Source organism: Tetrao urogallus, assembly GCF_951394365.1.
Source record: "Tetrao urogallus genome assembly, chromosome: 14".
NCBI classification, from domain to species: Eukaryota; Metazoa; Chordata; class Aves; order Galliformes; family Phasianidae; genus Tetrao; species Tetrao urogallus.
In genome coordinates this window covers 14,485,251-14,557,339 of record NC_136827.1, presented here as the reverse complement: position 1 = coordinate 14,557,339, position 72,089 = coordinate 14,485,251, and the positions used below count along the sequence as shown (strand labels likewise).

Genomic DNA, 72,089 nt, shown 5'->3' with positions numbered 1-72,089 from the left:
AGCAGTTTGGGAAGGTTTTTTCCTATTTACTCTGTGTCCCAAGAAGACTTTTAAATTTCCCTTGGAAAATAGGCTGCAATCACACAGGGAAATGGTGTGTGAAAGACTGGGGCAGTAATCGCCCATGAAATGAACATCCAAAGTGAGATACAGACTATAGGAACGTGTTTAAAGTGAACGTTGAGTTCCACTGTCAGAAAGGTTGCATCTACAAGCGGGTGTGCTCTCATTAAAGGAAACAAGCCCATGTAGCTCAGAGGGTGCAGGTGGTGAAATTAAACTGCAGTTCATCTCAGGTTCTGACTTCTCCTCGCATGCAGACGTCGCTCCCACTAAGCTGAACTGTCATTTTCCGCAGTAGAGAAACTGACTCCAAAAGTAGTGCCGAGTGCTGACAGCTCATTAGGTGCTGTTGTTTGGTAGCTCTCAGCAAGTTATAAAAGCGGAGCCAAGTTTAGGGCAGCTCAGGTAGGGAGATTAACATTGATATCTGAAGCTGTCATTCCCCCACATTTTATTTATGTTGGGCACTTCTGGACACTTCTGGTGCATCCTTCCCATGGCTCGCTCGCTACCAGGCTGACCCAGCGTGCCAAACTGTGTTTTGTTCTTCACAGAATCATGGAAATGGGTTGGAAGTGACCCTTGAAGGCCATCTCATCCAACGCCCCTGCAATGAGCAGAGGTGCCCACAGCTCAGGCTTGTGGTTTTGCATTTTATTTTGTATTTCTTGTGGTTTTATGTGTCATTTTGTTTCCCTGAGAGGGGGAGAGGCTAAACCCATTTGTGTACTGTCATGGTTGCAACGTACGACTTTCAAACAGCAAATCAGTTCCCTTTGTGTATTACTGGGTCAGCCACAATGAAGCAAGGGGCAAGGAATGCATCTGAGCCCTCTGCTTGTGGAGGACAGAAACATCTCCAGGGCAAAGCCAGGAGGAGTGTAATCATGCTGCTGTACCCACCTCTAATCGCCTTCATTCTCTGCAGTGAGAAGGTGCTGGTGCTGCTGAGACCCACCTGCCTGCAAATCTGCTTCTCCTGAGCCACCTAATGTTGATGAATTACTATAAATGCGCTTATAATTACTTGCCTAATTATAAGTGCCTTCACAAATGATTTTGCTAGCACTTAATGGAAATAAAGTGAAACATCTGTAGCTATAGTAATGGAAATATAGAGCAACACGATAGCATGGCATTAACAAATCCAAAGCTGACTGGTGTGATATTGGTGTCTCAAGATCCCATCCATGGGTGGGCAGGCAGGACACATAGTCTGACTGTGCAGCAGTATAGGGTGCGAAGAGGGGAAGAGGCACAGGGAGGAGGCAGAGCATGGGAACAATGCAGAGGAGAGAAACAGTGCAGGGCACGAAGCTCTGGGAGCCTTTTAATAGTACCATAGATCACCCCATTTTGGAAGGAATCCATAAGGATCACTGAGCCCAACTCCTGGCTCTGCACAGAAGCATGGCACCACCAGAGAAAATACACAGGTGGCTGCGTTTTTCCATCAGCTTGCTATTTTTTCTGTAACTGTTTTTTGTTGTTCTTTGCTGCCAGGTGCTCTGAACAAGGCCTCTGTTTTCTTTGTCTTTTTTTCTTCTACTATGAAGTGGGAATTACAGAGCAGTTGTTTCTGAATGAAGACGTTTCACTCCAACATTTTGGCTTGCCTGGAGTGCATTGAGTGAAGAGGAATTGTCCTTGGCCACCTATAACATCTATAATTGGTTAATGCATGTAAGTAGCAAAACCTCTTTTATTTTCTAATATCTTTTATTAAAACATTAAAAAAAAAAAGAGGGCAGCAAAACCATAAAACTATCAGGTTGGACATGTGTGGTCTGGTACATGGGGATCCTTGGGGAGAAGTGACACAGAGAAGCCATAGAGCAGTAGGACTCAGCATTGCTGACAGAGAGCAGAGCGCCTTGCAGTAGCCCAGGCTCAGCAGGTGGGGCAGGAAAACTCTCCTCTGGGGTGGGAAGGGTGGAGGTGATGTTAGCCAGACATTGGGGACCCTCCATGGCCCCGCTGAGAGCGCTTCTGTTTATAAATCAGCATCCACTTCCCAGGAAAATGGTTTTGATGTTGACTTCAGACATCCTCTCTCTGGGAACAGCGCAGCCTTTGCCTTGCTGCAGAGACAATAGAAGGAAGACAAGCACAATGGGCGCATGTGCTAAACACTTTAATGAGCACTTCCACACCATTCTCCCGTGTTTCCCCACATCCCATGAGTCAATAAGCACCTCATGCAGCTTTCTAGATAGTGCACAATAAACTGATACGGCTGTGGACTAGTCTAAGCATTTGCCCTCATTCACTGAATAAAAGAACGGAGAGGTGAGCTTGTTTTGTTCCCTATATGTTAACTCCATATAACATTCCTAGCAATTTCTTTGCCTCTGTAAACTTTCTACCATGCAATTATACTTAAAATATTTTAAGTGAAATTATACGCATTTGTGCAAAAGGTGCTGTGACAAATTTATCACAAGTATGCATTGGTGTGCCCAAGCAGAGACTTGATTTATCTGCACCTGCAGACAGAGCCCTTGTCTCTCTGGTTCATTTTGAATAGCAAATTAACGAATGTATGTAAATTGCTGGTGATTATACTGCAATTTCCATTGTTCTCCATGTTTGCAGTACTGCTCTGCGATGCATGGAGCATTCAGTAAGAAGTTCTGCAAGTTCTATGTAAGAAATTCAGCAGTTAGAATTGTTAGTTGGGAGAATTCTATTGCCTGGAGACAGGGCTTTTAAATTATGGCTGATGTTTTGCATTGTATATGGAAATTTTTCATCTCCAGCTATCTCCCAGATATTTAGATCAGAAAGACTTAGTTATTCCCAGACCACTCAGGCTTTCTCTTCCAATTCACTCTCCTTGGGAACAGTTCTTATGATTTATGTAAATTGCAAATTATCAGGCTTCAGAAAATTTATTTATTTTTAATGATATTTACATACATTGAGGAGCCAGCAACAGGTCCTGAAGGAAGGGATGTAGATATCAAAACCCTACAGAGAGAAAAGGGGTGTGAGCACAGAGGATTTATTACCCATTCCTTCACACATTCATAAATTACAAATGTGTTGCTTTGGGGTAAAATAAGTAATTGTGTTCAAGAAATTAGTGGACATATTAAGGGACATAGTTTAGAGGGAAAATAGTGGTGAGTGGCTGGACTTGGATGGTCTTGGAGGTCTTTTCCAATGTTGGTGATTCTATGAGTCTATTATGTGAAGCCACTGAGGCCAACTACTACAATATAGTGGGCCTGGCTCCGAGGCATTGATTGTGCTGGCTCAGGAACTGCTCAGTCACTTCAGTCCTGCCAACTGCCTTACTGTCATTTGGTGGATTGAAACTTGGACTAGATGATCTTAGTGGCCTTTTCCAACCTTAATGATTCTATGATTATGTTTTGTTAACAGCTTTGCAATCACCTGAGCCTGTGGAAACCTCATATCTCAACATACATGACCTGATTCTCAACCTCGTGGTCTACATCCATGCTAAGGAACACCAGCCCCACTGCCAGCTCTGGGCACTCAGCTCAGCCTTGCTGACTCCCGTTGCCTTCTCTTCACTCTGGGAATTGATTTTCCTGCCAAGGCAACCCAAGATGACGAGGCAGAAGTTATGGCAGCATTGTTCTCATCCTGGTAAATGTTGTGCTGTCACCTGTGCTCTTCTAAGCATTTTTCCTCCTTTCATTTCTTGGAGGGGAAAAAAGTTTTAGGAAGTACTTCATCCCTCTCCCAGATTAGTCTTTTCTGAGTTGTTCTGAGGGCCCTTGGTACTCTGTCAGAGCAAGAGTGTTCTCTGTTGCCCTTTGTAGCTTTAATCATAAATTTCCCTGTTGTTTGCATGATAAACTCCAAACTGTAACTCAGTTGGCAGCTCAGTATCTCTTTAAATCACTTCCAGTTTCTCGTGTGCCATTAATATTTTATTTACGTTGTATTACATTTCGCAATAGTCTCCATGCCAACAGTTCATGCCAGAAGCAATGTATGACAGAATAATTTAAATCCTCAGCACTACGAGCACTTTCTCTTTAGGTAGTGTCATTAAGTCAGACTCGGTTTGTCCTTTCTCTTGCAGTGTCAGAGAGCCAAGGCTGGATGTGTTCCTCCTGACACAGCCCTGAAGGAGACAGTGGGAGTGCCAGAGCAGTGCTGTCACCTGCCCCGGGTCTGTGGTGACAGTAAATCTCCCATGGAGAGCTCCTCCTGGGGCAGGACCAGAGCAGCCATTTGGCACTGCTGTCTGTCGCTCCTTGCCTTTGCAGAGGTGAATGAGGACTTGATTCCAAACCAGCCTGCTGACATATTGTGAGCCCTTCGTTCCTTGAGCCTGTCCCAGCGGGGACCATGGAGCCTGTGCTGGCTGCTGGCTGCTCTTTGGCCCATGGGAGACCTCACGAAAGAAAGGCAGGAGTATCTTTCTTATGCGTGCTGCTCACAGTGTTGTCCACAACTGACCAAAATCCATGGAGAGAGGCAATAGTTTTGCTAGCCCAGATGAAAGTTCTTTCCTTGGGACACACAGAAACTCTTGCTTGTAGCACTGCACCAGCCTAGCTACACCACTACTTCTCTCATTCCCATGTAGGTATGATCTATGTGATGATTTTGCTGTTTCCCCATTGATGTGGCTTATTTTTACTGTAGCACTCTACTTCTGCAATGTTAAGCAAATCCTTCTGACGCTGGACCAGAGAAGAAGCCCCTGAGACATAATACAAAGGTGAGCTTAGCTCCTTCTTAACTGCATGGTCAGTCACTGGCACAGGCTGCCCAGGGAAGTGGTGGAGTCCTCATGCCTGGAGGTGTTTGAGAACTGTGGAGATGTGGCACATGGAGACATGGTCAGTGAGTATGGTGGGTGTAAGTTGGTGTTGGATTTGGTGATTTAGTGGTCTTTTCCAACCTTAACGATTCTATATACACAGAATGATTCTATACACATCATCAGGATTGATGGTCATATTTGTAAATCTAACCCTTATTAAATGTTCAAATAAAGGCTACAATATGGTTGGTACACAACCCTACAGGTCTTCCAGGAGAGGACTACTCTGCTGAGCCTGCTAGACTTCCATCCTGCCCTCTCTGGGTTGATCACACAACTGACGCAAATGCCAGTAAGAAACAAGTGAAAAAGTTAGTAGAAAAAAACAGAAAATTTAAAAAAATGTGAATTATTCAGGTTTATATCAGAGAGGAATCAGCAGAGTGCAGTAAAATTGGAGTGTCAGAGGAGAGAGCAGCAGAAAAGCATGAGTGTGTTTCTCTGTATATGACATAAAGAGGTTGCAAGGGACCCCTATGGGACTCTTTTTGGGAATATGAAGTCTGGACAAAATAATGTAGTAATGAGACTAATCCAATGCCACAGAGGAAACAAGTGGCACTGAAAATCCTTCATGCTCCTGTGGTCTGGCAGATTCAAGTTTTCAACCACAACGTTCTTAAAATCCCAAGTCTCTAAGATCAAGAGGTGGTATTAATCACAAGTTTGCCAAGGGCATAGATCCAGGAATCACAACTGCCTTCGTCAGCCCCTGTACCAGAGGGGATTAAAGAAAAATGAGTTTACTGGAGGCACTGTGGAGTTAGCACAAATCATCCTGGGGAGGAATCTGTCCATAAATGGTACCTCTGTGCAAACAAATAGATTGGAAGAGAAAGAGCTAGGCAAAAACTGCAGCTTGTGCACATGGCTTCGTTGATCTTTCTGTGCCAGTGAATGCCATGTAAGAATGTTTCCCTGGAGACCACTGAGGGCACTGTAGGTAAATTCACCTTACTTGAGATCACAGAGACCTCTGCAGACTCGTGGTATCCACCCTACTAATCTTCTTGTTTCTCTTGTTAAAAATCCAAAGCAGGGAAGAAATTGCTGTGTCTAACTGACACTCGCCATTTATGCTGAGGGAATATCCATCTGTTTCAGCCATCCAAATCTATTCTCTGTTTTGTTATCATTTTCCATTTCTATGCTTTGTGAAATGCAATGGGTGGTGTTCTCACTTATTTTTCCCAACTGGCAATTGCTTTGCAGATCAAGCTGCAAGCAGTCCTATGACTTCCTGACATGGCAGGGTTATGAAAGTCCTGCCAAAGTGTCATGCAGTCTCTGCTGTGAAATCTGACAACTGAAGAGGTTTCATCCCAGTCCTAGTAGTGATGGGTTTTGATCCCCTGTTAAATGCACTTCTATTTTGGCTCTGACAGGTACCAACAAAATAAATGAAATCTGCAATCCTCTGTGCGTATGGGAGGGCATTAGATGATTCACTGGCTTCCAGTGTGCTAACAGGATCCTTTGCACATCTTGTGTTGCTTTAACGGGTAGTTTCAGCTGTGGGATCATTGCTATATTTTGTAGTTTTGTTCTATCATTAGCTGTTCAAGGAATAGAAGACCACAGATAGCTTGGTATTAAACTACAAGTTCTTGTTTTTATTGGCACCACCTGGGGATTAAAACAGATGCTGTCATGCTGCACAGTTAGCCTCAAAGCAGGGGAGATGTAATGATTATGTGATCAAAGCACCTCGCTTCATTCAATTGTGTAATAATTACAAACGGAAACATTCTAAACAAGCAACATTGGCTATGACACACACAGAAAGGAAAACCCAGTCCCCAAAGCCTGTAGTGAGTGTTTCAGGGATGGCAAACCTTCCACAGCTTCTTCTGAGGAGAAAACCTGGGTAAAAGCTGCTGCAGATGATCCTGCAGTACCTTATGGGCCATGAAAATACCCTGTAGTTACCAAGAGGGTAATATTGTGAATGCCACGTATTCACAATGACCAGGTCCATATTTATAATAAAACCATTTCAGTGACCTTTTGTGACCATTTCAGCTCATTCTGCTGTGACTGGTGGGCATATTCCTGCCTCCCTAAAGGCTGACTGGGACATCTTCATCCAAAGGAAGACGTATTTACTTGGAAGATGAAAGTCAAGGGACGTTTTCCAGCCCCTTCAGGCACTGAGCTGTTGGTACACAGTTTAAGAAGTTGCCCTTGAGGGCTTTTGGACCTTGTCCTCCTTTCCCTCCTGCCACTGCCAGGTAAGTCTCGTATGAATATTAATTGGCATCAACATGAAGTGTAATTCTGTTACCCAGCTGCAGTCTAGTGCAGGTCAACGTGTGCTCATGGTGTGCAAACAGTGGCTGTCGATGGATGGATTTATGGTGAGATTTATGGTGCTTCTGTTTGAAGTTGGGCAGTAAGAGTATCCATGATAAAAGCACTGTGGTTAATGATAAATTTTACCTACCTCTTTTGAAAGAATGGGAGAAGTGCTAAGATTAAGCTGAGGCTGGAGGCTAATAGAAGAAAGGCAAAGGCACATTGAGGAGTTCCATCCCTGCAGCCCTCGTGTTTGCATGGAGCCCTTTTAATAACTGTGAATAAAGCACTGTTCTTCCAGTTCACTTTCTAAAATAAACCATCCAGATGGCTGTAAGACAAAACCTAGTCGTCAAGCTGAGTAATGTGTATTTTGAGCACATTAACAATGGAACGTGTAGAATTGTGCTGGATTATGCAGGATGCCACTCAAAAAGGTGCACGCGCAGAAGCAGGAATATCACAAGCATCAGACAGCCGTGGTTCATGATGTCACTCTGGGCCTAACCAGAAGGAAAATGTGTTTTACAATAAGGATGGTGAGGCACTGGCATGGGTTGCCCAGAGAAGTGGTAGTTGCCCCATCCCTGGAGACGTTTAGGGTCAGCCTGCATAACCCAAGCACCTGATGGAGCCGTGGGTGCCCTTGTACACTGCAGGTGAGTTGGACCAGATGACCTGTAAGAGTCTCTTCCAACTCAAATGATTGTATGATAGAGTGCTAAGTGAAGATTAATGTTATTTTTTCCTTTCTATGGGGAGCTGAAGAGGGCAGACAGATTTTCTTACAGTCAATAAGAATACAATTATTTGGCTGAGCTGACATTGGGTTTCTTCTCTGATGCTTGCCCCCTTGATGTTCAATTCAAACTTGGAAAAAAACCTGAGAATCAAAAAGACTCATTGACGGAGGAAGGCAAAACCTAGACGTTCTGCTGGGGCTGCAAATGTGAGGAACATCATTGAGAGATTTTCCAGCCCCCTCTGCCCAAACTCATAACACTTGCAGCAAGGGAGAGCAGAAATGAGTGCCTGAATGCTGCAGGGCACACTCAGTAGGATGTTAGATGTGTTTTAACAGCTTTTACTGCTTGGATGGCAACTAATGGTCACAAGGACTGTAATCTGAGGGTTGTTGGAAGGGTTTTGCTGGCTTCCCCCAAAGCTTTCTTTTTCCTGACTTCACTCCTTGAGTTTCCCAACTCCCACAAGAATCCAAGCTCTCATCACCCCGTATTGTGGGGGCTGCTGTGAGGACACAGCCTGCAAACTGCAGAACTCCTGCTGAGAAAAACATCACCTGGAACTGTTTGTCCACTGCACGGCAATTTTCGTAAGCAAACTTTGTGCTGAAGTACAGCGTGAGTAATTGCTTTCTTTATTTTTCTTTACCTGAATGCAATTTTTATTTGCTGTGAAATCAAGTTCCTTCCCAAGCAAGCAAGCGACTTTTGTGTGTAGGAAGACTATAGTGGCACAGTGGAAAAATAAAACTATCAGAAGCTCTTGAGGAATAAATTCAAGCCCTCATTAATCCCTGTGGGCTGCATCTCCTATCTGAATTTTATGGAATGTGGGCGGTATTTTCAAAGCAATGGAATTGGTTTGTTTCAAGGGCTGACTTAGAAGATACCGACATGGTTCTGAACCACAGTCCTCTGCCCAACGAAGATGCAGGCTGGGGTTTATCCTGGGAATGTGCCCAGAACTTGGGTTTGCTGTAGAGCATTGAGGCTTCAGGGAGTGCTTGAAGTGGGACCAATGTAGAACTGCTGATGGGCTGGCTTTGATTTACTGGATATTTGCTCATAGAGTTATTGTGTGATTCCTAAATGTTTTATTATCATAATTATCGTTCTCCTTATTATTATTACTTCCTTATCTGGGAAAACTCAGCTTTTCTGCTGTGAAATTCCAATTATAATCAAAGAAAGCTTTGTGGATGCCATCCCACTAATTCTGTGTCACTCCAGCCTCTCAGAGGAGTCTCTGATGGTGCATCTTGGAGACCTAAATGTCAGGAATGAGTTTTAACTAGGTTTGGAACAGGAGGGTTGCACTTGAATCTGGAGCTTTTATCTGACTCTTAATTGCATCTGGGAGCATAAAATTCACTGGTATAAGCTGTCATAATGCAAAGATTTCTGACTCATCACTGCAACAAGAACAGTAAGAAATAAATTTCTGGAAGTATAGTTTATTATTGAAGTGGTGTCTTTTGCTAAGGACAGTCTATGTGCCTAGGAAGAGTGAAGGCTAATGGCTAAAATCCTTCTCCAAGATGTATGCATGACTGCAGGAGTTCCTATTAGAATTTGGGAAGGGTGCAAAGGAGTGTATTGTAAGGAGCAGGGGCTGCTGCCACTTACACTGCTATCCAAAGTACTTTGGTACTTGGAATCACAGAATGGTTGGGTTGGGAGGGACCTCAAAGTCCCAAACGCTGCTATGGACACTGGAATGTGATTTTGTTTTCAATTCATAATGATTTCTTTTTTGCTTATGTAGATATGGATTGGAGCATCACCTGATTGTGCTGTTCTTATATTAAGTGTAAAACCAAATCATACTGTTTTTTTTAAAGTAAGTACAAATATCTGAACCTTCCCTCTGAGTCAACAGCAGGCGGTGGTTCAACCACAGCTGGTCCTAAAGACAACATGTAGACAAAGTGCAGATTTTGCTGATGGAGATTTTTATCTCCATGCAGGTAGAAATAAGCCACCAGACCCTGAAAGATGCAGTCCCGTAGGAGCAAGCAAGATGTTTTCCATAAAAATAAGCAAGACAAGGAAGAGAGACCCATCCGAGCGTGAATCAAATTCAAGCAGGGAAATGCTGACTTTCCCCTTAACAAGAAAGCATCAGTTCCACATTCCCTCAGTTTAACGGCACAGTCTACAAAGAGAAGAGGGAAAAAAAAGAGAGAGAGAGAGAGAGAGAGAGAAACCAACCTGCAGAAAGAGATTTCTTTGCTCCTCTAGCTGCTGCTTCCCTTAGGAGTGCGGGCGCTGCGCATCGCTTGGTGCTGAGCGCTGCCTGCCGGCCCCGACGCGACGTGCAGCCCCGGCCCTACTTCGTAGTGCTCCGAGAAAGGGAGGAAAAAAAGCTCCTGAAACTCTAATCCGTGGTTGCTCGCCTCTCAGACCGCCTGGGGTTATGGGGCTTGTGGGGTTACTGCAGGTTGTGGCTGTTGTTTTTACTTGTAGTGTAAGACTTCTTCCTCTCATTCCAAGTTGCACCTTTCTATCTCTGCTGTTTTCCCCCTTAGGAAGAGCTGCAGAACATGAACGTCCTAATGCAAGAGATTGGTGAAACATGATGGAAAATGCAGCTTTGGTGCCATGCCTGGATAACAGCAAGGGTGTTAATAAGCACACAACACATGGGTAAGCATCTTTAATACACACAAAAGTCTCCCTCAAGTTGCGTCTTTTTACTCTGCAGAGAATATTGCTTCTAAGGAGCTATTATTTGCTATTCACTTACTGCCATTCTTTAATCTCAGTAACACTGCTTTTCAGCAGCCAGATACTGCTGAAAGCCACGAGCTGGATTGCTTCTCATAAATGCCTTCAGCGTCTGCTCCTCGAACGAAATTGGCAGCCCCTTTTTGGCTGAGGGCTGGCCTGCTTATCATCTCCAAAAGCTTCAGGTTCGATGATGCTGTGAGGTGTGACAAGGAGATGGTGATGCTCAGGGACCTGGGGAGAAAAGCGACCACAATAGAAGTCTCTGAGATGTGAGCTCACGTGGCTGTGAGGTTGGGCAGATGAGTGTGGCAGCTCTCTCAAGGATTGTACTTCTGGCCTGGAAGGCTGCAGGTATGACTGATAAATCAGTCAGTGCTGTTTCTAAATGGAGGCGCACAGCAAGCTTTGTTGGAGGATGAATGCACTTTTGTTTCTTTTGTCTGGGAATCAGCATGTGGGTTTAATCCCTAGTCTGTTTTTATATTAGAAAAAAATGTATCTTTTCACAAAATCAGTTTTTAAACTTGATGGAAGTAAAGTAATGCTTACCATCCAGTAAAACGGAACTGAGACGGAGAGCACAGCAGCTGTCAGACACAGGTGGATGTTTCCTTTGGGGATTTGTTTCTCTGTTTTCAGATGTAATATGCTATGAAGTCTGCGTGCCATCCTCTTTGATGTACTAAAGGGTGACATTCATCCTCTGGAAGATCTCAACCTTCAGCCTTTTGCTTCCTCAGTATGTGTGGACCAATTGCCCAGAGTGAGGACCAGTGGCTACAGCAGGGAAATTCATCTCAGCACCAGATCCCTCATCCCTCCTGCTGGGTAAGTCCTAATTAAATCCTTGCATCAATATAATTAATTGTTAATATGAGAATTACATATTAGTCTGCATTATAATCAATACTGCTTAAATATTAACAAGCTTGCTAGCTATTCACTAACCTCTTAAGCCCTTCCAAATCCTATTTATCACACTGCATGTTTGTGTTAAATCTCTCTCAAGTGACCATAAGTGAGTATGCTTTTACTTGCTGTTAAATGCACTGCAAGCTCTCCATCCAGTTCAGCTATTTGGCTGCTTTGGCTATTATCTCCCTTTCTGTTTGCACTGATTTAACTGTAGTGAAGACATCTCAGAATCAATACAAAGCCTGCCTGTGGTGCAGTGATGGGCTGTCCTCTGCTGTGTCCTCAGTGTCTCCTTTATGTAGTTAGGCCAGCTTCTTTGGCTCTCTGGAAGTGCCAGAAACCCCCTGGCAGCTCCTTTGGTTCCGTATTTGCATCTCTGGTCTACAGAGATTGCTGGCTGAAAGCTCTGCAGTTCACCTGCTTAAATGCATGCTAATGCTTTCTGCTGCTGTCTCCTTTCTGTTAGCATGCACTGATGCAAGGAAGGAAACCACCATCTGAACACTGGGGCAGTCAGCACATCAGTGCTGGCAGGTTGATGGCTTTGTTCCCAGTTTGTCCAACTTCCAGTTTGATTGGTCTGCTGGGTTTGCAGCATTAAGCAGATTTGGAGGATGCTCACTGGTGAGCCCTAACATATTTCCCATAAAATATCTTAACCATTTATACAGTTTGGCCAAAGTTATATCCCTTTGCACTGTGAATTTGTTCAAGAAATAGAACCCCCATATTTCAAGCCAGCCTGCCACTGATAATGGGGGATGGCACAGGGGGCTACACACCCCAGACCTTGTCCTTTCTGGGTCCCAGCTGCTCTGATATTTCCTCTCCAAAATCCCTGACTTCTCTCAGGGATCGTTTAGTGAGGTTCTTAACTTTAATTTCTTGTAAACAGAGTTTGGAGAATAAACCATGCAATGAATTTAACATCATTTCTGCTCCTAGCACTTGAATACATAGCATGCAGCTTTCTTGCTGGTATTCCTGGGACCGAATGAGAAAAGTGCTTTGGAGAAGTGGGATTTTGCTTGTCATGAATATTAATACAAAGAACCTCAGTGCCTGGATAGTTCACGGAATGCAAATGCTTAGAAGGGGAAGAAGCACAGTTTTCAAACTGCATTTTTCTCTGTACTTCTTTCAGTCTCCTTTTGAAGTTCTAGAAAACGTGATGCTCTTTCATAGCAAATTCCTGCATGCAGAGCAGGGCTGTGCTGCTTTGCTCACCCCACCATTCTCAGGGCAGCTGATGGGACGTGGCTGTGCCCCACATCACTCTACAGAGCTCCTCACGCTGCGTTGCCATTCGTGCTGACCACAGCATGCACAGATGCGATACTCAGCACCAGGAGAACACTTCCTTCTGCATCACAGGACCTTAGGAGCATTGCATTGCATCTAAATATGCAAAATGTAAGTGTATCATTGCATTTCCACTTACCTTTCTTATCTAACTCAATAAGTAGTACAATGAGAAATGGAAATTATGGTTAATATGACTTCCTTAGCATTAATGAATTCTACTTGCATTCCTAGGAGATGTTAAAACACTGAATGGGAAGGGTGAAGCAATTCCTGGATCAAGAGCCAGCCATAGAGTTGTAATGAGACAAATCTTTCAGACAGGGCTTTTTATCAAAGTTGAAATGAGTTTTATACAGTGGTTGGTAGGGAAATATAGCAGTATTGCCATGAAAGATATTCCATCTTCTCATGGAGAAAGCAGAATAGTTTAAATAGCACCATTTTCCAATTTAAGCAGAGGAAAACAGGCCAAAGAGACAAGTGGGCTACCATTCCCACAAACATGACATGTAGTGACCATCTTGTGCCAGCATTTGGTGCTCTGTGATAGATGTTGTCTGCTAAGTGGTTCATCATAACACTACTCTGCAAGAACCATCATGCAAAAGTAGCAATTTCCCACATTAGTTTTAGAAACGTGTTAATACTGATAGTATTTCAAATGAAGCACCACTGATAAGGAGACACATTTACAGGTTGTTGTCAGAAATCCCCATTCTCTAAGTTCATTCCCTTGAGATATACTTGAAGTTTTGCCTTTTGACTCTGTCAAATTTCAGAAGTTTTATGGCAAAATTCCTTCTTTGCATGGTTTCACTGTTAACACAGCAGAAAAGCAACAAAATATTCAGGATATCCAAAAGATCAGGCAAGTATTTCACTGAGTGTACAACAAAATAGTATGAGGTAATTTTATTTTTTTTTCCTGGTTTTAGGTAAAAATATGACAGTATACAAGATAATCTTATTAAAGGTAAAAATACAGTATTTTGCTTTTTCTCTAAACAGATCTACGTACAGTACACTTTTTTATTTTGTCTTTTTTTTTTTCCTCAACGTTTTTTGTACAAATATAACTATGATTCTATTAGGCTATCTGTGTTCTCATCTGGCACTTAAGAACTGATCACGGGTCACCTTCTGCTTCTGCTTGTTTTTCTCAGCTGATACCTAAAGGCGATGGTCATCTCATAGGTGTACCTTGTGAACAAACAGTACAGTTCAGCGGTTCCCAACTTGTAAGGTGTGCTTTAAATATTGAAATCATGTAGCTAAATGTAGAAACCCAAGCAATCCAAGTCTTCAGTTGCTTTCCATCGACTCGTTGCTTACCCTTCGTAAAAATGCACTCTGAGTGTTTGTATTACAACCTTGGAACTGGTTTTAATTCCTTCCAGGTCCTCCAGAAGAGCCAAACACATAACTCAGAACAATCATCTCTTCAACAATTCATTCTTCTTTTTATTTTTTATTTGTCACCATGTCTTCATTGGAAATGAAGCCTTTTCCTATGGTTTCAAAGATTTGAAGCTCCTGGGGTATGTTTTTCATAGTTTACCTCATGCTATGGCTTGCTGTTTGAATTCTGGAACCCAAAAGCAGAGCAGCTGAGTTGAGTTGCTGTCATCCATTAGTGCTGTTCCTTGTCCTGAACACATAAGCACAAAACATGTTACTTCTGCTGTGGATTTTCACTGAATATTTCTGTACGCTGTTGTTGTAGCTGGGATCATCTATGGACAAAAGAGAGGCTTGGTATATGTTTGAAGGGACCATAGCTGTTAGTGGGTTGGCTAAAACAGCTGGAAAAGGCAGAAAGGAGTTTTTGGCTTGGAATCCCTTTATTAGGTTCCAGCAAAGGGATGAAGGACCTTTTACCCAACAAGTTTGGTTCATGGTTCCAACTCTCTCGTCCAATCTGAAAAGTATCTGACAACTGGCCTTTCAGCAGACAATTTCTCATATGCTTTTCATTAACCACCGTGCTGTTCAAAGTTACCTCTGTGGATGCCCATGTAAACATAAAAGGAGAGTACACACCCAAGGACAGGATTCTTTTAAATTCTCAAGGAATATGCTTGGCATGTTTTTCCTTCAGCCTTCACCAACTCCTGGTCAACAGAGTTAAGGTAAATGAGCACAGTTCACTGCAGACAGGTGGATGAAGATCTGGCTTTTTTGCCTTTAAAAGGTGCGTTCCCTACAGTTCATTTGTTTCTGATATTGAAGGGGGTATGCTTTTACCAGTAAGTTATTTTGTGTCATAAAAGATTTAACTGGAAATTCACCAAACACAGGAGTAATGCAAAGTGCTCCAACTGACACTGCCAATTCGTAGAAGATAAGTGCCTGGTCCCCATTTTTTGCGCTGTTTTTGTCCTCTTAAGATGCTGGTTGAGACTCAATAATGTTTAGAAAACCAGTTGCTTTCCTCTGTGCTCACCCTCAAATGTCCTTATTTAAGTTCTTCCCGAATTTGTCACTCAGTTGCTGTATAAGTCTTGCCAGCTCACCAGTAGCCTGGGACTTCTCCTCCAGGAGTTCATATCGGAGACTAGAAATATCTTGCTTAATCTCTTTAAGTTCTCCTAAAGGGAGCAATACACTGTTGTTAGCAATATTAAAGGAATCACACCTATGGTTTTAAGACAGAAGAAATTATCTATTTACTTGAGCTAGGTCATGGGCATTTGTGGCACTTTCTATGATGTTACTGCTTTTATGCATTTAATATTTGGCTTATAGGAAATTACCTGTACTTGCAGTAGAGGGACCAACAACAATAACAACTGTGTATGGAAAATTCATCTTTCTTCTTGTTTGCTCTCCATGTATAGACCTTCGCCTACATGGGACGTTGGCAGGATAGCAGGGAAAAGACATTACAAGGAATGTCTTTTCCATCTGCTTACAAATACTACAAGATACCAAGGCAGCGTATATCCTTATTCAGTTCCTGCAATGTCCCTGTGGTGGGCATGGGCAGTACAGTCAATAACTACTTTACTTAGGCCCCAAGACAAGGCTAAGTATGGGTAATGCCCTGGGTTTTGCAAAGGAAGGACATGTAGTGCTATGAGGCAAAGCAGGACGCTGTACAGACAGACTCTATGATCCATGTTTTCTGCTAAGGAACATTTCAAAGCAGCAAGGTGGCTCTGAGTTAACATCATTTTCCTACATGTGAGCCTGAGGCATGCTTCCTCTCCACCAAGGGTGTTCTCTAAGCTCAATCCTTTTACTTGAGATATCAATAGCAATAACATGCTCTAATTTGTGGCAATAATAAAAACCCACTTGCCTTCATTGACTTCATCATTTTCTCGGTCCACCTGAGCCTTCAGCACGTAGCGCTTAATCAGGCGTTTCATTATTTTCTGAAAAGAGAACAGAGACACTCAACGTGAGTTTATCCACACTTCCTCAATTCTCAACTTATTCTGAAAAATTCAAGCACCTGACTTCTCTGTGGATGAAGCCTGGCTTCAGAGGAGGCAAAGGGATTTTTATCATTGACTTCTCATTTATTTTCTACTCTATCTTGTGAACTTCGTATTGAAGTAGTTGATTGATTGCCATTCCATAATAAGCCCACATTTTGTTTGTGGCATGCATCTGAGTGCAGAGTATGTCCCACAAACATAATGGAAACATAGATGATCCAATAGCAATTTAAGAAGTGGGACTCAAACCATTTTTTGAACAAGCTGCTGTTTAACATATCTATAAAATAAACTTTACTGGAAGAAATAAGTTGTTAATGATGGTAACAAACTCACTCATGATGATGAGTTGAATATCTAACCCAAAGTTAAACAGAAATACTTGCTTTGGAACTTGGGGTTGAGGAGAAAGAACAGACTTAGAACAGAGAAAGAGAAAACAAAAATGGAGAATGAGACAATTTGGAGAGAAATGGTGCATGTTATGGGACATACATAGGGTAAAAACAGCATCATGTGGATTTATAAAATGGGGGATGACTTAGTAAGGAACAGCATACATGGGAACAGTAAGAGGTGATGATGGATGCGAGCTTGCAATGTGATATTTTTTCAAAAACACATTATTTATGTAGCAGGAAAGTAACTGTCATTTTCAGGCTGCCCAGTGGCTTACAGCAGAAGGCCTACATCATTGCCAGCTCTTTGCTACAGAAAAGATGCTCATCAGTAGGGAAAAAAGCATCTGAACTGTGAGAAATGTAAAAAGTGCTGCTCTATCAGAGATAACGATTAGGAGTCCAAACTAATATGCCTAAATTTGCTTATTGGATGTTTATATCAGTTCTTGGGCATGCAATGCTTGATGGCCGTAGCTCAGTCTCAGGGGAGGAGCTAAGGCAGGACATGCTGTCTCGCTTGGGAGCAGCTTCTTAAAACAGGAAAATAGAAAAGCCTTATGCTGTTTGGACTACTTCTAGAATGAGGTCAAAGGGCTCTCTTTGAGACAAAAGAGTGACACATTCAGTGAATAGTTTTGTGCCCTCAGGGCTTTCTGCATCCTCTGCAAACAGAGGAGAGCTCGATGAACATCCAAGAGAGGATATGCAAATGCCTTTTCTTGAACAGATGGCCACTATTAAGGGAAAACCTCTCAGCGTGAGCTCACCTATTCGCAAAGCAATCACGTCTGCTTTGAACATCACTTAAAATCACTGCAAAGACTGTGAAACTCGAATTAAGGAATCGATACACTTGCTCTTTTTTTTTTTTTCTCCCCAGAAGCCAGCTATGAGTTATAACGGTAGGAAATGCACGTGCAATCAAAGAAGGATCCACTCATTTATATAAAGGTCATGTAGCCATGGAATGTGGGATTTAAAGACTCTGTTCTTGTCTCAAAGAGGCATCTGGCTAACCGGGTGGGTCAGTTAAGGCAACAGAGGTGAGGCACAGCGCACGTACGGTGTGTTGAAGATGGCCAAGGTAGTAGAATCCAGAGGGAGGTAGGGTTGGCACCTGGGAAAACATAAATGAAGTAATGTTTGGGGAAAGTAGGGAAATCCTAGATCCAAGATGTATGATTTTTGTTGTTTGTTTGTTTCAGAACAGATGACAGGAAATTTAGAATAAAACAAGGAATCGACATAAACAATGAATATCATTTCTATCTGGAAAAATATGGTAACATCTATCTACTCCACTTCCCATGCAGCTGGTATTTTTGAAGGCCACTACTCAAATACAGTCCTATATTAACTGCTGCACACGAAAGCCAAAAGCCTGAAGGTGCCCACCTGATCCATTGAGAACAGAATGCAGTCAGATTTGTCTACAGAAACTAAATTAAAAACATGGCCATCCCTAACATGAGGCTACTTAGTCATCTAGTAGATGTTTCAGCCAGTACGTTTAGGAAAGTTATTCGTTTTTGCTCCATATTGCTTTTCTCCTTCTCTCCAGCACTGTTCCTTACAGCTTCAATAAATGGAATAGCTTCTCAGCAAAACAATCCTGTTTATTACAGGGAAGTGACAAATAAAGCTTCCAGACAGCATCGTGATAATGAAGGCCAAACTTGAAACAGTTTAAATACAATTGGTCTCAATCCCACGCATTATCCATTGGGCAGTACAAGAGCTCCAGAGTGAGCCATCACATGTGCTCCTCTCTTGCAGCTATTTTATCACACCAAACATCAAATAAATACATTCCTGAGCTTCTAAAATTACCAACCAGTCCTTCTAATTTCCCTGACAAATCCTTTCCTGACTTTTATAGAGCAAAGTGCTGCTGACAGCATGACAGACTGCCAGTGCTGGGAGTGGAGACAAACACATGAACTTAACACAGCATTTTAGCAGTGCTCCATTCAAAGCCTCATCTGAAGAGGGTTTGATGAGGACATTCTTTTACTCAGACTAGTTTACCCCCACATCATGGCAGCTATTTGTCCTATTTCTCAAGCTACTGCAGGTTGAGTTCTGCACATCTCTTGATATCCCTCAAGAGCACCATACTACAGCTACACAAAGTGCAGGTCTACTTCACCTGATAAGCCTCACTAAAGGAAACATGCAGAGAAGCCACTACTTCAAACATCTTCCCAGCTGCAGAAGAAAATTTGCTGTACAGACTATCAAAGTGTTTGTTCTTTTTTTTATATTTAGATAATGAAGATTATTGCACCTTTCTTGCGTTATTTGACAATTTCTTCCTACAGCAACTGGCACTTTCTAAGATCATTTGAAGGCAAGTCCAGTAGGAGCAAAATCAAGTGAAAACAACAAGCATTCATGCCTGCCTTTCTTTGAAAACTCAACTTATTTTCACAGCTGTTTTTGGCTTTCTCACCCCTAGAAATAAGGGCTTAATTTACCACAAACATTAGGAGATCTCATTTAGAAGTTATAGCAGCATCTTTCTGCTACCTGTGGGTCTGAACGTACAGCGAAATGTCAGAAATGCCGAAGTGCTGCTTTGAGAAGGACAATCATCTCTCTTCCCTTCAATCCTGATGGTGTCACATCAGCTACCTGTGTTTTTGGTCCATACCACATTGCAGTGTAGGACAAGTTACTGACAGAGAAAGCACGTGCAAATGGCAATGGAAAGGCTGGAGGGGTGGCATGGTGTCGTGACAATGAAACGCCGCCAGTGCGAGACTAGGAGATTAAAGCTTGAATGACCGTCCTGCTATGAAGCTTAATACCCATGAGAGGAATTAATTAGCGTGGCCTATATTAACACCACGTCTATTACCATGGATGATACGCCGCATTTGCCTCTGAGCGCTGTGACCGCACTAAGCCACAGCTCAGCACATCACAGGATGGCACCAACTGGACCCAAGCAATACAGCCCAGCAGAGCAGTACACCAGCACACCTCTGCCCTGCTCTGTGATTACCTGGTATCTTGTGGGCTTGTTATAAGCATTCTTCACTGAAAAGTTTTCTGAATGCAGACTGCCAGACTGAAAACGAACTTTCTGTAACGATAAAACGTTGAGATGTATTAAGCCAGTGATAGCTTCTCTCATGCGAATGACCCCAAACTTAAGGGAGCTTTATAAATCCGGTAGGAAATGATTAAATGTGTGGGTGTAATAAAAGTCAGTGCATTCTGTTCTAAAAAGGCTCCAAAAGAAGGAAAAGAATTGAAAAACAAAAACTCCTGGGAAAAAGAAAGGATTTAAGTTGTCAAGGCACAAACAGTACTCTCAGACCAGTTCTGGTTAAGGAGGTGCTAAAAGAAGTGAAATGTATTCATCTTAGACTGGTGATTACCAATGGAGGGCACAGTTTTTAAAAAATAAATAGGTTTGTAGAGAACAAGTCAATGCAGCTATAAAAAATTCTGAGATGGAATTGATTTTCAGCAGTTCTTTGAAAACAGTAGTACAATTTGCTACTTTTTTATCTGAATCCTTTTCAAAAATAGAACAGTATTTATTTATTTTTTTTATCAGATGACAACAAAGCTATTGCTTTTCCCAACTAGAATCTTCCAAAAGTCTTTTCAGAAGACCAACATTCATTACAGATTTATGTGACACTCATATCCACCTATGAACTTTTTGGTCCAAACGCTAAAGAAATAAAGAAGTACTCAAAGGAATTAATTACATATTATAGACTCAAAGGAGCTAATACACACACACAGACCCTTACAACTGCATGCAAGTGTACAGGGAAGTCCCTATTTAAGGGCTTTTTATTCCCAACTGCCTCACTGATCTTGAGAAATAATTATATTATTAATCAGGATGCTGGTAATGGCTAGAAGACAGATGCTTGCTTTTGACAGGGAACACAACCCCAGTGCTACCAAAGCACATTTCTACTTCAGGTGGCCAAAGAAGAGATGGAAGAGGCAGGATCTGCCCATCAGTGCTACTCATTACTAGGCAGAAGTAAGTGAGGGGTTGCTAATTGCAGCTGTAGGCATTTAGGAAGTGTTATTAGTAACTGCTTGGAAACTTGTTCCCAAACCTGGAATGGCAGTAAATATGGTGGTTAACATAATGGCACTAAAATTAATTGGGAAATCACTTAAAGGCAAGAGCATGTTTTGAAGAGGCATGAAAGCCTGCTGGGCAGATTAGGAGCCAGATAAGATGGGATATTATCTGTGCTTCTGCCCTTGCCCTTTGACTTTGTCTATTAGGCTCTGGGAAACCCCATTATAGAAGTGCCTCCTCTTATAAGAGTTGCTCTGTCACAGGTGTACTGACAGTGCTCGGTACAATGAGGCTGCAAGTCTGGGAGGACCCTCTAGGTGCTGATATAAGACAAGTAACAACGCTGAGCAAGAGACTGCACTGTCCCTGATCAACCTGCAAACGATGCAACCCCACCAGAAGGTCCTTGCAGCCATGGATCTATCACTCTACACAGAAGGCAAAAAGCAAAGATGCAACATACCCGTTGTTTGGAGTTCAGCATTCCCATCTCAAGATCATTTTCACAGTTTTTGGCCTTAGATTTGCAGAGTTTTATGAGGCACATTTTTATTCTCAGTATGAGATAATAAAATGATTTAGGGCTTGGCACTAGATTAAAGGGAGCAGGTAAAGTCCTTCCTTCATCAAAGTAGGATAGCCAGAGCTTGGCACGTGCAAACTTCCACTCCACATCTGCATCCTCCTTGGAAAGGGAAGAGAAAATAACACCCAAATGCATAATTAGCACAAAGAAAGGAATTCAGCTATCATGAGAACAAACATAAAGGCAGGAGTTAACAAGAATCAGCTAAAAGAACACCTGAAAGTAATGTTATCTTCTTAGGTTTCTCTGTCATCTCAAAAAAAAAGGAAAAAACAAACAAAGAAATGAATAAACAGAGTGCAAATCCTCCAAATACCAGACTGAATGTCACCTATTTCTGCTTGACAGAAAAATTTTACAAACTGCTTATTAAGAAGAAGTTGGGAACAGGGGAACCATTTTTGCCTTCTAAGCCAGGCAAATGCCATGAGCCAGAAAGGTCAGCGTAAGATGGGATACAAATAAGTTCACATTTCTCTCCAGCAAAGGCTGCAGAAATGCAGCACAGTGTCACAAAGAGGCATTTTGGAGGAGAGGTGGGAGCACAGAAGGCTGGAGCAGAGCTGTGCTGCAACGAGGGAGATAATGAAGAGCAAATCATTTCAGAGTGGCATTTTTTGCCCCGTTTCTTTGTCTCATTTGAACATGGGAGCATAGCTGCAGCCAGCTTTATAGCAGTGGCCAGTAACTAGGTTTGTTGAAGGTGTTTTGCACACTAGTGTGGTTCCTTTAAGTCAAACATTACTTTTTTCATTAGACAGCAAAGGGCTTGTCTTTCAGTAACAACCCAGTGCTGGTGCTTTGCTGGTAAGTTATCTGTATTAAAACATGCATATAGTCATGGAAAGGAGAAGTTACAAATACAACAATGATTCCCTCTGATTAACTGCAGTGCTAATTGCCAGGTAACTTATCACTGCACTGGCCAGGAATCACCCATAGAGGAGGCTAGATCACTGATTTCTTCTATCATCAGATTACTTCCTGGTCAATCCTGATTGCGTTCACCACGATAATATTCCCAGATCAATGCACCTTATTTCTCCTACCATTCACCACCTGCCACTTAAGCAGCTGTAGGAAAAAAAACAACCCAACTCACTGCCTGTGAATCTCTTTTATGAAGCATCAGGATGGGCCAGGGTCACTTCCAAACTCAAGGACAAGGTTAAGGCTAGCACACCCTTTAAGGATCTGCTTGGCATTTACAGAGGATGATGGTCAGATCCATCCATCAGGCAAAGAAACAGAGCGATACAGTTGCTATACAGCTGTTGCCTTGCAGTTTATATGGAGGGCAGCAGCACAGATAGAAACATGGTCTGCTGGTTCCTTATACTCACGTACATCCATGTTCTGCTGAAATCAGTAACCTCTGATTAATTCCTACCTTGAAAACCATGTCAAAAACTAGCATACCACAACTGAGCTTAATTCTGTTGCAGCTGCAGTGATACTTCTGCCAACAGAGCAACATTCACTGCTGTTGCTCAGCCTTCTCATTGTTTGGGGTTGAACCTCACAAAAGCCTAAAGCTGAATTATGGTAGAAATAATTTGTTAACATTTTTAAGGCTTTTCTGCTAAATAGCTAAGGAGCTAATGATGGAAGTGTTTCTGGCTGGCAGAAGGATTTTTTTTTTCCTTCCATAAATAGAAACTGGTCAGGAAGCATTAATACTTGAGGGATAAACAGAAAAAAACCAGAAGTAGCTGAAAAGAGACGTTCAATGGAAAGCACGAGAATACTATTTTGTAAACTGGCTAACAGAAAAGCATTTTCTCATTGACTGCAATGGAATTTAATTCCTAAGTAATTACCATCCGCTGTCATTATGGACATTGCTGTTGTCAGATAAACTGAAAGGACTTCCTATTTAGTCAGTAGGATGACTTTGTCTTTCCTTAATCTCTCTGTCGCTGAGGATTTAGAGGAATTAGTGTGAGATTTACTAGATTTCTCCCAGTTCTCTGGATGGAATAGCTCACATTTGTTTCTCTTGCTGATAGTTATAAATATTCTTTAACAAAGTTCTGAAAAGTTCCAGGCAGCCAAGAAGGATGTTCAAGGCTTTTCCAGGTAACTGTTCATCATGGAATATTGAATATAGAGCAGAAAACTAACATAGGCCACCTACTGAGACATTTATTGATATTTTTCTTCTGCAAACTCACAAGAAAATCTCTACTTACTACAATAAACTAGAAATGCATTAAGAATCTGATACTCCTTCAGAAACAGATCTCGTTTCAGTAGAAACTGCTTCATCTTAAGGTTTGGGGGTTGGAACTCAGGGACCTTTAAGATCCTTTCCAAACCAAGCCATTCTATGATTCAAAGTGATTAGAAAACTTTGGGAAAATACCTTCTGCACACAAGAAAGCTTCCAGGGCAGAGAGCACATGTAAGGTCCCTCTGACATTTAGACTCAGTTGCAGCACACGTGAGATAGAGCTCTGTTTGCACTACAGTACATGGAGGAATCAGACATTACAGTCAGAAAATAATTTCAGCTGTGGCCTTTTGCAGTGTCAGGTTCAGAGGGAAGATTAGAGCGAATGATTAATACAAATCCAGCCACAGAAACTTGACATTTAGCAAATCGGAAGAAAGAGGTGAATCAGCATTAACACTGTCCAAATATTAATCCTTTCTTTTTCTTCTTTTATGTTAGCAGGGAGTTGTTTTTGTCCAAAGCACTCAGCAAACCCAGCCTGCTTCTACCAGTGCTACTGAACAAAGTTGGGTAAACCCTGTAAACGCCTTTCTGCAGATACTGATTCATGTTCTGTGATGGTTGTATTCATATCCTTTATATGCTGGTGGTGGGGGTTTTTTTGGTTTTTTTTTTTTTTTTTTTTTTTTGCTCATGCCATTATGATCTGTGGTCCCAGGGGTGCCTCAAAATATAACAAAAAATATATACCAAGATTTCATACCTGGTAATTGGAAAATAAGGAATTTTTATATGTGTATCTATGAGCTTCAGCCCTAAATGGGCCTGCATGTTTAGCCAGTAGAAAATAGGGAAAGAAACAGGTGAAATATTGCTTGATTTCTCGTAAGGAAATAACATAGCTAAGGTGGATAAATTATTGCAACCAATGTAGGCAGTAAAAACTACTACAAGCTGCTTTCATTAAATACACGCAAAGGAAATCGAGATTGCTCACAGATGGTCATTAAAGACAAGGAAGTTGAAGTTTTTATAGAAATGATTCATTGTTAATTATTAATTCAGCCCTAGTTTGGGACTGATATGGCCTTGACTCTCTGTAAGAATTGTATTTCAATAGTGCTCCAATTTTGCATACGGAATAAACAACAACTTCCTTGTTCTTTTAACATTTTCATTATCGATAACAATTACGCATACTGTGTTCATAACCCAGTTTCTTATCTTACCTCAATTTCCTGATAAGAGTTGTTTATCATGGCTATTAGCATATTAAGCAGCACCACCACCATGGTCACGTTGTATACTCCATAGAGTACATATCCAATATTCTCAATGAATTTATGATCGTACTTCAGCACCACGGATATCACTTCAGATAAGCCAAATATTGACCAGAATAAGGTTTTAAAACTTTCTTCTACCCTAAAAATAAAGAAAATGGTTGCTTTATAGAGTTGGTAGCAAATCAGGCAGAACAAATGCTTAATAATAAAAGTGGCAACCCACCAATATAAATATGATGCCTTGGCACAGTAATTACAAGCAGTTATCCATCACCCTGGGAGATGCCAGATTAAATGTCCTGATCTGATAAAGAAATAATACTTCTATGAATACTATAAAGTGGCAGCGACCCCTTACTAGCTCCATCTGCTCTTCTCAGATGTGTTATTTGTCATTTGGCTTTTCTGTCCCTATTAAGGACTCCTCCATGGGCCACTTGCAGTTTGGAACCTTTTGTAAGGGACTCAGAAGTTCTTACTTCACCACCTATTCCTCATCTGGAGAAGATGCAGATGAATCAAGCAGAGATTACCTGGGAGAAGGAAGAGGGAACTTATCTTGACTGCCTTGTAAGGGATTTCCAGGGCAGAAGAAAAGCATCATTTTCTGCACAAAAGGAATCTGTGAGAAGTTCTGACTTGTGGCATGAGTGTAACCAGTGCACCATGCAAATAAAGTCATCCCATGGTCTGATTTTCTTCCAGACAGAAATGAAGGAAGGAGGAGGACGAGGAAGAATGCTGGTATGTTTTGTAAGAACTTTGCTTAGTTTTCAAGTTGAAAGAAAATAATGCATTTACTTTCACTCACTTTATGTGAGTTTACTCGCATCCCAGGAGGTAAATGCCCTCTAAGAAAACAAAGCCATTAATTATTTTCAGGATCTTTTAATTATTTTTATTAGGGTGACTAATCCAGCAAGATCTGTTTGTGAAAACAGATTATAGACACAAACTATGAACATGACCTAGGGAAGCCACAGCAAACTGGCTCTTATCTCCCATCACAACTCCTGGCATCCCCTCCTCCATTTGCACATCATAGTAAGACTGCAGTAAATATTCAGGCATCATTCTCATCCAGCATAACCGCACTGACTTGTGGGAGATGATCCTGAGTGGTGTTCCAAATAGGTGTCACACAACATCAGTTGAAATGTGGCTTTCTATTCAGTCTTCATTTTACTTAGATAAATTATTGTTTGCGCCTCCTCGCTGTTTTGCAATGAGGCTGGGATATTACGCAGAGATTTACCTGTGGGATGAGCTATGACTGCTGCAAAAAAGCACCACCTCTTTTCTACTTGGAGGGTATTTCCTCTCCTCACTCTGCTCTTGTCTCCTCCCATCACACGCAGCAAAGGACAGCTGACATTAATGTGTCAGATATCCTTCACTTTTATGTTAGAAATCTGCTTAGCTCCTATTCTATTAGACATTGTATTTCTAGTTAAAGAACTTGTACAACACCAAAAACCACTGGCTTTGAAACCTGTCATCAGTCACTTATCAAACTAATAAAAACCGTAACCACCAGCCTGGATCCCAGCTACACCCTGCTATTAACCTCCCTTTTTTAATTTGGAAAGGTTCCCTTAGTTTTCCACCCTGCTGGTGGTTTTTAATACAACATGTCAATTCCGCTCCTTTTCTGCAGTTTAAGCATTAACCTTTGTTCTGGAGAGGTGTCAGGTTCTCCTTGAAAAGTAAATTATGGCTGGCCCTGGCCACCTTGAGAAGCTGAGGGCTCCAGCACAGCCATCGTGCTCCTCTGCAAATGTCCAAAGTCCTTAATCCTAGCATCAAGTGGAAGAAGAATGGGTATGGGAGCAGGAGGGTGGCAGGAAACTGGCATCCCAACACAACGCTCAGCAATGCCTACAAGACAGACAAAGCACTCTCACTTGTGGAAGAAATGATTCTGAAGGGACCTGGTACTAGACCATCCCCACCTTCTGACGAGGCTGCATCAGAGAAACACAGAATGGCTTACGTTGGCGGAGACCTTAAAGATCCAAGCCCCCAGCCATGGGCAGGGTTGCCAACCAACAGCTCTCCAGCCTGGGGAATGGGGAATCCACAGCTTTTCTGGGCAGCCTGTACCAAACTTGGATGGTTCCTCCCCTCTCACTACTGCCAATTTGCACAAGATTTGGCACAGGTAACAGGGAACATATTCGTTTCTTTTTGAAAGTGTCTCACTAAAATACGAGATGAGGACAGTTGGAGCAAACTCTTTGAAATTTCCAAGATGTTGATGCATCTCGTCAGCATCAGCTATGATGTTTGCCCCCCTCCTGCAAAGACACAGAGTGCTTTATCCTTCCCAAAGGTAAACAAATGAGGGAAGAGATCAAGAGTCCTGTCCATCTTAACCACTCCGGAGAGCAGGGGGAGCTGGCAGGGACAAATTGAGTGGTGCTGCTTGCTGGCACGGGTATGCTGTGCTCTCCTCACTGCAGAAGGGCCAGCAATTGTAGCGGGAACAGAAAGAATTTTGCTTGAATAGGCAGTCTTGATGAAGTTAAACAAAGATTTTGCATTAAGGAAGAAAACAGACCACAGGCAATCATCTAGTTTCAGATTTTCCTTGCTTCTCTAAGCAGCTGTGTGCTGTTCATCAAAAAAGATCACAGCGAGGACATGATTTCATGTCAGTCTTGCATCCTCCCCTTTAAGAAAGCTTAAGGCATCCTTTCAGACTGAGTTATTTCTTTAAATTGATTGGTAGAGCTTTAACATTGCCAGAAAAGCAATGCAGTCAATATAATCCACAAAAATATCATATTTTGACAGAGCAAAATAAGAAGAAAAAAGCCTCCAAGCCTTTAAGTAACATTGGCACTGAGCAGTGAGTCACAGTTCCCCTTGGGGAGAAGCAGACAGAAACCCTCATGCTGCAGCCTTCAGCCTGATTTGTGATGCAAAAAGCAAGACGAACACAATCAGTCTTGCCTCCATTTCAATTCTGTTTGCATAGCATGTTCATAATTACGGGCTGTTTGGAGAGCTGTGTTCTGTACACAGCATACAACAAACACATAAACAGTGCTGGGGTCAGCCGCAAGAGGCCTGAAAGCTGTCAACTTTTCAGCACTGAAGAACTGAAAAAGAAAAATTTGGAAGTATACCACAGTTAGCTAAATAATCTCAGTGTTTAACAGCGTGAGGAAAAGCACGCTGCATTTTCATTTCCTTTGCATCAAGAGCATTAAAATTGAAGAACTGACAGAAACTGTATGATAACATGGTTCAGAGGCCACCGGGGTGCTGTGTGCCTGCTCTGCAGAAAGCAAAATGAAGGATTCCAAAAGTGCAAGCTACACCAGCATTCATGGATTATTATTAGATGTAAGCATTCAATTCCCTCTCAATGATACCTGGACAAATATTCATTTTTTTTCCTCTTCCTACGCACTGTCCTGGGGAGCTGTGGTTGTTTGAAATCCAATGTTATTTCCGTGAGCAGCTCCTTGTCTGTGAGGGTATCACTGGGGATATCCACTGCGATGTTCAGAGGGAGCTGTCAATTCAGTGCCCTTTGGAACCGGCCAGTCTGATTAACATGCAAATCCAGCAGGTTTTTTTCTTCTGTCACAATTAGCCAAGTGATATCCAACTCAGGTCCCATAGTAAAACAGCCATCGTTTTGAGCAGGAAATTTAATTTCCGTAAAATTTCACGCATTGGAATTTGCGACGTCTGCTATGAGGTGCATTCAGAGAAGTCAGTGAAATCACAAAATGCTTACGAGTTCAGCAAAGTGAGCGTTTCTCTTCGCCTCGGCAAATTCTGACAACACATTGAGACTTCCCCCCTTGTCACAAATAAGTGAATGGCAGAAGGAAAGCACCATGCTCAGGACGGTTCACAGGCTGCTCAAGAAAAGCAAACAAGGAAATGTCGCGAGGGTTAGCCCCTCTGCCAATGTACCATTCCTAGCTTGCCAAAACTGTGTGGGACTGCAGGTTTCTGGTTTGTTGAATAAGACATCTGAGAAGGATTTTGAGGATGAATGTTAATTTACACTCTTTGTTTCGTGCGATGAAGGGCTCATTTTCACTCATCATCCTTTAACGCTTCTGCATGTTTATATAATCAGAGGAAATCAGGCTTATTTTAAGTCTTTTCCAAACTATTAAAAGGAAAATTCATTTTCATGGAAAATTTGCTTTGTAACTCCATGAAGTCCCTCCAGGATCAGTGATCACAAGGCTAACATTAAGGAGGACAAGCAGTGCCTTTTGACAGGACTCTCCTCAGCTCAGACAGCCCTCAGGCACTCAAGCAATCTTTCCTCCCGTGAGCAGTCACCATTCCAGGCAATGTTTGCTCATTATTTCCATCAAAAGACCCAGAGATCCACTTGTGCTGTGTGTGTTAATTGGACAGTTATCACTTTTGCATCAGAGACTGGAATCTGTAAGGGTGCTCTGATGACTGCCTGGAGGACACCACAACTGCTGCAGTCAGGGAAAGCATCGATTCAACTTCACATTAACTCTTGTGCTTCAAGGACATCTTCTCTTCCAACAGGAACCAAGTCACATCCCACACTCAATTTTCTTCTCTCTTACTACCAAGCACAGATAAATGTAATTGCATCTGCCCTCATAAATCCTTCCATTAATGTGTGTCCTCAGTTACAGAAAGGTTCAGAAGGCACGTTTGGTTCAATCAGAAAAGTTAAACGTTGTGGGAAAAAGTATGTGTTGCACAAGAGAGCAGTGTAGTAAGACTGGCTCCTGTCTTTGGAAGGACACAGCCACTCACAGAGCAGAAATGATGCCAATAAGGTCGTTTCTCTTAGGGGAGCTACGAGCTGAGGCTAGCTGTATGACACATTAGAGAAATGACACATCCAACGCCAGCTGCTGTCTGCTCCTCATCTCAGGCTTTACAAGTGTGGTGAGACTGCCTTGATGTCAGATCACAGCAGGGGGAAAGCATCACACCGAGCTTTCTTCTTCCCTCACAGGTGGGTGTGTGGGATGGAAAGCCCCCAGTGTGGGAAGCCCAGCAAGAAGTAGGGAGGGAGCAGCTAAGAGGAAGGGAGGTTTAGGTTTGGTGGAATCACAGGAAGAATAGAGAACACAAAGGTACGCTGCAGAGATGGACTTTTGTTTGCATGTGGAATCACCCACTGTGCAGACACCTCTCTGCTTTTAGCCAAGCACCCGACTAACAGCTGAAGAATTTTCAGCAGCATCCCAGCTACCTGGACAGAGTTAGCAGCAGCAATAAACCAGAATGAACAGAGCCCTACAAGAGCAGCCCTTTTTTCCTTAAGTACTCACGTTGTAAATGCAGGGTTGTATTTTGCACCAAGGTAGTAAGAGTAAAGGTTGAACATTCCAATCATGAAGGCCAGGAACACCATGATGAAGATGACCATGAACTTGAAGATATCCTTCACAGTCCTTCCCAAAGAGATCTGCAGGGGCCCGAAGCTTTCGTTGGCTGGAAGAATGTAAGCAATGCGGGAGAAGCTGAGTACCACAGCTATTGCATACAGTCCTTCTGAAATGATCTGAGGATCCGAGGGAAGCCACTTGTTCCTGGCTAAAACAATACATGGACATTAGACATTAGTAATGAAAAGTGACAGGTGGATGTTATGATGATAAATGATTCCTTTTTAGGGCTTCATCTTGATTCTGGCCAGGAGTTAAGGGAAAAAAAGGGCTTGGAACAACTGGTCACTGAAAGTCTTCAGCATTCTTTACAAGGATGGGCAAGAAATAGTTTCTTTTTGACATGGAAATGATTTTTGACATGGAAATGATGAGAAATGAGCGAGTCACTGAGATTTACCAGTCACACAACAGATAAAAGACTTTAAAAAAAAGTTTGGGAGTTTTGATTTCCTACTGCAGCATCAACTGTGCTGTCCTTTTTCCAGCTGATGCCCCTGAGACTGAAAACCAAAATCACAACAGAGCAGATATAACTGGCTATAACTGTAACTGGATACATGGCACTATGTCAATACATGGAAGAGAAACAATAGGGAGGCTGAGATCTCTCTCTGTAACTTTAGACAAGGAAGCTTGAATTTGTTCAGATAAAGCAGGTACAGTCACTAAACGTATCATTGTTGTGTTATCTTTAAATTGAGACCAACTTTGGCAACATAGCCACTCTAAAATTTCTACTTTAAAAAATGCCTTTTTGATATCAGTTATGCATTGTTTGTTTACTAAAAATTGATCATTTATATTAATGTAGCTTGTAAGTGTCACTGCATCAGTGAGCTTCTTGATGAAAGTATTGACTCAGAGCCAAAACAAGTGACATCTCTAAGGACACAGCAGTAAACTTCAGCATTATTTCCAGCAATTTGTACCAAGGAAAAGCAGCAGATGAAAGAATTCACAGGATCTGCTTGTGACATTCTGTTCTGGACCCTTTACGCTTCTATATCATGAATTCACTTTATATGGGTCACCAGCAAACCAGAGAGAGCAAAACCACAGCATGAGTTCCTCTTTCTTGTTGAAGCAGCGGGAGGGAAGCTTACCTTCAGAGAGGCAAGTAGGAGGCTGAGCATGTCCATGGCTGTGGTCTCAGGGCACATGTCCCTGGTGCCACATGGTGTAAGCCTACTGTGAATGAAGACTGCCAGCCCAGATCTGCCCCTCTGGTCCAAGCTCATTGCTAGAACATTGCCTTGCAAGCCTAGTGAGCAACGGGTGCTCCACTGTGCTCACACCAACAGACCTTGCAGCCTTCCATAAGCAAAGTCCCCATAGATTTTATCTAAGGTTATATCTCAAGCTTACAGAGGCACACAACAAGTCCAGCCACTATATGGGAGTGTAAAGCTCTGTTTGTGAATATCAAAGAAAAAACATCAGAAATAACGTTAACCAAAGCTGTGCTATTGCTTGCATTTCCAAACGTTAGCATTTATAAGTCACATAGGATCTCAGAAATAAAGGTGTTCTCTTGGAGATGGAGCAGTGTATGGGTGTGATTTCTATTTGTACGTCTATTACATAGGCACTGGATGTGACAGATGCACAGCACACCACCAGTTAAAAACGCAGCTCCAGATCTCACACTGGTTCACATGTCCCTCCTCTCGCATTTGAAAAATGAAGTGGGTTCATCATCTATAATTTAAATTATATCCTCCCAGGTCCCAATAATTTGTTGCTCAAGCTATTTTTCAGGAAGTGATTGAGCTAAGCCTCAGAGCAAAATCAGAGACTCGATGAGGGTCAGATCTCAGTTCTTTTTGGCTGCTTATGAAAATGGCTGGAATGGGTAAATCTCAGAAGAATGATTTTAATTTGAAAATAACTTTCATAAATATCACCAAAAAAAAGGTACTTTCAGCACTAGCACACAACAGCTTGAAAGAACAAGAAGCATTAGATAGCAAAAAGCATCTTACCGTAAGTAAAGTAAGCAACTTCAGGGGGAAGGGTGACATTATTGAGGTCATCATCTTGAACGTACTGATCGACGTACTGTTGTGCTTCGGTCGCTTTGAGGAAAGCCATGAACCTGGCAGTGAACGATGCCACAAAGATGGACAGCATCCCAAAGTCCAGAAGGTTCCAGAGATGTACCACGTACTCTCGTGGGCCCTCTTCCCAGATCTCCTTACACTCTGACCATATCATGCCTACAGAGAGGCCACAGCACGTTTAACCAGCAGACAAAGGCACTTTTTGCATTCAGACAGACCCATTCCCCAGCTACCAGTGGCTTCTAAGGTTGAAGCAAGTAACTCTTCAGTTAAACTGACTTTCTCAAGAGAACACTTAATGTCAGCTTTCCTTTAAAATGATTACATGTTTAAGCTAGTATACTCCTTTGCACAAACAACGCTAACATCTCAAAATTTCACCAGATTAATCACTGATAAAACAGATTTCTGCTGACATCTGTGAAAGCACAGTTCACAAATACTGAGGATGTTATAAAATCCTACAGCTGATCTACTTGTGAAAAAAAAAAAGCACATTTCCTTTCTTCAAAATCTTCTTGCTAAGCTTGGCCGACTACTTACTCTGCTGGGGTTTTTCTCTTCCTTTAATGCAGAGCGTGGGAGCATTTTAAGAATGGAAATAGCTTTGTGAAAGGAAATCTGACCTAGCAGTAAATGTAGCCTGATCAGAGGAAAAGAAAAACAAAAGTTTCGTCCTTGCATCGTCCTTTTCATTAAGTTTTATATACCAAATAATGAATTTCCAGACATTAAAGCCTGCTTTACCACTTTGCAAATCCTGACTTTATCCTGAATTTAGGATCTTTCTAAGAGTAGACCTACAGTAAATCTAAACACCAGAGAAACACCTAAATCTAAAAGCCAGAGAATTCAAGGATTTTGACATCCATGTTGTATTGGGGAGTGCTGGGGAAAGGGGATGATTTCACTGGGTGAACTGGAGCCGACAGCTCAGGTCAGATTCACCAGCTTGCTCAATATTCAGTCGTAGCAGGACTCCAAGGCCAAAACGTTTCAGAACAGATAAAACGTTGGAATATTTTACCCACTGGTAATTATAAATATTTCCTGCAATCCTGTTTCCATAGCAGCAGCAAAATTCACATTTAATCAAGCACAAGCAGGGCCGACCAATTTCCACGCAGCCTCCTGCAACCATGTCCTTTATATGAACTCTTCTCCATCTTCTTTGCTGGAAGTTCTTGTGGTGTGGCATCTAAATGCATTTGCTCAGCTACTTCAGAGACTCCTGGAAGCACACATGGTCCCAAGAGGAGCAGTCAGGAGTCAGTTATAGGGAAGGAAATTAGTCAGTGCAAGGCTGACAAGATGAAGAACAGATGCCATCAGTCCTTGAGTGCTCGTAAGGGTTTGGAAGACAAAGGAAAGCTAAGCTATCTCTATTTCAGGCACCACCAGCTTGCAACCTCTGTAGCACTGGGACCTCCAGGCAGAACCCAGGAGCTGTATCACGACACAGGTTATGTTTCACATAGATCTATCTCGGAAGAAAGACTGTGGTCTGCTGAGTGCACAGCAAAGCCAGGGGGAGGCAACAGTGTCCACAGGTTCTTGGCTGAGTGAAAGCAGGAACTTCATCGCAAGCCATCATTTACCGTGGTGAGATTTAATAATAAATAGCCTGGGGCAGAAAGTGAAAGAATTGGTTTCTCGGGAACTGTTCTGGAGTAAGGATGAAATATTAAAAGAACACATTTCTGGCTCAAAAAAAAAAAAAAAAAAAAATTCTCAAACTGATAGACATGAGACATTAGGCTACACATTATGTGCGCACATCGTATAAAAAGTACTTCAGGAAATATTACGTGCACGTCATCGCCAAACACAGCACTTCTTCACTGATGCCCATAAAATGTCTTTCCTGGTTTAAATATTAACTCTCCTACTCAAATTTATTTCTAATCTCGGTCACTTAATATACCTAAGTCACAGATTAATGTAGTAAGACACGTCTAAAACCGAGTAGACTGACTAAAATTAGAATCGCTCTGTGAAAGTATCACACTGTTGGCCTATAATTTATATTGTTCTTTTTTGCCAACTACGTGGCAGTCATTTTTTATCCATACATACAGAAAAATGTCTATTCAGGACAAGTAGAAAAGTTACAGTAATTACGTGGTCAGTACTGCTGGCTAATTATATGTACATTGTGGGAGAGTATTCAAATCTTCTAACATAAAAATACAGAGGAGAGAAAATGTAGATAAAATTGAGGGGATGGAACTTAAGATGGGATGTAGAACAGAGATGTGTCATGCAGTGAGGCTAAGCTAGATTTCCCTGAGTACAACAGCATTTCATTGCAATATTTCTGAGGCCCTTGATGGCTCTGGGAGAGGTGAGTTCCATGAATTTGATGATGGAGAGATGGTTATGAGCAGCTTCTGCTTCCCAGTTCCTGGAGGTGCCTGCTGTCCCACAGTGAGGATAATTGGAAATGTCACCTTGATGGGCACTCCTGGTTCCAGGAGGGGAAGGAGAACCAAGCTACACGCACAGCCTGGTTAGGAGAAAAATGGAAATACACAAGGCGTGCTGTTCACCACCTGTGCACGAAAAGGAACAGTTTGTCAGATTTTTATATCCACCGTCCTGATACATAAATCATGAACAGCTAATGTTGGAGAACCTACTTCGAGCCTTCTCAAAGGCTGCAGGATTAGCAGAGAAGGCTGTGCTTAGATTGTGCCCATCCAGAGTTCCACTGCTTGCTCTGCTGCTTTCACAAGGGGGAAATTGTCTCTCTAAATAGAACCTCCCTACTTTTAGTGAGCATTTGGGGCACATTTCTCACATAGAAAATCCCAGCCTTCCTCATGCAAGAGGTGGGAAGATCCGGATGCAGGGTAAAAGGTAGGCAAGGGGCACAAACACCTGAGGTGTATGAGTCTAATGTGCAGTGCCCAGCACTCTAAGGCTAAGTGGCAAGTTCTTGTATGAGAACATCACTGTATTTCTCTGCACTGAGTTTGCCATCAGCAGCTCTTGAATGCTCATTTGTAACCAAGAGGAGTGAGAACAAAACAGTATTTTCCCATCTAAAAATGCTATTGCTTATCTGGCTCTTCACAGGGACGTTGAATGGGCTACTAATACTACCTGACTGATCTGATAATCCTTTACAGCCATTTCAGAACTGCAGGCTAATGGACAATAGAGCCTCTCTGGTATGGATTTTGGAGGGGAATAAAGTGCTTGCCTGGCTGAAAGTTGTTGTCTCCACTTAGTTTACTCCACTACTCGCCTCCCTTACAAACAGCTGGGAGCTAGATATGGCAATGGGATCTTTTTGTCTAACAGCAGCCTGTTGTTCTTGCACCAGTAGTTTTTCCTTAAAAAAAAACCGAATTATATATATATATATATATATATATATTTATCAATTTTCATACCTCCAGAGAGATTATTTGCAGGCGGTGTTATCACAGGTTTTACTCACTCTTGGCCACAATATGCCATGTTAAAGTGTCACATTATTCTCAAATAATGCTATTCTGAACATCTGTTGCAATATTTTTGTTGACAACCAGGTAACTTAGCCAATTTCCTCCCCCTCCAAGAGAATCAAGATCAGGGACCTGTAAACTAATTACTCAAAAACAGCCTGCTACAGTTGAAACAAGTAAGGTGTCATCAGCATTGATCATTGATGCCATAGTATGAATAAGAAAATAGAAGGTACAAAAACAGGACGAATGTGCTTTAAAACTAAGAATAAATAAGATTTCAGTTTTTGATTGTGTTATGAATTGAAATGTAGGTAATCATCGATGCTTTTGAGACTGGAGAGAGCAGCTACAGACATTACCAAGCAAGATTAAATACAGCCATGTATTTTTAGTACATAAGAGATTTACTACACTTCAGCATATACTTACTATCTATTTACATTTCTGTCTTTACAAAGCATTTCTTGCTGTCTTTGCCTGTGATATTTGGCTATAGCATTCCATTTAATTATATTTACATCTCTAGATGTATACTTGCAATATCTACAAAATTCTTGCACTCAACAACTGAGCATCCAACGTGATCTCTACACATTGACAGTTGATAAAGTTGGCAGTCCATACGTGGCCCAATAAATTCCAAAGCCCCAGACCAGCTGCCCACAGTCTATACGCACTGAAATTTCACATTAGTATAGCTGAAACATTATTTGAAGCTCTACTGTAGGCAGACAGACAAAATGGCTGGAGAAGACTGTCAGTGCTGATGTAGGCAGTCATTAGAAAATCTCATTATATTCAGAAATCTGTACAATGAATCACTTTCCTTCTCCCAGGAAAGCGAAAACCTTTGCTTTTAAATGAAAAGTTTTCTTCTTCATCTCTCAGGAACTCTCCAGGCAGGCAGATACCTTCTGCCTATGAGAAAAGAATACCTAGGCTAAAATCTAATCATCTTGTCCAACTGCTTTAATATCATTTTATAAATATCTCTTATTCTATCCAGTCTGGCATCTATTCAGGCTTTTTTCCTTGTCTAATATCCTGTATGGGACTTCACTTATTGTGGGGACAGGAACAAAGAAATGGCGGTCGGGAAGTCATCAGATAGAGCAGCCCTATTCTATTCTTCAGAGGGATTTAATGCCATCAGTACTTATAGAAGCGTGACGTTGTTTGTCCTACTGCAAGAAAATAATAAAAATCCTGGTGAAAAGTAAAAATAAATACAGGAGAGGTAGATAAAGATTCTGCAGAGTCGATAAGATCAATTTCCCAATAAATCTTTCTGAGTTTGTCGAGATTAGTGGTTCAAAGAAGCTGACCTGCCAGGAATAAATCGTGCCAGCAAAAGTAATACATCCGAATCTGCTAAAAAATCCCCACGCAGTTTAACTTGTGCATGTGACACAGTTTTGCACTCAAAGGGTTCATCCAAATGAATCTGTGCTTTATAAATTTTAGGCAACTTCATTTCTTTTTTAAAAAGTTATCCCACCAGTAGCAGTTTCATACTACAAACTTGACAAAATCCAGCTCTTATTTATCCAACAACTTTCATCACCTGATCTCAGAGTTCTTTTCCAAGAAGCAAACAGCAACACACACCCAATTTACAGATGAGGTAACCAAGGTCTTGTGGGTTATAATAAGATGCCATAGCAAGGTAATAAAAGAGGCTGGTTGTTCACGTCCCAAAGGGGACACTTTTTTCCCTACTCAGAGAAGCTGTAAGTTACTCTGACTGCATAGAATACTACATTCTTTAAGATTCAGTGATTAAAAAAACCCCAGTAAACACACAGCTTCTGGAAATTACCCCAGAAAATGGAAAAAACAGCAAAGTTGGAATTTGCTGAGAACCACTCAATGTTTTCAAAACCAAAATAAAAGTCTTTTCTGATTATGTTTTAATCAGAATACCTTAATCAGCCTGAAATTTAACTTCATCTTTTTTTTAAGATTATTTCTCCTCCCCTCCCCCCCTTTGTGATATCCCTGCCTACCATGCTATGTTAGTTAAGTTTTAATCTCCCTCAAGGACTTCAAATGGTTTGTTTTTGCTTACCCAATACCCACTTCATGATCAGCAATTCTGTCCACGAGAACTGAGTTGTTTTGACTCTAAATATTTGTTTGGGATGATCTGTGATGGTTTCGTTGGGAAGATTTTTTACTCCTTCAAACCGATCCGAAGCGTTCACTACTAACAGTCCAAGGAAGATTGTGAAAGAAACAGCGTGTGCCACAAACTTCATGAAAGGACTTCGGAGGGTCCGTCCCAACTGAAATGAAACACACAAGATAAGATTTTTTGCCTTCTTCTGTGCATGTCAGTATCGTTTCTCCCATTCACCCACATATGTTATCTAACCCTGCAGTAATATATTAGAATCTTTTATTAATTCCGAATTTTTGGTTCATTAGCAATGTGTAGGAAATGCCATTCCTTTGTAATAGTCTTCATGTACCTTTATATGGAAGTCTTCTCTTAAAATTAGCACAAAATCTGTTGATTCACCCCCTAGAACATATGGACTTATGCCAATAAAATAAGCCAAGAATAAGCGCAGCCATGATCTGAGCCAAGACCTCTCCATTACAACCAGCATTTCTTCTATTCTTTTAAAAAAAAACTTTATTCCTAATCAGTTTAAATAACACTTTTTTCATTTTCTGTGGCCTAAGTAACCATTATTCCAGGGAGATGTCAATACACAGCAGTGCAAGTGCTACTTGCACTTTCCAGAACAACCTCAAAGCACATGGGATTTTTTTTTTTGCAGTGTATTACACACTGATTAATTTCTCCCGATAACAGGACATGCTCAAAATTTTCTTAATATCTACCTTCTTGCTCATAACGTCTCATAAGAAACGTGAAAAAGGACTAAAGAGAGAAATTCCTTGTTTCCTTATTTAGCTCCATCAACAGCCTTGGTTAAAGAGCTTTTCAATGGAATGCAAGTCTCTTGCTATTGCAGCAAAAGGACTCTTTAAAAGCAGGGCTATTCAGGTCTAACATAAACATAAATAGAGCCTGTTTATGACCTCTTCTTGAAATTTTAAAGTGTCAAAACCAGGATATTCCGTTCTGTCTATGCCATAAATTATTGGAAAATTTGTATGTTTCTAAGTATCAGAAAGTCTTTCTAACACAACCTATTCTATTCAAGAGCTCTTATTAGCAAGTTTACTTCTTACCAAGATACATAAGTATGTGTTTAGGAAAGTGAATATTGCCCTGACTCAAAGTCCAAGTTTCCTTACTCTTTGCTAGGAACGTTATGGCAGATGTAGGAGGTCTTCTGATTAAATGAAATTAATTAAAAACAATCCCAACACTGATGACAGTGGTTCACTCATCTGCTTCAAAACCTTGTGTGGTGCATGTTAGCTCTCAGCAGGTATTTATGGCAGGTGTTGACTAGATTCACACTTGTAGCAGACCACCTTATGTTTCCAGTGTAGATGTCCCATACAGTAACAACCCCAATTATTTCTTTATGTGATCAGCCTGGAAGAGCTTTTAAAGAGCAAATTTTGACAGCTGTGAATATAGATTCTAAGTGCATTTGCAGCCTATGCACGGCCCATTCCCACTCTCAATTCACTAAAAGAAGCACTTTCTTCTGAAGCCTGAATTGTTTTTGAAAAATTAGACGTTTTCTCTTGTCTGTAGGAACTCAGAAAAAGAGAGACTTGAGATTAAAGCAATTCCTCCACTCAGCATAATGCACTATGACATTAAGATATCTTTTCCATGCACCGCGATACTGTTAAACTCCAGGTGTGTCATTCTTGAATGTATCAACTTCTTTATTAAATCAAAATTTCATCTTACATCACATGCAGACTGCAGGGAAATGCCTGACTGCTGCTGTTAGGATGACAGAAATGCTGACAGTGTGCCAATACAAAGCTTCATTCTTAAGAGAATATCTCATTTCATGACTTGAAATCTTATCTGCATCATAGGAAAATAACAAAGCCTACAGACAGGTGAAAAAGAAAGTATATAAAGGGTGAGAGTTAAACAGTTTTCCAAATGCAAATTAATCTTAATTCCATGAGATAGGAACTAATAAAGATAGAAACTGCAAAAAAGAAAAGGTCTTCTCTATTCTCAGTACTACGCTCATAGCAGAAGCACGACACATATTGTAGAAAATATAGCTTAACTGCAAAGGAAAACATCCAGAAAAACCAAAGATCAAGACTGCATTGTTCTGACTGATGGAAAACCATTTGTTGAAAGACAATTCTTGAAATAACTTCCAATTTGACTTTAGGATAGAAGGCTATATTCTCTCTTTCAGAAAAAAAAAAAAAAAACACTACAAAAACAGGACATTGAAAAATGGGAATGCACAAAAGATTTTGTGTAACAAAAAAAATCACACAAAAAAAAAGAAAATTTAAGGGAAAATTGTGCTGTTCCATATTTCAATTTTTTTATTATTTTAAATTTTAATATGCCTACCTCATGAATTTAAAGACCAAATACCTTTCTCAGTTATTTCTTCTTTATCCTGCAATTTATTTCAAGGTTTTGAGTGAGTTTTTTTGCCCAGTTGGTTTTATGCTTTTCATTTAAATTCTCTGCTTATTTCTAGTCTAACCTTTTCCCCCACCTACTTATGTATTCAAACACAAAGCCTGCAGTTCTGGGAATACACCAAAAACATTGCTGTTGACCGGTGTGCCAGCTCCCAGCACATTCAACAGAGGTGAAGAAAATTAAACAGCTTCATAAATCCCTGCTAGACTGAGTTCCGACACAAAGGAGTCAACATTACCTCCACATGAATTCCCACTGTCACCTAACCCAAACCACCCACAGCACAGCCCTGGTTTCACACGCACTTCTCCATGGGGAACTCTGGAGTCCTGGCCAGTATTCATAAGATCTACGGGCTCACATTTTGATACCTATCTAAACAAAATGAAGTTGCATTCTCAAGCACTCAAAGAGAAAGTACTTGTTTTGTAGGACTGTAAGCCTTAAAAATGTTTTATCATCTTGGATGCCCTGGAAGACTGTTTTCAAAAGGTTTATCTAGTTTTACTTACAGATAAATCTTTTAAGTTACAGTGTTTCCTTAACATCCACCCACAGATCTATAATTTCTTGGGTTTGGCAAATTTAGACAATTCCTTGCTGGATTTTTAAATGAAACATGAGAAGCTGCTTTCAAGACAGAGTAAATTACCAGTGCCAGGGGTCTTCTCTATCAGACTTAAGTACCTTTGATAATCCTCTTGCTGAGAACAATCTAAACAGTCTACCTTGTAAGGATGATGTTGCTGAACGTGAAATAAATTTCTCCCTTGCCACCTCTTTTTCCTTCAGTAAGAGTAGTGAAAAAAAGCTATTTATCAGTCAGCCACACATCTATTTATCTCCACTCATTTGAGCCGTCTCCATCAGGATGGAAGTCTGCTTACAGAGCTCAAGCTTGTACACAGGCCAGCGGTTGGCCCTAGTCCTGCGATCTCTAAGCCTTGGCAAAACACTCCTGCTCCACTGGATGCTTTGAGACAGAGCACAGCCATATTTAGGAATACGGAAATTTTCCAAATTTCATCATCTTTTCCCTCAAAACCATAAAGATTGCTTGATTAATTATAGCCTTCTCTGCAACCCTAAGCTGTCCCCTGTGTCTTGCCAGTTTCAGGTACACGTGCCACAGTAATGCTTCGCTATAACTGAAAATACAAGATTAAAAAGATGGAGAAAAGGGAAGAAAGGAGTCCAGAAGAAGTGAGGAACTTACAGCAACTACAGAAAAAGAATAGGAGTCTAAGTATCAGAGTGAACAACGTGAACCATTGGAAGTCCTTACCTTGCTGCAGGGAGCAATCCAGTAGGCTATGGCAAGGAAGGGCAGGCCTATGGAAACCCCAAAGACAGCCAGGAACTTCACAGCTATGGATTGCTGTCGTAAGCCTGAGAGGTTTTCATACCACATGGTGAGCAGCTGCTGCTGGCAGTTAGGGTGAGCAACAAACTGTAAGAGAAACAGGAAAAGGAATATTAGCAGCATCGTCTGAAGAGAATGAGATTTTTGGCAAGCAATTTGCTGAATGCATCCAACAGAAAAACACAGGACATGTCTTTGTCATCCAACATAGCTTTTGGTGTCAAAAAACAGAACTGCAGACTAACCTCCCCAAGTCCCCACCTACTGGCAGAATGAGTTTCAGTTTTGGTCTTCTCTCTAGATAAAGGTTTTATCAGGCCAAAACCCAATGCATTAACAGTAAACAGTAAGGACAAAGCACTTCTTTGGGGTCAGGGTCTGTAGCTCAGACAGTCCAAGCTGAGATACAGAAAAGAAGCAGAGAGGTACTTTGATGCTAGAAGCTGAAAAAAATCTCTGATAAATGGCTAAAGCCATAGGAGGCCATTGAAGGAGTAGCTCAACACAACACCAATGTAATACTGTTTATATTTGTTGCATATTGACCCAAAGTGAACCATTCTGCATGGTTCTCCTCCTGTAAACTGTAAGAAGTCTGGCTGGTATTTTGCAGTGAGCAACTTTAAATGCTTTATCTCAGATTATCTTTCAAAAATGATGGCTCATTCTTTAGTGATCAGAGAAACAACAAATTTAGAAGCAGAAGGAAGTGCTCTGGAACAGAAAGTACAAAATTTTGTATCTTACAACTGAGGTTCTTCAGTTTATTGTTCAGGAGAAAAAGAAAAGGTGAGCAACAGACAACTGAAAAGGGCAATTTCTTAATGGTGAAAAAAAAAAATCACAGCATCACTGGATCCCACAGAAGAGCATTATTATAAAAGATTGAACTTCTTTATTTCATATTGTTCATCAGAGTGATTGAATTTAGCATGTGACTGTTTTTAATAACAAAGAGAGATAATTAAAAGGCAAAATAACTGAAAGAAAAGATGAAAAATAGATATGTGGCTAATTGCATTCAGATAACTGAACGTTTCATTTATGGGTTTGGTGGGTGACTAAATATGCTGAGAAGGGAAAGGCAAAATCCTCCACTATTTCAAAAAGCAGAATTTTCTGGAGGTAGACAGAAGGGGAAAGGCTAGAGAGAGAGAGAGAGGAGAAAAGCAGATGCTACAAGTTCCTACTGTGCTTTGATCTTCATTGTCTTTGACAAAATGATCACATCAAACATATAATGGACCTTTCTCTAGACGATGGTACAATAACAAAATGGTTACTGTGATTTTTAATGCCCACTTCATTGCTAGCACAGAGTGAAATATGGTAGCGTGGTAATTGGGATGGCTGTGGAATAGTGCAATTCCATCTTTAACAGCACATTAGCAACCATTTAAAACACACTTCTTCAGATGAATTAGGCTTTGGGGCAGCGGGGAGGCTACATTTCTCGAAAAGAAAAAGAAAAGAAAAACTATCTTTTGTGACTAAACCTTTTGGGGTGAAGGAATCTGATAGGTACTTTTAGCCTCTTCCATCTTGAGGAATATTTCCTAGAAATATGAACAACTTGCTATGCTTTCAAGTTGTTTCTCCCTCCCAGAAAAAGTTCTTGCAAAAGATATATTATAAACCATCAGTCCTAATCATACAAGCACTTAGAGTTTAAGGTTAAACTAATAACAACAGTACTACAGTGAAAGATTGCTCAGGCTAATTACCCTTCTGGCAAACAGCCGAAAACCATGGAAGGAACTGATTCCCCTCATAAGTTTTTTTTTTTCTTTCCCTTTTTCCTTTTTTAGATGGGATGAAATCAACATCAGCTTTAATGGCTCATGGAAAGGAAAGATGCAGTGGTAGACATGCAGACTTCTGCAACAACAGGACCAAGCACCAGCCAGGCTTCCTGGCTTCCTCCCACCCGTCATCATTCACATATTAGGAGAATTGATTCAAAGAGATCCAGTTGCCCTTGGCAATCAGGCAGTCAAAGACTTCTGCTGGTTGGCATTTCAGAGAATTCACGAGACATTGTAAGATGCTCATTGTTTCACTCTGTCTGGGAACAGCTAGAATGAAAGTACAGATACAGGGAAATGGAGAAGGGATTGCCATAAAGCCAAATTCATGGGAATAACGTGTTTTGTACAAGACAATAAAGAAACGATAGTGTGGCATAAAGCTTTGATGGTAATCATCTCAGTCTGATTCTTATAAAAATAAAGAAAAAATCAGAATAAGATGGACAAGAGCGTGAACAGATTTTGATCTGTTATTTGCTTACAAAAAGCAGTACAGTTTTTCATTACATATGCTTTGTCATATGTTAATGAAATACACAGCAACCATTGGACAACATCAGCCTTCTCTCAACCCAAAACATCAGAAACTGATCTTAGATTTTCAAAGACATGTAAGAGCTATTTAACTTTCTCTCTTCTCAGAGAATGGCCACAGACATCAAATTAGATATTGCACTAATATTTTCCTTAGCATTATAAACACAGAAAATGCTTTGCAGTGTTTCCACACTCAGAAATGGCTGCAGCAGCTTTTCTGATCCCATACCACACACAGACCAAAAGATGGTCATGGTTTTATCTTACACTATGCATATTTTATTATTAATTCATACAAACAACACTCCTCTCCAACCTATGGGGTACATGTATATTTTTAAGTTAAAAAGGCTTTAAAAAAAATTACTTGCCAGCATGAAGAAACTATTTAAATAATCAAGTGGCATTTTTGAGAGCTTCTGAAAGACACGACAGTACTGACAGCTCCAAAAGCTATCTGTGCTACAGAGGAGTAAACTCTCAGTGAAAGTTGACTTAAAATATGGAAAACAACATCCTCAAAGCCTCTGGTGAGAACTGAAAGAGTCCAAAAGAAGGGGATGTTTCAGAGATCGCTCTAGATAGTGGACAACAATTTTCCACATTGCCCCTGGAAATCCTGGAAAATTTTTTTGAGAAATATGTGAAAGGTTTTTGATCTGGCAAAAAAACACCCCTCCGCTTACAGAGCTGTTTCACCAATGCAGAACAGGGCATGAAGTAACTAAGACAAAATTACTGAAGCTTGCTAGGAAACACACAGTTGAAGAAAATGCCAATACAGACACACATAAACCTTCTCTTCATGTTACACTGTGTTCTCTGAACCTTGAAGTGAGCAAACAGTGCTTAGTTTTGAAGAAATTGTTATGAGAGACCTTAAAGCAGGAGAGGATAACTGAATTTCATGATCCAGAGTGGGAAAAAGAATTTGCTTTTTGCAACACTTGCGCTGTTAAATTACAACAAATGAAGTTGTCAGAGGGTAAATGTGGTGGGATCTTCATTGGCCTAATTGGGCCTGATAAAGTAAGTAAAGCTGTAGAAAGTCTAAGAAAGATTGGAAATTACTTGGACTCATCATTGCCATCTTATTTATTCATTACAAATAATAAGTGAAGTTCCAGTGTAAATATCCATGCTAAGGGATGCTATCCTCTTTGCCAGACAGACACACTTCAGTTACCTGTAACTCTACCCATGGCCACAGACCACATTTTTAAAACCATTTGCACCAGAATAGCCTTACAGTGATAAGCACACCAGCCAGTCCCAATTCCTCCACCTAAGAGCAAAAAATAATTTAATGAGTCCCTGTTCAACTCGGGTGAAAGAAAACTCAGCAGATAACACCAAAGGGATCTGACCATAGGAAATCAACTAACTCTACATGGGCTGCTGCAGTTGCTGCAGATAGAACACGAAGCAAGGCAACATCTCAGCCCTGAGGATTGCTGCAGCTTTTCCTCTCTCCTTGGGGTCGATTTGACTGCCTAATGGTATCACAAATATTCATGAGGATCTCACTCTTCCTGCAGATGATTTTTTTTTTATGACTGCCTGAGTGTACATTCAGATCTGGTATCAAGTCAAACAGGTATAAACCTTAGAGTAAAGAGAGAAGGTTTTTATTTGCAGTCAGAGCCCAAATGACCTAGAACTATCAGAACAAAATAAAAATTAATTGTGCTGCTTCAGTCACAGTTACTTTAAAGAGATACAATAAAAGTAGTCAATATGGTGTTAGTAATAAAATATGCCTTTTGGAAAACCTCTTACATGGACCTTCTTAACTAAGAAAACTTATTAGAGCAATTTGAGAGCGGGGAAATACACGCTTGCATCAAATCCCAAGACATTCACATATTATAAATGTTATGGAAACCCAGTGTCTGGATCCATTTGCTGATTAACTCGAGTTACCTAATCCCAAATCCTGACTTTTAGCACTTTAAACCTTAACATAGCTACTGTTTGCAACCACACACCTTTCATGCAACTCAGTCTGCCCTATAAAAACAAGCATGACATTTGGGATAGATTTTCTGCTCTCTGCTAAATCAGTGAGCACATTAATGGGATTGGGATGGCACTCTGCAGTAGTCTGACAAGTAGTAGAGCTAAGGTAGTGAAGGACAGCCCAGTGCTGGCATAACGGCCCAAAGCATCTATGCAGTGCACAGCTATAGAGGAGACAGCATAGTCCCATTAGAATGAGCAATGCAAATGGAAACTGGGTTTGACTAGGCAGAAAACATTAAACAGACACAAAATAAAGCCAAATAAAAACAAATTAGTCTAATAGAAAACAAAAATAATGGTGTAAATAAAGCTGCCAGGACCATTTCAATTGCAATTCTCCTGCTGACAGAAATAATCTTCAGTGCCGAGTGAAAAACACAAAGTTAATAATCCTTTTAGCAATGGAGGAAGATTTCATTGTTATTGTTCTCACTTATATTTTCAGTCCATGCTTTTTAAAATTAAGTGCTGTATTTGAGGTATAAAACTAGAAAATGTGGTGTTTAAAGACATTCTTTAATTTAAACCTCTCCATAGTTTATTTTCAATTTCACTTCCTTTATTCAAGAGCAGGGAATCTTTTTTGTGCTAAACATTTTTTTTTCCCTACAGGGTAACGAGTTCAGAGGTGTTTCTGAGGAATCTCCAGTTCCATATTCCAATATGCTGGATGTTTTATGAAGAGATTCGTTGCTAATGCTAAGTTTCTTGTTTCACATGCATAAATAAGTCTATTTATCGCACAAGCAAATGAAGTGAAAGTCCCAGCCTCCAGCATTCCAGGTTTCTCATATCTCTACAGAATCAGAACCACATGGAAATCCTGATTTACCTATTCATCCGAAAGCACGCTAGAAAAAAAAGCTATCGAAGAACAAATTCCCTTGGGTGCCTATATAGAAAATGACCACAGTGGGCATAGTTATAAAATGCTATAACCTCTTCTCTCAAGAGAACCAGTCAACTCTTTTCCAAATGACAAGGAAAGATTGATACACTGCTGATGCAGTGCTCAAATTCTAATACCTCCAACACAGCGAGTTTCACTCCCAGAGTTGATGGAGAGACTCTCTGGTAGGGTAAGTCCCCTCACCATGAAGTAGACGGTTCAAAAAAGTTATTAAATCTGGATATCCACAGGCATATGTGACAAGAATACTGCATAGAAGAGGTGCAGCTTGGGTCACTACTCGTGGAAATGCTCAAATTGGAACAAGATTTAGAAACTGCCTTCAATTTGAAATACTGAATCCTCTTCTTATTTTGAGAGTTTGTACTAATCCCCATCTGACTTTCTGTCCCAAAGACGTTAGCAGGTGAACTGCCTGTGGGGAGATAAATGAAGCCAGAATTGGGGGCACACAAGGTCAGGTTTATAGCACACAATCTTAATTGTTCTTTTCTAACAGAATTTTAATATTAATAAAGGTAATTTTTTAATTCTTTTATCTATGATGGAAACACATGCAAAAGATTTGATGCGTTCCTCTGCTCTCTCATCAATGCCTTCATGGACATCTAAGACCCTGAGGCACTTTGCAAATGAAAATAATTAAGTCTGCATATTACTGTAAATTGGGAATATTGCAAACACCACTCAGGATGGAGATATGATTCATTTGAGCCTTGAGAGGATGAATTTATGGGCAGGAAATAACAAAATGAGATTCATCCTGGAAAAGAAATTAAAACATCTGGGCAAATGGATATCATCAGAGCCACAGATTTAGTGGGAGGAAGGAACCTTGCTAATGAAATAGAGACATAAAATTGTTTCCGTAAGGAAGGAAAGTAACTCCTTCCCTATCACTTAAAAATCTGTAAAACACAAGTAAAAGTACAGGGAAAATTACATGGATGAAAGTAAGAGTCCAGAATGACCAGGGTATTTCTACTGTCACATAAAACCAAAATCTCCTTCTTACAGTTTCAGCTGGCTCTGGTGATGGAGACAAGAGACACTTCTCACCCCCCCGCTATGGCCCCAACCATCAGTGAATGACTTCAATTAGCTATTCCTGAAATTCAGTAGTTGAAAAAAAATGACCGGAGTTAAACAAAAGCAAAGCAAAAAGCCAACTTCCTGAAAACCTTTTTCATGAGAAGTTCTCCTGCCTGGACCTCACGTTTGGATGGTAAAACACAGCTTTGCCCTGCTTAAACCATTATCTGTGCACACTATGACCACAGGGATAGAGAAGTTTAGGATTTATCCCATGGGAAATTCCAAACCTTCACCCTGTTTCAAAGAGGGTGAAAGAGCCATTAGGAAGATTTCCCATGACTTTGACAGCAAGGGCTGATTCTTTTGCCTGCTTCATGGATGCAGCCACTGGGGTCCCGTGCAATAGCAAGGAGCTCCCTGGACTGCAGCTGGCATACAAGACACAGCACAGGGCAAAACTGCATCCTCATAGCAAATGAATGGGAAACTGAGGTTGCTGCAGCAGTTGACGAGAGCTGTGAGCAATGCAGGAAAAAAGTTATAATCTAATATAGCCACGAGTATTCTGCTTGGAGCATCCTCCATATGTTAATTATTAATAATACATTTATGAGAAAAGTTCCTGTTCCAGTTCTCCATTAAATAGGATTTACACAGCCATCTGGTGTTCTGTTTAACTCTTATTAATTTTTTTTTAAAACTCAGTTTGTGTGTCTTACTGTTAATCTAATTAAAACTCGTGAAAGAGAGGGGTGCTCTGGCTTTGTAAGTTATGAAATGAGCTGCTAACTGAGAAAACAGAGAGGGGCATTCAAGGTTTGCAATTAAAAGAATACAGCAGCAATGATTTTTGACATTGAGAAAGAAGGGAACGAACGTCACTTCTTACAGAGAAGCAACAGCTTTACATCTACAGGTAAGTGCCAAAATGCAACTCTCCTGACAATATTAAAGGGTTATAAAAAAGAGCAGAGCAGCATGGAGAAAAATGAGAACAGAAAATAGGAAGAGTTCTCTAAAGGTGATACACACTACTAAATGCTCTTGTTGCGGAACACCAAGAAAACCTGCATTTCCTCAGGGCTGGAGGTCTGAGGGAAGAATTCAAAGGAGAGCTGCCCCAGCTTCTGTTCCTATACCTCACAAGTGCAAACGACACCATGGATGAACTAGAAATAAAGTCAAACATAGGGAAAAACTGTACCATATTTATATTTCTGATAGGGATTGTTCAACTGTTTAAAGAAAATACTCTCTCATGCAGTTTCCCATCCAAGAAAGTGAAGTAAACCCTTATACCTTGTAAGCATGCTACTAATCAGCTACAGAGATACAGAATGGCTCACTGCTTCAGGGCAGATGGACTTTTAAAATATCAAAGCTCTTCTGGAGTACACCAAGCCTGGGGATAAGTAACCTGGTTCTGACAGAGCCCGTGTGAGAGAGCACAGAAGAGAAACTGGTACAGTCATTGGGATCAGCTATTTTATTTCACTGGGAAGAGCACTTCGATGTAGACTGCCAGCCCTCTGCTGTGCCACGACAGGGCTCCACTGCTCCCTGCCTTCCTCCTCCCTTTGATGGAGCAGTAAGAACCCAGACCTTTACTGGGGTTCACATGCAAAGCCCAGCTAGGTTATACCAGGAGGCAACAAAAATAAGTTTGCAACAATTCCAGGCCACAGGCTAGAAGTCCTTCTCTTGACAAGCACCCAGGGCTTTATAAATGCTTAAACACTTGAAAACTGTTTACTTCGCTCTTGACAAACTGTTCCTATTGTAACAGTCGCTGTAATAATTTTTCAAGGAATCACGAATCATTAAGATATTTAATTTGAAGGGAGCAATATCCCCAGTGAACTTGAACAGAGGGTATTTGAGTGTAGTTTTCCAAGAATTTCTGGGTACAAAGTGATAGTTTAGTTCTTTCAGGTATAGTTGTAATACAGTTCTTAGAGGATGTTTTATAAATGACTGCAATTTTAGCTTTTTCCTCGCTGTGAAATGCCTGCAGCAAAATGTCTTAATTCTTCACTACCCCTGTATATAAAATACCTCAATTGTGTTACTGAGACCTAAGCTTGCTTTCTTGGCAGTGTCTTACATATATTAAGAGCTTTTTCAGGAAAAAGATAGAAATAAGAGTACAAAGAGACAGATAAGGCTCTGAAGTCTGAAACCTCTGGCGTTTCCTTGAATGAGTTTCTATTTCATCTGAGGTTTTGTACATAAGAAGAGGGGAGGAAAAAAAGGAAAGAGAAAAGGATTCTGATCAATACATCAGTGCAGAGGAAAATCATTCAGAACAAAACCTGCTGAAGTTACCAGCTGCAGGTTCCTGGGTAGATGATGCAAGAAGGCTTCAGTCCCTCTTTCAGGGTACCTTCAGTGTGATGAGTGAACAGCTCTGGCCTCCCATCCAGTTCAAGACCAAACTGCCCTTGGAATGAGGGATTTTCCAAGCAGAGATTTGAACTTAAAATAAAAGAAGTGTGAGAAATAGTGTATATCTGGCTAAAAGTGTGAGTTTGATGACTGAATTCACTGCTCTGTTGCTCTGTGTGCAGGGAAGTGCAGCCCGTACCTCCAGCAACTGTCACTCATTCAGGGGCATGACTACAAAATTAAGGACATTGCTTAATTAACATACTGAGACAGGACAAAAATTAGCACTAATAACTTAAACAGCAAACTTCACCTTAATTACATCCCTAAATCTCTCATATGGGTACAAATTGGGATTAAATGGGAATTGCATCAGCAGCTGTGCAATAAAACCATGGATATTAAATAATTTTCAGTATAAGTTGTTTCCTGCAAACCTTCATCAACTGAAGCTTGCCATAGACATTTAGAGTCCTAATAAGAAAGTGTGGATATAGAAGCTAATGGTAGAGATAAATTTAAAGAAAAATAAGTTATTTCTTGAATCTTTGAATACAAATATTTAGTTTGGATATTAGCTTAGTGAATAAGCCTACAGTATTGAACATTTGCTCTTCTCCAGTCTGTTGTGAAGTTCTAGAGGGTGCCTTGTCTAAGGTTTTTTTGCTGTTCACAAGAAGGAACAAATAAAATATTCCAGTTGTCCCCCCCAGTTTAAATATCTTAATTTCTCTGGCTCATTTGGAGCTTGTGGAGCTGGAAGCAGAACTGACCATTGGAGTGCTGATGCTAATGATAGAGGTAGGTGGGTTTTAGTAATAGGGGCAGCAGGCACAGATGTAGTCTCTTCATTGCATTAACTTTGCAAATGTGACCTGGAACTTACAGAACCAGTTCAAGAATTTATCAGATACTTATGGCAACTCGCTCTTCATCACATCCCTTTCTATTATATAATTTTTTTACAATGAGAATAGGTTTTAGAGCACAGGTTTCATATACATGAGCCTAAATGTCTCTCAGCTGAATAGAAAATTTGTACCTGAAACCTATTTTCTCTTAAGGAAATCATTACTACGCTACCCTAACACAATCTCTGTTCAGCATGTGCAATAAATACCAGCTTATTATCACAAGCCACTGCCAATAACCAAAGCCATTTATCTGAACACATCTCTGCCTCCCACAAATGAAGCTATCTCACTTTCCAGCTAGCAGTTAAATGCTCACCTTACACACAAACACTGATGAAAAGGATGCTCTGAGATGTGCTAAACTGAGTCAACAATGAGTAATGTTCATGTTCATATTCTGTAATTAACAGCTATTATCTGTAGGCAAGGAGTGGTTGTGATCCACAAAGGATGCTTAGCTTTCTCAAGCATATGAAGTTATTTATAAAACAAAACAACTAACTGTATATGGCAGACCACAGATGCCTTAAATTAGTGGTCAGACATCATAAAATAACCAACTGTTATAAAAATATAAGAAACTGAGGAAATACTCCCTTGAGGCAGTCTAAGCCAGGACAAACGCGCTCAAAGCAGCACAATTACCAGCAGCAATTCAGCTCCGTGTAATGGCTTTGGTATCTAGAAGATGACAAGTGCTCAGAAGAATAAAGGAGGAAAATAGCACAGAAAACTTCACACACTGAAAGAACTCGAGGTTCTGACCAGCTCTGCAATAGCTCTCAGTCTGCGGGTGAGTGGGGCTTCTCCTTGGTGATGAGCTGAGTACCTTGCCGTTGGGTTCATTTTCTAAAAGATCATCAGAACAAATTTGGTCCCTTGTTACCAAAGCAACAGCTTCGCTAGCTGAACTTGACCCAGCTTGTGGAAAGGCACCTTACTAACCTTGGGCTCAGATGCTATATACAGCATACTAGGAAACAGTACTCAGCTCCAAACAATGTGCTCCTACACAAAAGCAATTCATTTCAAATAAGAGCTCTAAGATTCTCTTCAATTAATGGCTTTCATAACAGGAAAAGACCGTCTCTGGCAGCAGAGTGACACAGTCAAGAGGACAACTGAAGCATCTGATGGGTGTGCAAGGGGAAAGAGAGCAGATGTTAGCTTGAAAATTTGGAATGCTCTTCCAAACCCATTGCAGGAGCCCAGTTTCTATCAATGCATATTGTAGGAGAAATTAATCAGGACCACCCAGACCAGAATTTGCCAGAATCAAGTGTTCCATTCAATGAACATTTCCACAAAGTGCTAGGACTCAAAGAACAGCCTTGGTCTCACCAAAATCTCTCACTGAGTTTCCAGGTGAGTATCTAGTTGACATGCAAAGATGTATCCACCCAAACAAGCAGCTTACCTTTTTGACCTCATACTTAATCGCCAGTTTAATTCTGCTCAGACTTGGCCGGTGATGCTCAGGGCACAGATGTATGTTCACATCTCCATTCAGAATTGCTTCTACTTCTTCAGTGTCTCTGCACAGGTCCAGAACCCCCACTACAAAGTCCTTGCATTGCATAGATAGCTTCCTGTAGTCGTTCTAAGGAAAAACAGAGAGACACAAGCTATTTAACTGTGCATTTGAGAGCTGGCCTCAGACTGAAGCTACAACAGTAAAACAGCCTGAGGGAGCAACTGCGAGCAAGGATACATCTGCAAATCATACTGGCTGGAATAGCAGCAGTGAAGCATTTGGTTTCAGCCAGCATAGAACTAGGTTTGTACAAATCTATATGAACTCCTTTCCCAACTAATTAGCAAAGTTTCTACCAGCAGCATATCCTAAGTCACAATAAAAAGCTCTCTGCAGAATGGGTGAATAATTTGTATACAAATCCTGATTTAAGCAATTGCATGGCCTCTCCTCTGTGCATATCTTCTAGAGGAATGAAAAGATACCCAAACAAACGGGTTTGAATTTACATCAAATTTTACCATTTATGCCTTTTGCAATAAACTCTTTAATAAATATAAAGGAGTGGCAGACTATCATGAAGCTGCAGCATCACACCCAGATGTGCTCAAATGAATTAGATAGTTGTAATACCAGTTTTAGTTTCAAATATATTACCTAGCAACATGGTTAAGCTGTTCCAAAAGAGCATCCAGAGGATAATTTCCTCATAACATTTCTCTAAGATGTAGGACTTCAGAAACCCAACATGATCTTCCATGAAATAACTTCACCTTGCAAACCCAATTTACATTTATGGAAAAGAGATAATACGTAGCTGACTTGAGAGCTGGCTAGAAGAGCAATTTCACTGCCTTAAACTGTGATTGATTTTCACATGCTGGCACTTTAAATGAAGAAAATGCCACCATCTGAGTAAATGAAGTAAATTAGAACACGATTAATACTACCATTAATATCCTAACAAAATGGTGATATTAAAGATTTCATTAACCAAATAGAAATAATAAGCATAAGATAAGCTCCTACTGATTTGAGAGATCTTTTCAAATTAAGTTTGATGAGTTAATTAAATTCAGCAGCTTAACTAATTAAGCAAGAAGCTAAAAAAGAAGGTAGTTAAACCTGACTTTGATGATATGATAAGAGTAACCTGACTTTGTACTCTCATATTTTCTAAATTATTAATTCTACCATTTAAACACAGCAACATATTAGCCTTCCTTGTAAAGCTATGATCTCAAACAAAAGTGCAAACATTAGTTAATTAGACAGCACAGCACTGATTGAAAGATGGTGTTACACTTAGAGGTTGCCAGATTTCTTTGGAAGTGGTAGGGGTGTTTTGCCCTTCAGAGCCAAGTTGCTCCTGACAATGAATATTTTCTTTAATAAGGTGGTTTAATAATTTTGCTATGGCTTTTGAGGCTACATCTGATGCCCTCTCACAGACACACCTTGGTTATTATACTGTCACATGGGTTGAAGTCTGCTGTTTCCCAAGTCAGGTCCAGGTAACACAACATTAATGCACTGCCTTTTAAAACACACAACTGTTTGTTGACAAAGCATCCACTTTATGGGTGTACAAAACTGGGAAATCACCAGCCTCCAGTTTCCCTCCTAAGGCTTGGAGTTTCATGCATGAAGATTTTCCATGAGAACTGGAATTCACATTTAGCCCCTTAAGGAAGTGATGTAGAAAGTGTGATTCCTGTCTGTGCTTTGGGTTTCCCAGCCTGAGGTCTTTAGGAAAGCAAGATATCTACTCCAGGACTGCTCTCAAAATTATCAGTTGCATGTAGCTCAAAAGTGCTTCAGGGCCAGGATGGGAGATTCTTGCAGAAAGTGAAAGATACCATTTCTGATGGGTGTTTGTGAGAGCAGAGCCAGGGATATATTCTACAAATAAGACCTTCTGTGAGGAGGAACTGGTAGGGTTACATCCTGCTATTTGTGCCAGATGCTGAAGGCTGGGTTTCCCATTTCCTTCTTGAGCACTGCAGTCATTCACCATGTTTCAATTACGGTGCTCAAAAATGGAAGTCAGCAAGAACTTCCAACCTTCATTAAAAGGGACATAACGTAACCACAAGCAGGTATTTATCTCTGGTAGAGCAGGAGCATGCTCATAGAAGAAACAGGGACACCAAGTCTTGTTTAAAAAGGCCAAATTAGGACACAAACATATAAAATGTCTTGGAGGTCAGGCAGAAAATGACTGTACATTTGCATTTAAATTGACCACTCATGTATTTTGTGGAGATAGGGGTTGTGGAATGAATGTTACCAAACAGTGTGCACTAGTGTCAGATGTAAGAGAAAGATTGTACTGTAAGGATTCAAAGCTCTCCTCTCTAATCAATCCTGTGCTTTAATCTCCACCATGCCAAGATGTTCTCTGTACTGAAACAGACTGGGAGAACAGACACCCAGAATCAAACCTCAGCCTGAAAGTAACTGCAGGAGCTGGGAAGGACTGCAAATGCAGATCTGAAAAGGGGTATAAACTGGGAGAGAAGTCCATGAGTGCCCCAGGTAATGGAGACACTTAATTAGCCCAGCAGGTTTGAAAGAAACAAGAGTGAGAACTTTGCTAAACTGTAATAACATTCCCTATTTGTACACTGTTTACAAAGTTCACAAGCTTATCTCCTAGCCAGCATGTTTCAGGTAATTCTCACCACCATTTCCACATCATCTGAACAGCCAGTATGTATTAGCTCTCATTATTTTTCTTCTTCTGCTTCCTTTAAGGAAAGCAGTTTACTTAGCAACTAGAAAAGTGCTTCTGAGGCAACTGTAAATGGCAGGCTCCCAGCTGGAACACTCCATCACAACCCACCTTTATTCACATCCCCTGCAAACCCAGTGCTGCTTCTGATTTTGTACACTTGCAGACATAATGGATGATTTTTCTGTTCAAAATTATTTACTCTAATTATAAGTGCACACGAGAAACAGAAGGGTCTAACCAAGATACAGGATGTGTAAGAATGAAATAATAAAATACTTCCCAATCGATACGTAACTGGGCTGGAAAGCAGCTCGCTGCTCTCAGGAGGCATTTCTCAGGCAAACCTCAGGGATCACTCATAGTGCTGTGCCTTCAACCTAGATTCCTCTTACAAAATCATTCATCATTTTGTGCTGGTTTCCATGATGTTCATGGTCAGCACAGAAAATCCTGCTGTTTGCTAATGAGAACACACAGTGCTCAGTGATTCTCCTACGATAATGCATCTCCCTTTGCAATTTTACAATATCATTTTTTTTAAAGCTAGAACATAAGAGTTAAAGATTAGCTATTTCCTGCTTCTCCTGACACCGTTGTGCATGTGGAGTTAAAAATGTCTGATTCTGCTGTTTTGAAAAGGCTGATGATACTTGTCATTCACTGCAATTTCTCTGAGTACCCTATTATTATCTGCTGATTATGTTCTAAGTGAACTCTGTCATATCTCTGCATCTGTTCCAAACCACCCAGATTTCTCCAGAAGAGGGCTCTTTCAGGTCAGAGCGATACAGCCTGAGTAAAAGTTGAGAAATGATGTGAAACATGAAGTAAAAGCAGCCATCTCTCTCGATTAGCTAACAAACACAAACCAAAATGAACAAAACAATCCAACTGCTGTTTCATAGAGTCCTTAGAGTTGCAAGGGACATTTAAAGGCCACATAGTCCAACCCTCCTGAACGGAGACACCCACAGCCAGATCAGGTTGCTCACAACTTCATCCAGCCTGGCTGTGGATGTCTCCAAAGATGGGCCATCCACCCCATCTCCAAACAATCTGTTCCAAACGTCAGTCATGTCAAGGATCAGAGAGGAACTACCTCATCCAGAGGTGCTGACCTCTAAATGTCAGCTCTGCACATGCATTTCCAGAAACTAGAATCAATGATCCTTATGGGTCCCTCCTAACTGAAGTAGGAAGTAGCATCAATGGCTCAGGAGAAAGAGGATGAAGCCATTTTGCATACATCCTCAACCACCCTCAAAATCACTGCTGAGCCCTCTGCCTTTTCAGTCCCAGGCTTAAGAGAACGTTGTAGGTTTTAGTCTTACTGATGCTGATGAAATACTTCCAAGCAATGTGCTGAAGCTTACATTTCACTTTTCTTTTTTCTCCTAGTTGTTGTAGATAACTCACAGCACAGTGGGCCGCAGACCCACACAATGGCAAACAACACATGAATACAAAACAACCTGTATAAGTGCACCAGTCATGAAAACCACTCTGTCACCATTTAGGACATTTAATTAAATTCACTCTGATAATTTCTTCCAAATAACATGCACAAAGAGCAAAGCAGGAAGCACAAGCCATCACTAGATTTTCCAGGCAGAGATAATTCCCAGATTCCTAGTTTTTACTACTATCTTGTTCTTTTAGCACCTACTGAACCTAGTCTAGATGTCCAGAAAAGTGAATATCACAGATGAATACTCAAGGGGTGACACAACTACATATCTTTATCAGAATGATTTTTCCTACCACCTTTTTCAATTAAAGAAAACACAGGCTAATGTTGTTTACCAATATATGCACTTCCCTGCTAAATAAAAATCTAATAGGAAAAGGGGGAGGAAGCTGGATAGCTAGGACTTCTATCTGAAACACAATAGAAACCACAGCAATAACAGCAAGGCCCTAGGATGCAGCAAGTGAGGATCTGCTCAAATACGACAGTAGCATGCAAAGAAATAAAGAAGCTGCTTACCTCCAGAAGGCTGAGGTATACAGGGATCTCCTAGGAGGAGCTCTCACCTGTACTGCCAACCCTTAAATGAGATCTGGGAAGGGGTGAATCCTGGTTCCACCCCTTCTGGGCACTCAACTGCATTGCATGCACCTGAGCTCCCCTGGGTTGGTCCCACCTTCCCACCAGGTGCTCCATCACCGCTTCAAGCTGTAACTTGTATTTCTGCTATCATATTATTATATTATTATATTAAAACTCTGTCCTTTAAATATTGCCTGCCCTGTGAATCTGTCCCACTCCATTGCAAGGGTTTCCACACAGGTCCAAGACTTCTAGAACACGTGGCCATGCACATTCCCCACCCATGACTGGGTCTATCATGGCACCAGAAAACATCTGTGTGTTTCCAGTGCAACCGCAGATTGACTGCATGGTGCATACTTTCTATATCCAACCTCTCTTTTGTGAGCAGTGCAGGAGCTGTGTATTTGGCAGTAAATCTGGCACTTCTGCCTAGCTTAAAATGTGCTGTGTTCTCAGTGTCTCCTTGAAGATTTGGCTCTCTGTTTAGTTTATGTCACACGTACACATATATCGTGGAGAGAAATATTGCAATGCATTGGATTATCATTTTGAGGAGCAGCAGAAAGAGAATAAAATGCAGAAGGAAATCTGTGAAAACCAGCAGAAAATGCCCCCAGATAACAATGCATGTAGAAAGAAAACAAAGGCAAGAGAAAGGAGGAGGCAAGCCAATAACATTACATGCTAGATTTGAATCATGCTTTTTAAATAACAATCATGACAAGTAGTCAAAGTGCTTAGAAATATTTACTAATTAGATTTCACATGAAAAATGCAAAAGCCAGCTAAGAAGCTGTTGGACCAATTTCCTTCTGGGTATTTACACAGCCTGTGACCAGCCATATGCTTCCAAAGGAAAAAGCACAAGGTCTGTAGGAGGGAAGGAAACAGGAGGAGATGCTAAGAAGGGCTCTAACACTGCTTCTGTCACCATGGTCACGTCTCAGGGGCAGAGTCCATTCCCCAGGGCTCCACCGACTGTGCATTTAAGTGCTGGTATCTTTGATTGCAGATGAGTGCGTTTCTATTCTTCCCAGGCTAAATGCCTGTATGCATAGATGATGCCAAGCCTCTACAGTTAGTTTTCCAGACAGCGCAACATCTAGTTGGTTTGTGCTCTTGTGCTTTCTAAATGGGAGCACATCAGCAATTTTTTAGGAGCTTTCTGTCATATCCAGTGGGCATATCTCTGAAAATGAAGCTAAGTGCTCATTTAAAGCATTTTACTCCTCAGGTACTTCTTGTTAAGCATGTCTGGAGGTAGCAACAGATGCCACTTGTTCATTTTGCAATGAACTAGACCTTGACTTCTTCACCCCCAAAGAGCATAATTTAATAAACAAGCTGTTCAAATGTAAGTTTGACATTTCAAAAATGTTTCTGTGTTGTTTTCCAAACAGTTTGGTCCTTTCTAAATGCAGCAGAGATAAGGAGGGCACCTGCCTGCTTCCTGCAGTGCTGGGCTGCAGTGGGGAGCTGCAGAGGAGCCATGCCTCAAGGCTAAGGGTGCCGTTAAATCCTGTAAGGGAGTGTTAGGAGACAACAAGAGATATGTGCTACAAAAGAGGCCAAGGGCAAATCAGACAGAGCTGTGCTCACTTTAGTTTTGGCCAAAGAACTCCAGAAAAAAAACAGTATGCTTTGAGTGAGGACCAAAAATTGTGTGGCTTCCAAGAAGCCATGAAAATATCATCCCATGCACTGCTGCAGGAGTTTCAATGGCAGCTGCACTGAATGATTTATTGTTGCAGTGGCTTTTTTTGTACCTCTTTTCTCCTCTCTAGGTCAGGCTTTCTGGCTGCAATTCATCTCTTCATATGCACTGCAGAGGCTGACCTCTGAGACAACGTCTCTTCAACGAGGGGGTGGAGCTGTATGAAACCAACCCACCGACCCTGCAGTTCACCTTGGGGTTGTTCCCCAGCAAATACACCAACGTGTTCAACAACTTGCTGAGGTGCTGTTAAGGATTTTCCACCGTGGAATCAGGAAATCTGTTTAAAATTTCTTGTATTTGCACAGGTCTGGTGGTGGTTTGAGTAACCTGCTGCAGAAGTTTATCATTAATGGTAGAGCAGATGTAATCTAACATTTATTATGTCGAGCAGAAGGCTGTTTCTTTTTTTCTTTTATTTTTTTCCCCTCAGTAAAAACCTCATTGTGCACTATAATTTATATCCATTATTGGTTCATAATACTGAATGCAGAATAAAGCTTATTATTTAAAGTGATAAACACAAGAAAAAGATCCAATAAATTGGTTTATTACTGAAAATTCCAAGAATTTTTGAGTGGGTAAAATAAAAAGCAGAAGAAATGTCCCCATCTTATTTCTACTGTTTTCCTCTCTTTTATGTCTCTACCAGCAATTAATTTTGGGAAACTGTTTAAGTAATAAACACAGCTTCTGTAGGATAAAAGCCAACAGGTCAGTTCTACATGTTCTTTCTGCCAATAAAACATTGGAACGTGCAAAACATTTCATTTTTATGTTTTCTTTAAAGCCTCTTCCTATGCAGTTTTTAAAACTTATTTTTTACCATTTATCGTGGTAAAATGTATTATATGAGGAAGTAACTACAAGAATCTGATCACATAATCTTAGGAAAAAGCTGTGTTTTGAGACTGAAGGCCATTCCCAAGTCATTAGCCAAAACTTCAGGTTTCCTAGATTGAAAGATTTTAAAATCAGTCCCCTCTACAGTTTTTTAAAGCACTTTGACAGAATTTTTTTCTAGTTCCAAATTAAAATAAGTTTCATGAGCCTATGAACACTGAAATTAATGTCTCTCTTGACTTACTGGAAGTTTTCACCCCAAAAGGGGCATTACCATTTTGAATAGGCATCAAAGAAGTTGCTTGAAGGACACCTCCAGCTCCTGCACTCCTTTCCCACAATGTCACCTCTTCCTCACAAGCACTGTCACTGGGCACCTCTACAGTGCATGTGAGCACAGAAAAAAATCAGTGTTATTCAGTGGAGAACGAAAGTCTTCTTCCATCTCTCTGAAGACATTCAAACGCACTTAGAGCAGAAATGATGTTGGTTGACAACTTTTTTTTAAAAATCAGAGTATTTAAAATCTCAAGGCTGGCATAGAAGCTTTTCAACATAATAAGGCATTTTAATGCTTGGCATCTTTCTCTTTCACATAACCTCAGCTGGTTTTCAAACACACATCACAAGTAAGCCACGCGCTTTTAATTGCTCAACAAATTAAAAGGTTTTTTTTTTTTTTTTTTTTTTACCTTCCTGCAGATTTTCTCAGGCTCATTTGAATGCCTATGCTGAAACACCTGTTTCCAGAAGATAAACTATAGAGTCCCTGGATGTCACATAAATAGGACAGGCTGTTCAGAGGTATTAAGCAAATGCTCTGGTGTTCAAAGTGCAGGTAATACTTGCTTAGCAAAGGAGAGAGTCTATTTCCCTGTGTCCTGTCATCAACAGCTTCTCTTTATAAAGGACAAAGTACACATTTCAAGATAATGCTCTGCTAATTCTCATGAAATGACATGCTTGGCAATGAGTAGTTTTCACACTACAGTGGTGTAAAATTCTCTGCAACAAATTACTTTCCAGGAATTGGCATTTTTGATCACGTAAATGCCAAAAACAACAGACACTGAAGTACCTACCGCCAGTTTGTGCTAATGTAAAATTATTTGTATATCATTCCTGTTTACCCACAATCTCGTGGATAGTCTGCTTAGATGCAGTGGGGCCGGGTTCATTATAATTATCTACAATAACAACAATTACAAACACAATGAGTGCTAAACTAAATCACTTCCCATCTGCAAAGTCCACTTTGATATTGGACTTGAAAAGCTCCGAATGCATTACTTCGTTTATATTCATTAATATGATGTGAATTCCCTACAGTGCCTTGGATAAATGTACCTGACTTTATTCTCCCATCTGCTGATCTAATATTATTATTCCATTCAGAGCTATGGTCCTAATTATGCTCATTTGTAGTTGCAGTAGATATCCTTGCCCAACGTGAATAATAAGCAGCAGTCGTTGGAAACCAGTTATCTTGCTCATAACAAATTGCTTGGCTGTTAACTATTCCCTAAAAACTGATGCTGGTATTAGCTGAAAGCTTGGGCATTTGATGTTTCTAATTAAACACAAAGCTTACCAATATTGTGTTACTCTGATAGTGCAATTGTGATAGCATCGTTTTCCATCTGTTTGCCTCACTAATAATTTGATTTCATCTTTCTGAAAAATGTCTTCATCTTTGGCGCTCTAGAGTGTTCCCTCTTGGTAGCATTTAGTGCTGAGGGGAGGAGGGAGGGTAATTGTATTACTGTGTAATTTTAGACCTATAACCATTCTGAAAAGAAGAGAAAAAAACACCACTCTCTAAAACGATTGTGAGTAAGGGCACACTCAAAGTCACAGAGACTTTGCACTTGTTGCAGGAGGATCTGGTGGCTGGCATGGGAAGGACCAACACATCTCTCCTCTCCTGTAGCAGCAGCCAGATACAGGTGGCAGGAGCCCTGTCAGAGTTTCCACCGATAGATGCACCCAGTCAGAACACCAAGGCTCATTTTGCCTTGCACGCTCAGTGGGTAAGAAAGGAAAGCACTCTGTCTTTGTTAACTAAACTCAGGCAACTGGCCAAATTATTCCCCCTATTTATCACAGTGCTACTAGCAGCAATGCCTGCAGACAACACGAGCTGCTCCTCTACGGAGACAGCAGGGACACAGCTGAGGCACAAATGAGAATCCCTCAGCAGCCAGGACTGGAGAGACAAAGATACACTGCTGTGGGACAGTCCAGGCCGTTGGTAAAGTTTGTGGCAGAGCACGAATCCTACTGACCAAAACAACAGCTGACGGATTAGATTTTTCTGATGGATCTCTTCATCTGAGATGCAACAGATTATTTCTCATTTATACAAAGTGAGGAACCTATAAGCAGTGCCCAGTAACCAGACCCACTTTAGATAGTTCTTTTAGGAGTGAGGATGAAATCATGGTTTCAGCAAATCCCAAGAGGATATGATGGTCAAAGGAGCCATGATTTTAACCAAATACTGGAGTTTTGCTTCCACAATAAAGCTATTACAAAATACAAAATTAATAATGTTGTGGAAGGCTGAAGTCTTTATACGTAATTAAATTTTTGAAATTATTTCTGAATTATTTGTTGCCTGCTGTCAAAACACCTCACATTCCTCATCAACCCATTACAAGATATATTACGCTTCAGGCTGACTACAGAAAATTCAGACATGGTCTGAATTTGAGACTCTCGTATTCATTACCAAAAATTTTAGTTTTATAAAGAATGAAAGGAGATTATTCATCTCCTGAATATATTAAAACACACTATATATTAAATATATTAATACATTAATATATTAAAACTACACTATATAAGGTATTTTGCATTCAAATATATTTCAATAATGGCTCAGTAAAATTAGCACAGGACTACATATTTCCTCCAAACAGGTTTTTTTGAAGGGGACAAAACGAAAATATTCAGGTTTCTTACACTGACACATCTCTGGTTAGACCTGTTGAATCTTTTTTCCCATCCATTCTTTCAGTATTCTCAAGGGCTTGTTCCTCTGGGACAGAGATCAGAACATTTCCCTGCAGAAAGCATTCCATTGACTTTTAAAAGATTTCTCTTTCTTTTTCTCGAACATCAGCTGGCAGATTTAGCAATAATGTCACTCAATCACCCAAAAAGTAGGCTAAATGGCCTTGTAAGCAGTGACCAGGATCCAATTTTCTGCAGTTGCACAGTGAGTTGTGCTGTCACTAGAGTTACAGCTTTCATGAATAATGGTCTTTCTTGTTCCAAGTGCAGATGTGGGTTGTAGGTGGCTGAGTTATACCCTTCACTGTGAATCATAGCATCCACTACTCTGCTTTACAGTGAATAGATACAGACAGATGCTAACATACCTTCATGTTCACACATACAGGCATATTTTTGAAGACGGCTCCAGGCACCATAGCTTTGGCATTGACCAAACCCATTCTGAAAAGCTTTGGAGATTTCCTTCTCATGCAGCATTGTAAAACCATTTTGCTTGGGCAACGTGCCAGGAAGAAAATGATTTAATCACAGAACAGGCATAGAGAAAGCACTCACAGGAACAGTTCCCCAGATAGAGAGCATACTTCTTAATTTATACAAATATAAATGGAACCACAGAAGAGAATTTTCTTCAAAAAAAAAAAAAAAAGAAAAAAGAAAAAGGCAGAAGGATTCTTTCTGTACATTAATATATTTCAATAGTTCCTGCTACAAACCAATGCAAAATGTGGCTAATCAGTTTAGCTCTCAAGAAAAATCCAATTTACAATTTAATATTTATGGATTTGTGGTTGAAAAAGAACATCACAGCAAATGAGTTCCTCACATGCAGAGCCCCACTCTGTGAGCAAAACACACATTTCACTGTGAGGCTTAAATGTATTTTCCTTCTCCCAGGCTACTTCCACCATCACTCCTTATTTGCTCTCTTATTTTAATATTTAATTTCATCCGATAAATTAAAATTTTAATAATAGGAGCTTGTTTTCCAGCTTGATTCCTTCCTGTACCGTGAGCTGGGTAATTGGCTGTACCTGCTTATGTATTTGAAAACTAGAGAGAATTTTTAAAGAAGAAGCAGCATATGTTTTAAGTGCACATTTTCAAGGCAGTCTGGATAAATGGTTTTTAGGTGAGAGTGAAAAGAAAAAGGAAGACAATTCTTTTCTTAAGCTAAAAAATACCAAACCGCATCCTTGACCCCATCTCGAAGAACAAATAATGTTCTCATTAAAGACTGGCCTGGAAATGTTCATATCCATCCCCCAACTCAAAACAAAAAGTTACAAGTTACTATTGTACTGTATAATCAATAGAGATCAAGATGTTATAATCACAATACAATCAAGAGAGTTAGGCAAAGTAGACAGTGACAATGAAAGAGAATAAAATGGATGGCTTACCCTTCGGCTGGGCTCACCACAAAACGCCAATAGAGGCAATCTCCAGAAGAGATCCTTCCCCCCTGGTAGCCAGCTCTTCAATAGGTCTAGGAGAGGTGGAGCCTGGCCCCACCCCTTCCAGCAGCACAGGTGAATTGCCTTCACCTGTGCTCCTCTGGCTGGCTCATGGTTCACCTCAGGTGATCAATCAGAGGTTCAGGCTGTGACTCAGTAGTTCCCATACATGTACCTTTAGAAATAGCAGCTTTCATCACAAAAATAACTCTTTTGCCTTGTGCACTGAAGGTACATTTTGCATTGGATGGTTTTTATCTTCGTTTGCAGAGGTTATACTTATTTGGGTAGAAGATTCACAACTTGAGTTCATCCTTTTAACACTGTGTACCAAGATGGCCTGAAAGGCAGCAAGGATTTCCCTTTGAGGAGCCAAAGATATTGATGTAGCATAGAGCCAATAGGAGAAACAGAAGATGATCTAATTAGAACCCAGATTACAGAGTAAGAAGCATCAGAAAGGGATGTTCTGGCCCAACATCAAAGGGCAGAGTCATCAAGCATTAATTTGAGATAAAGCTGAATAAACTGCTGGCCTGCTCTCTCAATTGGGAATTTAGCAATGAGACACAAGAGACAGCAGAGGAAAGGGATGCAAGGAGAGGTGGTTTTCACTACTGAGCAGCGCTTTTTGGAGCAGTTATCAGAGAACTCACAGGAGGAGAAACAGCAGATCCTTTGCAGCTGTGCGCAGACGTGGTGCAAAAAAAGACATCAGTTGGAAATAGTTGAAAATCATTTTTGGAAATTAATATTTTCAATAGATTTTATGATGGCGGTGCTTGATTTTCGAAACAGGTGCTGGGTAAGACCAGTGGTATTTGTGAAGAAGAAAGTAAAAGCAGCAGTAAAAAGGAGTGAGTATATTCCCTGCAATGGAGACTTTAGAAGTTCCCTCTGTCTTCTCTTCCTAAAACTCAGCAAAGTGAAACAGCAAAGCTAACAAGGATGTAAAAGAACAAGGTTTGTAAAAGAACAAATCCTCTCTGGATGAAAGAAAAAGAACAAAATAGCTGGAAAATTACACAAAAAACTGGAAGACCAGATAAAAACACTGAGGCATCAGTAAGCATCTTGCAGAAATAATAAATATCACTAATAAAAGGTGTCAGAGGGAAGATGCATGCCAGAGAGAATATTGAAGCAAGGGATTATGGAGGGATAAAAGGATCACTCGTGGAAGAATTGGTCAGAGTAGAAAAAAAGTTATTGATTTACAAGAGTGTTCATGAAGTTAATTAGGAAGATTCCCACAGCAGTGTCTTTATTTTCATGGGAATGAAAATAAACTTAGGGAATGCCTCCAGGCAGTCCTGAGAACAAAAATGCCAAAGAGATTCTTCTGTTTGGACAGAACTGCAGCTTTTCAGCAAGTTATAATCAGATACAGCAGTGCATATTGTCTTGCAGCAGCAGTACTATGTATCAGTGTCACTACTATCACTCAGCGTACGGTCGGTCTGGTGCAAATTCCACGTTTGCAGAGATAAAGCAAGAAATGCATAGGAATTTTACAAGGTTATTTTTCTTACAATGTTTTGGCCAAGCACATTCTATTAACGACCTAGGTAGAAAAAAGTAGTACTGAGTTACAGGAGCAAAAGTTTCATTGCAGGAATGCCAGATCATCCCTAACTGATACATGCCATTAAGTCTCCTGGGATGTTTTGCCATTCTTTTTAGTTCCCTGAGGGTTCATGGCTTTGAGTCTCAGCTGTCTCACATTACTGCAGCCCCACTGAAATGACAAGCAGTTCCTAGCAGGCATATCTCTGTAGGCAGCTACACACTTGACTTGCTGCCACACAAGCCAATGCTCCCCATAAATAGGGCAGCAGCCAGGCACAGCCCATCAACCAGCTGAGCCCAGATGTGCCACATACACACACAGACAGGATAAGGTCACTTTTGGATCTTGAAATCGTTTAGGGAAAGCACTACAGTCAATCAGAGAGCATCAGCAAGAGATATGGCAGGTAGAAACAAAACATGTGCTATAGTAAATGAACAGAAAGTGTTGGTAGGATTGATAAACAAAGAGCACACACCATATGTTTTCCAGGTGGTGGTTTTGATCACACCTTCAGTAATATTTTAGTCAACAGGAGCTGAGAACTTATTTACCACATACAATTCATGAGATTTTTCACAGCTTCCTTTGTGATTCTGTAATTGAATTTGTCTGGATTGCTAAATAGAATGAATTGGCTGATTGTCTTCACCACCCAAAGCATGTCGTGTATTTTGGAGCATGCCAGGCTGCAAAACAAACCTGGGTGTGGGTTGGGATCCCACCAGAAAGAGGAGTGCTCCATCACAGCTTAAAAAAAAGAGCAGAGCTACTGCTCTTTCTCTCTGTTTGCAGGATGTGAAGTGTTGTAATAAGGCCTGATGCTGCCTTTAAGTTGCAAGGTGCAAACATTTCTGCAGACTGTTTGCTAGAAAGATTATCTCCAAAAGGAGATCAGTGGACACACAGAAATGATTCTATTGACTCTGCTATTAATATCTCAGTCCTAGAAGAGTCACCTGGCTGTGAAGAGCCAATATCTGGGAAGAAATCTGCATCCAGCTTCATGCCAAGGTGACATGAGGAAGATTGATTTCCCTGGACTGGAGAGAAGAGCAGCCTTTACCAGTTGGATTCACAGGCAATGTCTTATTTGTGTGGACAAATCCTGCCTATGTTATTCATACTGGAAGCTTACTTGCACGAGCAAAACAAACAGGATTCACTGATCGAAGACAGAAGGATTATTTGCTTTATGACTCATGCTCAAGGTCTGCCAACTTTGAAAGAAATGGGAGTGTACATAGATCTTTCAGTTTGAGTAAAAGCACAGCCTCCCCCTGGAGCTTCAGATACTTAACACCTCCTTTTATAGCCAGCTGTGTTTAACACTCAGCTCTACTTAGAAGCACAATATGAGATGCATGCAACATGTACAAATACTGGGAGGTATTCCGAAATTTCAAGAATACACACTGGATGACTTTCCTGCCTGGTTCATTTTTAGGCTAACTGCCAGGTCATTTAATGCATTCAAATTGCGACAATTCTCAGCTGAAACAACCAGTACAATAATTTTTGGGAGAGGACGATATTCTGATTGAATTACACATTTTTAGACTCACAGAATACGTCTCTGAAAGCAATTTGTTTTCTAGTGCTTATTAAAAAGCTTTGTAGTTTTTTTGTTTGATTCTTTTTGGGAGGACTTAGACATTAGAGAATTGAAAGTTAAAAAATTAAATAATTTCTGTATAAATGTAACAATATTTCACATTTTTCTTTTTTTTCCCCCCTTATAAGTAAGCCTTGCAAAAATCAGATTTACTTGAAATAATGGCTTATTTGAGAGTATGCATTTATTGTAGGTAGCTGGACAGATCCTCATCTTCTGCAGTTTCATCTCAGCTTGACTGAAAAAGCAGTGATTTAACCCAATAGTCGATCTGCTCCAATAAAACCACTGGCATCCATCGGCTCTGTCAGTTTCCACCTTTCTTCCAGTTCTGAGTCTCCACTGCTCCTTTCTACATGGGGGAATTTACATTGTAAATGACTGCCTTGATCTTCCTTCGGAGCCTAAATCAGCACATCAAGAAAGGAGTTCAATAGGGCAGCATATCCACCCAGATTGGTAACCCAGAACATCTCTCAATATTAAAGACCTATTGATCAGTCAGCAGAAGTGCTGCCAAAGGTCAGCAGTGAGATTCTATTACACGTCCAGGCTTCCATTTTAACCTCAATAATACTGCTATGAATGGTGCATTAGTGATTGAGGGCAGCAAGCAGCAGGTGAGAGGCTCTGCATTTATATTTTAATTATCTCATGCTAAGAGTTTCTTCAGAGGTAGGTGATCTAGCCCTTAATTACTATTTCTTCACCTACATTATTAAAATCTTACTTGTGTCCTTCAGTTTCAAGGACTTTTTGTTCCTCTTGAAAACTGCATTGTTAAGACTGTGCATAATTACCTGATTCAAAATAATTCCAAGGGATAATTCTATATAGTTGTGGAGCACTGATGGTAACTACAGAACCTCAGCAATACAAACTATGAAGTTGTGGAAAATATTATTTTAAGATGCACACAAAAGAAGACCTCTGGAGCTTGTTTGGTTTCATACATTTTTCCTAATTTATGGACTTCTTAAACACATCTCCAATGAATGCATTCTTTTCTAGAAATAAATTCTCAAAATGTCATATTCAGTGAAAAAAGCTCCTGCTGTATTCTGGGCCACGTTGATTATGTTAATAAGAATAAATATTTTTGAATACATACATAATTTGATTTTCATCTACAGCAAAGTACATCATAATCTTGAGATATTTGTTATTTCTAGAAATGGCAATATATTAAAAGAATGTGAAAGTAAACTACTGGGTCAGCTTATCAGAGGTACCTGATTAATATACATACGTGTGTTTTGCACAGAAGCTTCTCACTGGGCAGCAAAATTGGAAAACATTCCTGAAAATACAGTAAACTGGCGAATGTTTTCTAGTGATTTTCCTTTCTTGATTTATTCACATCCGTTTGTCAGCCTGGGGAGATGGAGGCCAACCATCACGAGACTATTCAGCATTCCATCTCGTTTGCTCCTGGAGGATTCATGTACCTGCCAATGCCAGTCTAGACTACGCTGGCAGCTCTATGAACAAAAGGAGGGATTCTGGTAGATTTGCATTTCTTCAGCAAGACTCTTATCAGAGCTGACAGGCATGCAATACTGAGACTGCTCATGCTCCGCACAAGGAGACAGTCCTCTACTGAGAAGAAGAAGGAACGTTAATGAGATATTAATGTCGTTAACAATTTGGGTGAACCCACGTGGTTTCACACCAAAATAACCCTCACTTCAGCAGCTGTCTCAGAAGACGCAGTGAGACTTCTTCTAGGACAGAGAGAGAAAAAAAACAACTCTCTTTTCAACTGTTGTGGTCTTCCAATTCTGATTCATAAGGGGAAAAAAAAGGACACTGTAAGATTTTGCCCTAATTTTATTGCCTCAAAGGTCCATGGTTTGGGTATTTTTCCACTTGTTATACTTACTACACTGTTTCAAAGGTAACAGCTTGAGATCATGCTTCTTGTCAGATTTAGATTAGCAATCATGTAGCTTTAAGTCATGAAATGGATGCTTTAACACTTGAATAGTTTTCTAAATTAAAAATAATGGATTTCTGGCTGGCATTCTACCCAAGTTTACTCACAATGTATGCTTTATTACCCCAGTGTCATTGATCGTGATTGTAGCTGCACAATAGTTGTAAGTCAGAAAACAGCTTAAAGTTGATGACTGAACCACTGAAAATGAGTTTTCTCATGACTAATTTATTTTATAAAGGGAGACGATGCTATTTATGAGATGTAAATGACTTAGAGAAATAATGCAAATGACATTGGACATTTACAAACTCATTATGATAATGCAAATGTTGAATAACTTGTCAGAGAGTTCTGCAAGTTCCACCGTTGTTTGGCATGGTAATTGACTTCATAACAATTTCTTTATTATTTCTCCCCTCCTTTTTAATGAAATTCATCATACAGAGATGGAGTACTCAACCATTAAGTTGAAATGCAATTTTAATTACTTTGCAGAAAACCAAAAGTGCTTAATTTATACCTTTTATCATTGGAACAGAACTAGATGTTCTGGATTCTCAATCAATTACACCAGATTCTAGAGCTCTGCTTCTAAAAATACACTGAGCAGTTAAAAAGACTTACCTTTCTTACAGGAGCTGAGTCTTCATTTTTGGAATAAAATAATTTAAGCTTTATTCCTGCTTCAAACTAAAGATTCTAAGCAATCATAGAGTACAATATAAAAATTCCCAGTAAGGAGAGCACTGATACAATATGCAGTATTCAGTTCCAAAAACTTATTAGCTGCAGAATGCGTACTGATCTGGATCTGTGTGTTGTGAACACACATAGACAGATTCTATACTTTCTGTTTCCTCCCCCCAAGAGTGAAAGCCACTACTTGATCAAATGTGTGAAATACACACTGAAAGAACACTGAACACATCTGACCCACGAAAAAATGCCATGGAAGTAAGTTACCTTAAATTCAGTTTCAATGTTGGCTAGTCTGGCCAATTCATTGCTTAATTCTAAAGCAGTAAGGACAGGGTCTTCGCTGGAAAGAGACAAGTAAGCAGCACTGGCTAATCCTTTGTAGGCATTCATTCTCGATCGAGAGTGACTAAAGGAGTCTTTCCTCTGCTTCTCAGTACATTCATTGCACTTGCAAAAATAGTCATGTGGCCTTTCAATCCGTGCACCTTTTAGAAGTAAGATGTGAACAATTTCGTACTCCTGGCAGTGGGCTGCAAGTATGATAGGGGTAATGTCATGGGAAAACCTAGTTCCATCTTCATCGTAGGCGTAAAAATCATCATCTCTCAGTTCCTGCTCAAGGGGACTGAGTGTGAGACGCTGCCCTTGTGCAAAGGCGGGATGGTTCAATATTGCTTCCACTATGCGCACGTATCCTTTGCTGATGGCCAACAACAGCGCATCCCCAACTCGAGCTAGATTCTCCTTTTTGAGGAGGAGCTCCGTCACTTCCAAATGCTCATTCCCTACAGCTAACTGTAGGGCATTCTGTCCCATATAATCAACGCAATTAAAGTTCAAGGTTTTGGACTCCTCCAGCATTTTTCGCACGACTGGAATGTTGCCATATTCTGCAGAATCCAGAAAGCGTTCCTCCTCTGCAGTCAGGCTGGTGCCCTTCTCATTGAACATGTAGGCTGGGCCCCGGATGGCCTGCCTGCGGCCCTTCTCCCGAAGGGTTGTGTGCCTTCGATGCATGTTTTTATAATTGCTGTTTCTCAACCTGGGGAAAAAAAAAGAAAAACAAAACAGCGCAAAGGAACATAAGTCATGTTTTTGAAGATTCATAACTCCACGTAACTTGAAGTAAAGTTGGAAATGCATTGTTATGATCTGATCTTGCTGGCTCTGTCTGCTCTGAGCCAGGCATTTAAAATAATTTAGGATATCTATGGAATAAAGAATATTTTCTTCTGGATAACAGGCAAGTTTTTTCCTGATCTACAACACACTGGATTTCAACAATAATGCCAAGAACATTCTTAGTTTGAGAACTTCATTTAAAAAACAGTGCAAGTACATTATTTTTTCTTGTTTGTTTAGGAACTGTATCCATAACAAAGTATTTCTCCTAATTACTCTTAATGAGGTAAACTAAAGAAGGTCAGCACATCAATAGCTCTTGTACCAGACCAATAAACTATATTCTATAAACTTAAAAAATATGCATCTAGTTTTGAACACATCATAACATATAATAACAGGAATAAATATATTGCATTCTGCTAAGTTTCAGCTGGCACAAACAAACCACCTTTTCATTCACTGCTTGTTTCCATGCTACATAATACCATTTTTCTCTTTCCTGATCTAGAGTAGTTTAATGAATGACTGTCTAATTTTCATGTTGAAATACAGTTGGCAGCTACTC

General features: G+C 40.5%; 1 protein-coding gene across 2 annotated transcripts; it reads right to left on the bottom strand.

The window, feature by feature from the left end:
• Positions 1-15,306: 15,306 nt before the first annotated feature.
• Positions 15,307-71,416, bottom strand: TRPC7 (transient receptor potential cation channel subfamily C member 7; the record flags this gene model as incomplete). 2 transcript variants are annotated; one of them, XM_079542345.1, is made up of 12 exons in its annotated part: positions 15,307-15,449; positions 16,163-16,238; positions 17,769-17,822; positions 19,713-19,793; positions 21,229-21,450; positions 24,757-24,952; positions 30,111-30,375; positions 32,213-32,446; positions 37,814-38,030; positions 41,592-41,756; positions 52,698-52,880; positions 70,664-71,416. In XM_079542345.1, 12 exons carry the CDS (start codon positions 71,414-71,416, stop codon positions 15,307-15,309), a joined length of 2,589 nt encoding a protein of 862 aa, XP_079398471.1. The 2 variants fall into 2 exon arrangements, with proteins under 2 accessions (XP_079398471.1, XP_079398472.1); XM_079542346.1 differs by lacking the exon at positions 17,769-17,822.
• Positions 71,417-72,089: the final 673 nt, after the last annotated feature.